The 72,089-nt window shown below is 46.2% G+C and overlaps 1 protein-coding gene across 3 annotated transcripts; it reads right to left on the bottom strand.

Annotated features, from left to right (window-relative positions):
- Window positions 1-46,216: 46,216 nt before the first annotated feature.
- Window positions 46,217-56,255, bottom strand: LOC130357593 (coiled-coil domain-containing protein 70-like). Of its 3 annotated transcripts, none has more exons than XM_056560314.1 (2): window positions 56,075-56,255; window positions 46,217-47,640 (listed from the first exon to the last, which is right to left on the bottom strand). In XM_056560314.1, the coding sequence occupies exon 2, from the start codon at window positions 47,615-47,617 to the stop codon at window positions 46,967-46,969; it is 651 nt and encodes a 216-aa protein (XP_056416289.1). In that variant the 5' UTR covers window positions 47,618-47,640; window positions 56,075-56,255; the 3' UTR covers window positions 46,217-46,966. The 3 variants fall into 3 exon arrangements, with proteins under 3 accessions (XP_056416289.1, XP_056416288.1, XP_056416290.1); XM_056560313.1 differs by lacking the exon at window positions 56,075-56,255 and adding an exon at window positions 50,672-51,137; XM_056560315.1 differs by lacking the exon at window positions 56,075-56,255 and adding an exon at window positions 49,697-49,953.
- Window positions 56,256-72,089: the final 15,834 nt, after the last annotated feature.

Here is a 72,089-nt window from a genome sequence, read left to right as displayed (position 1 = left end):
CCCCATTCCTACTCCTGCTGTACTGCCTGCCATTGAGGAAACCATCCATTCTTTCCCGGTGTCCTCATCCCAGGGGAGGCAGTCACCGGACAAAAAAAAGGGGAGACCTAAGGGGGGGGGTACTGTTACGCCTAGCGCTCCTCCCCGGAGCGCTCACGGCGTCTTTCTCCCTGCAGCTCCCCGGTCAGTCCCGCTGACCGGGAGCGCTGCACTGTCATGGCCGTCGGGGATGCGATTCGCACAGCGGGACGCGCCCGCTCGCGAATCGCATCCCAGGTCACTTACCCGTCCCGGTCCCCTGCTGTCATGTGCTGGCGCGCGCGGCTCCGCTCTCTAGGGCGCGCGCGCGTGCCAGCTCTCTGAGACTTAAAGGGCCAGTGCACCAATGATTGGTGCCTGGCCCAATTAGCTTAATTGGCTTCCACCTGCTCCCTGGCTATATCTGATCTCCTCCCATGCACTCCCTTGCCGGATCTTGTTGCCTTGTGCCAGTGAAAGCGTTTAGTGTGTCCAAAGCCTGTGTACCTGAACTTCTACCATCCATCCTGACTATGAACCTTGCCGCCTGCCCCCGACCTTCTGCTACGTCTGACCTTGCCTCTGCCTAGTCCTTCTGTCTCACGCCTTCTCAGCAGTCAGCGAGGTAGAGCCGTTGCTAGTGGATACGACCTGGTTACTACTGCCGCAGCAAGACCATCCCGCTTTGCGGCGGGCTCTGGTGAACACCAGTAGCCTCTTAGAACCGGTCCACTAGCACGGTCCACGCCAATCCCTCGCTGACACAGCGGATCCACAACCCGTAAGCCGAATCGTGACAATGTACACTAATGAATTTTGTATGATGCACTATGTGTACATTGGAGTGAATGAATAGAGTCAGTCTTGGTATCTGATGGGAATATTTCCTTTGGTCGACCTTTGAGACCGACGCAACACCACCTCTTGGGTTTCAGGAGTATCTCCTCCTTCTGTCTGAATTCTCGTGATTTCAGTCCCAGGGGGAGCAGCTTGAGGACTGGACGCAGGGGTTGCACTTAACTCTGGACTGAGAGAATCCATGGGGATCGCTGAGCTTGGTTCTGATCTTGCTGAAGTTATTACAGGAGACAAACTTACAGCAGGCGGGGAAACCAGAGACGGCTGTGCTGTAACTGGATAGGGCACGCCACAGAACATCGCAGGTTGATGGGGTGTGAACATCGGAATATCCATTGACGGATGGATCCCTTCTCCTGGGACATATTTCCTCTCGGGTCTAGCAGCTGTGGGAGCGGGAGAAGGCAGTTCTGGTAAGTCCTCTCTGAGGCACAATTTAATCCGGTTCTGATGAACCACCTGCGGTTCAAATCCAGTCTTCTGGACTTCATAGACGTCTGAGTCTCTTATCATATACGGTTCTGTCTCCCATATGGAGTCCAACTTGTGGGTTCTGGGAAACTTCCTCAGCCAGACTCTGTCTCCCAGTTGTAACGGTTTAGCAGATGCATGGCGGTTGTAGTCTTTCTGCTGACGTTCTTGGGCCTCACCCATTTTCTTCCCAACAATCTCCTTAGCTTCCTGAATTCTCCTTTGATGGCCGAAGACCCAGTCTTGTAAGGCTTGTGGAGAATTGTTGAAGGGTGCTTGCAGCCCAAATGCTTGGTCCTTGGGAAGTTGCCCATGTCATCCCATCATGAGGAAAAAGGGAGTGTACCATGTGGAGCAGTGGATGGTATTATTGTAGATCTCCAACAGTTCAGGCAATAGCCGGGGCCACTCTTCGTGCTTGGATACTGACGCTGCTCCAGCATGTGTATGAAGACCTGGTTGATGCGTTCACACAATACATTCCCCTGTGGGTTTTAAGCTGTAGTCCAGAGCTTCTTGCAGTCGTGAAACTGGCACAGTTCTTGGAACAGTTGAGCTTCAAAGGCTGTTCCCAGGTCCGTGAAGACCGACTCCAGACATCCCAGGGTCTGGACCCAGTTGGAATAGAACATCTGCGTAGCACTCTTCACCATGAGGTCCTTGACAGGCACTATCACCCCCACTTGGAGTAGTGGTCTACCATGGTGAGGGCGTAGGTGTATCCAGACCTTGTAGAGGACAATTTCACATGATCCAAGGCGACCAGCTGGTTGGGTCTTTTGGTTTGGATGGGATGAAGGGGTGCTCTCGCATCCTTGCAGAGGCTCTTGGTGACGTTGCAGACAGTACATTCCCCGCACCACTTTTCAATGTCTCCTCGCATCCCTATCCAATAGAACCTCTGTCGGAGGGTGGCTTCGGTTTTGTGGATCCCAAAGTGTCCCGACTGATCATGGTATTCAGGACCATGGCAGCATCTTTTCTAGGGATCAGGATCTGATGAAGTCTTTCACCAGACACTGGATCCATGAGTTCCTGTACAACAGTCCTTTGTGGATAAACAGTCGGTTCCTTTGTCGCCACAACCTCTTCAATTCAAAGGCACACGGTGACCTGCGTAGGTTGGTGTTATGATTCGGCTAGCTGGATGTGGATCCTCTGTGTCAGCGAGGGATTGGCGTGGACCGTGTCGGTGGACCGGTTCTAGGGTTGCTACTGGTTTTCACCAGAGCCCGCCGCAAAGCGGGATGGTCTTGCTGCGGCGGTAGCAACCAGGTCGTATCCACCGGCAACGGCTCAACCTCGCTGACTGCTGAGAAGGCGTGGGACAGAAGGACCAGGCAGAAGCAAGGTCAGACGTAGCAGAAGGTCGGGGCAGGCGGCAAGGTTCGTAGTCAATAGTAATAGCAGGAGGTCAGGAACACAGTAATGGTAAACACAGTAGTAGCTTTCTCTAGGCACTAAGGCAACAAGATCCGGCAAGGAAGTGCAGGGGAAGTGAGGTTATATGGACAGGGGGCAGGTGGAAGCTAATCAGACTGATTGGGCCAGGCACCAATCACTGGTGCACTGGCCCTTTAAATCTTAGAGAGCTGGCGTGCGCGTGCCCTAGAGAGTGGAGCCGCGCGCGCCAGAACATGATAGCCGGGGACCGGGACGGGTAAGTGGCTTGGGATGCGAATCGCATCCCCATCATGGGGTCCGACCGGGCGCTGCATAGAGGAGAACGCCGCGAGCGCTCCGGGGAGGAGCAGGGACCCGGAGCGCTCGGCGTAACAGTTGGTACCTTTTTTAGAAGTAGGTAGTGCAACAGATCCCCCATGACTCGACTCTCATCTTGTAGAGTCTTCCACGTATAGAGGTCCTCAGGAGCCTTGGTAGATCTAGGTTCACCTTCTTCTTGTGTTGTCAGTACATTTTGACTCATGAACCTTTAATAGAATGGGGGCATCTCCACGTCTTCCCACTTGTCCTCAGCGGGTGGTTCTTTGCCAGGATCCATACGGGATAGTACATCAGCGTTCACATTAGACTTGTGACTTCTGTATTTAATGTTAAAGTCGTAGTCTGGAGGCCCAACGCTGCTCAATGACTCCCAACTTTGCTGTATTCAGATGTGCCAATGGGTTGTTGTAAAAGGGGTGGCTGCTAGATAGTCCTTAAACTTTTCGGTCACTGCCCAGACCAAGACGAGGAGCTTCAACTTGAAGGAACTGTAGTTGGCATCATCCTTCTCTGCTGCTCGCAGATGTCTGCTGGTGTAGGCTATCACCCTTTCTTTACCTTCCTGCACCTGGGATAGAACAGCTCCCAGGCCTTCGAAGCTGGCATTTGTGTACAACCGGAAGGGCTGGCCATAATCAGGATACACCAAGATAGGCGGCTCAGTGAGCAGGTACTTCAAGGCCTGGAACGCTGTCTCTTGTTCCTCGGCCCACTGGATCGGGGGTCTTCAGTTATAATTCTCCTTCGCAGTACCCCGGAGAAGAGCTGTAAGGGGTCCAGCAATTTGTGCGAAGTGAGGGATGAAACGCTGGTAGTAGCCAGCGAATCCCAGGAAGCTTCTGATATCCCGCACCGTGCGTGGGGTAGGCCAGTCCTTGACAACACTCACTTTCTCTGGATCAGGCTGAACGCCTTCTGCACTGACCACATGTCCGAGATAATGGACCCGTGGCTTCAATAGATGACACAGCACCAGATGTTTGTTTCCGTCTGTGGTTGGAGGATCACAGACCGAATATCCTGAATCCTCACACGGCAGATCTCTCTCTGTTCGGCTTGCAGGGTCTTCAGATGGTGTTGCGCAGCTCGCCAGTCTGAGGGTGACATGTGAGGGAGAGATGCAGGCAGTGACCCTGCAATCTCCTCAAAACAGTGTCTCATAATGTTCATCCCTGGGATAAACTCTGCTGCCCCTTTATCTACCACATTGGTTATAATAACACCTTGTCCTCGGAGGACATACTCTCCCACTTGTACGGTGGGCTCCCAGTACCCATGCCTGGGCACTGGTTTACCGTTCCCTGCCATCACTTTAAAATCCACATCATCTGGTTCACACAGCATTTCAGGCCCCCAATATCTATAAAACACATCTTTAGGAATAGTGGATACCTGGGAACACGTATCGACAAGGGCCTTGAACTATACTCCTTCTACAATAATTTTCACATAAGGACATGGGGCAACATACATGGAAAGCCCTGACTTGGTGCAGGGTGATTCTGGACTTAGTGATGATTCTCCTGAGGGGCGGTCCTCGACCTCAGGGGATTCCTGTTTAAAGCCCAGCACTGACTTTTCCAATGCCCAGATTTATTGCAATGACTACAGAAAGGTCTCTGAGTCCCTGGAGGCCTCACAGGGTGGTACCGAGGTGGATTGGCAGGACGGGGAGCAGGTTTTCTGGAAGTGTCTCTTGACTAGGTGGACTAGACCTGCTCACCAGTTCTTTAACAGCCTTGGTTAACTGATCAATGTCCTGTCATACACTCTACAAGTCTGGGGGTGCAGGACTTGTAGGGGCAGGTGACAACAAATCATGTGACTGCAGAACATAACATGTGACAGACTTACACAGGTCCTTGAGACCTCCAACTGTTTCTCTGTACTACCTATACAGTACTACCTATACATTAGGAGACTGTCTAGGCATTAAAGCAATATACACAATATTATGGAACCAACAGGGGTAGACCTTGCAGGGGAGCCCCCAGGTCACTGAGGGTCTCAACCTGACAGGGCCTAAGGGTAGTTCAGAACCATGTCCTGTACTGGGACATCACAATACCATCACACCATCATACACCATCAATTATCAGAACACTACAATCAAACTGCCATCATACACCATCACATACCATCCCACTGCCATCCCAACACCATCACACTGCCATAACATACCATCACCACCATGAATAACTGATGTTATTACTATGGGATACTGGATTTGCTTTATACCAGATCTATGTTGCCCCCTGAGGACTCACCATAGGTTAAATAGGGTTATAAAGGTTTTGAAATCATGACAATTTCTTTTTTTTTTTTTTTAAAGAAACAGCGCCTCACATGTCCATGGGCTGTGTCTTATATTATAGTCCATCCTCACTGAAGATAATAAGGCTAATCAACAACACCACACACAACTTTTGGACAGGTGTGGAACCCTTAAAGGGGCCCCAGCGGTTCGGAACATTTTGTTCTGAACTCTTGGAGCAAGCGTTGGGGGTTGTAACGTTACGACCATGCCCCTTGTTACATCATGCCACGCCCCCTCAATACAAGTCTACAGGAGGGGGCATAGTGTCCGCCTCCCATAAACTTGCATTGAGGGGCGTGACATGACATCACGAGGGACGTGGCCGTGATGTTATGACCTCCGCTGCCCATACCCAGCAAAGGAATGCCGTGTGCTGCACAGAGATCGCGGGGGTCCCAGCTGCAAGACCCTCACGTTAAGACATCTTATCCCCTATTCTTTGGATAGGGGATAAGATGTCTAGGGGCGGAGTACCCCTTTAAGTGACAGGACCACAGTGTCCTGTCTACATCATCCTTCTCCCAATGAGCAGCCTCTTCTACTTTTAGGCAGCTAAAATGCTGCTCTCTCACCGGTCCACACTGCTTACTTTGGGTGCACAAAGGGCGTACTATGTCACGGATTTGGCTGCAGCAAAATCAGCCACAAAACAAGAACATGAAATCCTTAGCAAGACCATAGGAAATCTCCATCAAACTCTGCATGCAGCCAAAGACATTTCTCAGCTGTGAAGTTACACCATGTGTACATTCAGTGTCATCCACTTAAACAGTGCTACTACTGTTTTAGGTCCGATCACAAAATCGGATACGGGGCAAAAATGAGCCACTTTTTGACTCTGGACGGCTCTGGTCACCGGTACAGGAGCTCACGGTTTTCCTATCCCCCAGCCGGATCCGACAGCCATAGGCTACAAACGTGATGTGAATGCAGCCTAACCCAGAACTCACACTCCAGGATTTGAATTCTCCCCTGTTCTATTCCAATGGAGTAACTGAAAAAACCTGGAATGTTGGTGGGCCTAGAGGACTGGGCTGGGGACCACTGCTGTGGACAATAAATGAAGCACTAGCCTAGCATGTGTACTGATATGCTATTCACTTGAGGCAAAGTTGACCTCTGTTCCTGTGATCAGTGGTAGCCCCAGCAGTTGACCCCCAACCGTGTAGCGGTGTGAGTGGTGGGATCAGATGGTATTAACTATGGGGGCAAGATGTTGTCAACCCCTAGTGTTCGTGACGCCAGTGTGGTTTTATGGTTCTGGAACACCACATGCCCAGTTCCTCCACTATCCCAGTTGCTAGTAGTGAAATGAGAGTCCACAACCACTTATCGTCAAACGGAGGCTTTACTGAGTATAAGACAGATGGAATTATCTTCACAGCTAAGGCCAGATTTCCCAGAGAAGTGGCCAGGACCCAGAAGGACCTCGCAGCTTGCTGGAGCAATATACTTGTAACTAACTTGACTTGAGATTGGACTTGACTTGACTATATGCAGGACTTGACTAGTTTTAGTGACAGCAGACATAGACTTGAGACTTACTGGAATGACTGTAGCTTTTGGGGTCTTCCAGATGCTGATCACTTGCACTGAGATCTTTGGTGGTTACTGTGCTCAGTAACAGATGGTAAGAGCTAAGAGAATAGAGTAAATTGTAATGACCGCCCCTTTATATAGTGGGGGCTGGACTAAAGCCCATTGGTGAAGCTGTGGGTCATAGGTCAAGCTGGTGCTCTCTGGGAGAACATGGGACATCAAATCATGTGACTGCATAACATAACATGTGACAGCTTACACAGGTCCTTGAGATCTCCCAAAGGTCCTCTGTACTACCTATACATAGGGATCCTGTCTGGGAATTAAAGTGATATACACAACATTCTGGAAACAACAGGGGGAGACCTTGCAGGGGAGCCCCCAGGTCACTAAGGGACTCAACCTGACAGGGCCTAAAGGTAGTACGGGACCATGTCATACTGTATCTGTACTGGGACATCACATATGAAAGGGTTTTATGAACGACGCCTTTTTGTGAAAAGGTGCAGAAAAGACACAAAGCCACTGAAAAGTCTCTTAAACTACACCAGACTTAGCTTAGCTTTTTGGTGAATGTGAAGACAGAAATTTCAGAAAATGTGACCTGCTCAAAATGTATCAAATGCGTTGTGACCATTTCATAAATTTGGTGCTCCTACACATTACCAGCACACAAAAAGGGTGTAGAAAAATGCTTGTGGGTTCACACACAAGATCCTTACCTGCAGCTGTTCCTTCCTGACCCCAGATGAGAAGCCTTCACCCGCAACATCGGATCCTAGATCACACATGGTCGACCTGAGTATAGTGGGGAGTCCACAGAGCTTCAGACATGGCAGGGGTGTAACTATGGGGGAGCAGAGGGTAAAGTTACACCACTGAGATATGGAGTTTGTGTAGCATGACCAGGCACTATTTGAGATGTACCACTTTTGGCCTCCTTGAGTAACATTTCTACTTCCCTATAAAGCAACTGGTTCATAATAACAATTCATATTGCATTGTGCAGCGACCAATGATTATAGGGCTTTCCTAGTACAGACACCTTCTTTATTAGGAGAGTCAATGTCAGTGTGGGCCATCAGATCCGTGGTCAGCATTCATAACATGCCCATGTGAAACCAAGCATTTCCAAGCGGTCCTAGTGCCCACCAGATCATTCAAATGTGTGGAATGTCCTCCTGTGTTTTCCGTAAAAAATGTGCACATGGCCTTAAAGGTCAACTCTGGCTGTGACATGGATTACATAGCCAAAAATCCCAGTGCTACGTTAGCTGCATCACAAATAATGTATAGGAATGCGGTTACGTTACAACATATGAGTTACCTCCGCTGTCAGGTTGTGGACCACCACGTATATACATGGACTGTGTCTAAAGGAAAAGCTAGCCTTATTTATGACACTACTGCAATAGCAGATACAGTCCATGGACATGAGTAGCGCAATTTCTGAGAGAAAGCAGAAAGCAGTTTTTCTGAACTTAAACAAACCTCCTTTAGTGACCAACATTAAGGGAGTACTCCGATGCAAGACATCCTATCCCCTATCTAAAGGATAGGGGATAAGATGTCTGATCACAGGGGTTATGCTGCTGGGCCCACCGTGATCTCCTGCAGCACCTGGCATTCTAAACAAACACAGGCTTCTTGTGGCAGTGGTCGTGATGTCACGACCACTCCCCTCGTGATGTCATGCCACGCCTCCTCCATTCATATCTATGGGAGGGGCGTGTCAGCCGACAGTCCCCCTACGAAAGGCATGAATGGATGAAGTGTGGCGTGACATCACGAGGGGAGTAGCCTTGACGTCACGATCACGGCCTCCGGCTCAAAATGTTCAGGACCCTGGAGCACCGGAGTACTCCTTTAAGAAAAGCCAGTGGAAACATCCCAAGTCTATGACCAGCGTTACACCCAAGAATCAATAAGCTATGCAAACACGCACCATGTAATAATACCATATGCAAAACACACACCATAGTAAGATTAAACCTGGATGAAGACATTCTTCCTGTTTCTATTGTGTTCTTATTACTTATTGTTTGCTTTGTTTTACTGTTGTGCAATACTGAAGTAAAGCCAGCCAAACACATAAGAACGTTGAGGGAGGAACCATCTTCTGGCTGACACCTATGCTCCTCAGATTCCATTATAAGATAGCCATCCAGGCTGAGCATGGATGTAAAGAAACAAAGGAGGAATCTTTTGTCCTCATATTCCAAGTTCATATCCCGGCCTCATATCCGGTCCTCATATCCTGTTCTTCTATCCCAACCTCATATCCCATCCTCATATTCCGACCTCATATCCGGGCCTCATATCCCAACCTCATATCCCGTCCTCATATCCCAAGTTCATATCCCGATCTCAAATCCAGTCCTCATATCCCAAGTTCATATCCCGACCTCCTATCCAGTCCTCATATCCCGACCTCATATCCCGTTCTTCTATCCCAACCTCATATCCCATCCTCATATCCCATCCTCATATCCGGGCCTCATATGCCAACCTCATATCCCATCCTCATATCCCAAGTTCATATCCCGATCTTAAATCCAGTCCTCATATCCCAAGTTCATATCCCGACCTCATATCCAGTCCTCATATCCCGACCTCATATCCAGTTCTTATATCCCAACCTCATATCCCATCCTCATATTCTGACCTCATATCCCGTCCTCATATCCTGTCCTCATATCCCGACCTCATATTCCATCCTCATATTCCATCCTCATATCCTGTCCTCATATCCTGTCCTCATATCCCGAACTCATATCCTGGGGCTGAGTTGTGATGAAGAGATAGTAGGCCAAAAATAGCAGGAGGCGTGGTTTTGTGGGAGTGGGTGTGACTTGCAAGCCAGACCAATGCACAAAATGGGTAGAAAATAAATGTGTGGCTTAAATGGTGGGTGTGGCTTTATGAGATGGGGTGTGGCATGCGAGAGGGGTGTGACGCACTCACTAGGAGATGCAGAGCTTGGAGTAAGGTACTGGAAGTCCTATATACTTGCATGGGACTTAAGAAAAAAAAAACATCCTTCATGTAAAAGGGGAGGTTAGGGTTAATTTAACTATTGTATATTTGTATTTGACATAAAAGTAACATGTGTACTAAGTTTCATCAAAATATCTTTAGCCGTTTGGAAGTGATGCTGGAACATACAAACACACATACAGTACATAGATTGAGTTATATATATATATATATATATATATATATATATATAGTTGAAAACCCTAATCTGCAAAACTGACCCTAACACAAACACAACTGGCAGACGAAAAACAGCATTACTTACCTAAGGAGTTAATGCACTGTGAGAAAACTGGGAGAAACAAGAGCAACTACAAGATCCAGAACCAAAATCTACACATGAATACACAAATGGACTGACTGGGTACAAAACTAGGTTCTTAAAAGGCACTAAAGTAATACAAGGAATACTGGGTCCAACCGCTTGACGACAAGCAGCTAAATGTATAGCACTGCCGTCTGGGCTGTAAAGTGGTACTCCCACCCTAGACATCTTATCCCCTATCCAAAGAATAGAGGATAAGATGTGTGATCGCGGGGGTCCTGCCGCTGGGGACCCCCGCAATATTGCATGCAGCACCCACCTATTTCTTGTCCGGGAGACATACATTCCATAACTGTACCTATAAGACTGTAAACATGATATGCAATGCTAAGACCACATCCACTATCTAAATACTATGAAGGTTCGTGAGATATAAATGTAACTAGCATATACGACCCAAATGCTACCAGCGTATGTGAAACCCAAATGCTCTGAACGTATGCGAGACATAATTGCAATAAATGTAAGCGTGATATAAAGGCTGCGAACATCAGCATTATATAACCGCTCTGCACGTATGCGACAAATAAATGCTATGAACATATGTGATACATACATGCTATGAACGTATGAAAGCTATGAACCTATACGGGACATAACTGCTACCCAACATAATGTTGTGAACGTAAGCGTGTGTCACGATGCCGGCTGGCAGGTAGTGGATCCTCTGTGCCAGAGAGGGATTGGCGTGGACCGTGCTAGTGGATCGGTTCTAAGTCACTACTGGTTTTCACCAGAGCCCGCCGCAAAGCGGGATGGTCTTGCTGCGGCGGTAGTGACCAGGTCGTATCCCCTAGCAACGGCTCAACCTCTCTGGCTGCTGAAGATAGGCGCGGTACAAGGGAGTAGACAGAAGCAAGGTCGGACGTAGCAGAAGGTCGGGGCAGGCAGCAAGGATCGTAGTCAGGGGCAACGGCAGGAGGTCTGGAACACAGGCTAGGAACACACAAGGAAACGCTTTCACTGGCACGATGGCAACAAGATCCGGCGAGGGAGTGAAGGGGAAGTGAGGTGATATAGGGAAGTGCACAGGTGTAAACACTAATTGGAACCACTGCGCCAATCAGCGGCGCAGTGGCCCTTTAAATCGCAAAGACCCGGCGCGCGCGCGCCCTAGGGAGCGGGGCCGCGCGCGCCGGGACAGAACTGACGGAGAGCGAGTCAGGTACGGGAGCCGGGGTGCGCATCGCGAGCGGGCGCTACCCGCATCGCGAATCGCATCCCGGCCGGAGGCGGCATCGCAGCGCCCCGGGTCCGTGGAACCGACCGGAGCGCTGCGGTGAGGAGAATGTAGCGAGCGCTCCGGGGAGGAGCGGGGACCCGGAGCGCTCGGCGTAACAGTACCCCCCCCCTTGGGTCTCCCCCTCTTCTTGGAGCCTGAGAACCTGAGGATCAGACTTTTGTCCAGGATATTGTCCTCAGGTTCCCAGGACCTCTCTTCTGGACCACAACCCTCCCAATCCACTAAAAAGAAGGTTTTCCCTCTGACCTTTTTAGATGCTAAAATTTCTTTGACGGAGAAGATGTCCGAGGAGCCGGAGACAGGAGTGGGGGGAACAGACTTGGGAGAGAAACGGTTAATGATAAGTGGTTTAAGAAGAGAAACGTGAAAGGCATTAGGAATACGAAGAGAAGGAGGAAGAAGAAGTTTGTAAGAGACAGGATTAATCTGGCGCAAAATTTTGAAAGGACCAAGATAGCGTGGTCCCAACTTATAGCTAGGGACACGGAAGCGGACATATTTAGCGGAGAGCCATACCTTGTCTCCAGGGGAAAAAATGGGAGGAGCTCTTCTTTTCTTATCCGCGAATCTCTTCATGCGTGAAGAAGCCTGTAAGAGAGAATTTTGGGTCTCTCTCCATATGATGGAAAGATCACGAGAAATTTCATCCACAGCGGGCAGACCAGAGGGCAAGGGGGTAGGGAGGGGGGGAAGAGGGTGACGGCCGTACACCACGAAAAACGGGGATTTGGAGGAAGATTCAGAGATTCTGAAATTATACGAGAATTCGGCCCAAGGTAGAAGATCTGCCCAGTCATCCTGGCGGGAGGAAACAAAATGTCGTAAATAGTCACCCAAGACCTGGTTAACTCTTTCTACTTGTCCATTGGATTGAGGATGGTATGCAGAAGAAAAATTTAATTTAATCTTGAGTTGTTTACAGAGAGCCCTCCAGAATTTAGACACAAATTGGACGCCTCTATCCGAGACGATCTGCGTAGGCAACCCGTGAAGACGAAAAATGTGTACAAAAAATTGTTTAGCCAACTGAGGCGCTGAAGGAAGACCAGGAAGAGGGATGAAATGTGCCATTTTGGAGAATCGATCAACGACCACCCAAATAACAGTGTTGCCATGGGATGGGGGTAAGTCAGTAATAAAATCCATACCAATCAGAGACCAAGGTTGTTCGGGGACAGGCAGAGGATGAAGAAAACCAGCGGGCTTCTGGCGAGGAGTCTTATCCCGGGCACAGATAGTGCAGGCTCGCACAAAGTCCACCACATCAGTCTCTAGAGTCGGCCACCAATAGAAGCGAGAGATGAGTTGCACAGATTTCTTGATGCCCGCATGACCTGCGAGATGGGAGGAGTGACCCCATTTGAGGATTCCGAGGCGTTGGCGTGGAGAAACAAAGGTCTTTCCTGGAGGAGTTTGCCTGATGGAGGCTGGAGAAGTGGAAATCAGGCAGTCAGGAGGAATGATGTGTTGAGGAGAGGGTTCAATTTCAGAAGCATCTGAGGAACGAGAGAGAGCATCGGCCCTAATGTTCTTATCAGCAGGCCGAAAGTGAATTTCAAAATTAAATCGGGCAAAGAACAGAGACCACCTGGCCTGACGAGGATTCAGCCGTTGGGCAGACTGGAGGTAGGAGAGGTTCTTGTGATCGGTGTAAATAATAACTGGAAATCTTGATCCCTCCAGCAGATGCCTCCATTCCTCAAGTGCTAATTTAATGGCTAGAAGCTCTCGATCCCCGATGGAGTAGTTCCTCTCCGCCGGAGAGAAGGTCCTAGAAAAAAAACCACAAGTAACAGCATGCCCGGAAGAGTTTTTTTGTAGAAGGACAGCTCCAGCTCCCACTGAGGAGGCATCAACCTCCAATAGGAAGGGTTTAGATGGGTCAGGTCTGGAGAGCACGGGAGCCGAAGAAAAGGCAGACTTGAGTCGTTTAAAGGCGTCTTCCGCTTGAGGAGGCCAAGACTTGGGATCGGCATTTTTTTTGGTTAAAGCCACAATAGGAGCCACAATGGTAGAAAAATGTGGAATAAATTGCCTGTAATAATTGGCGAACCCCAAAAAACGTTGGATGGCACGGAGTCCGGAGGGGCGTGGCCAATCTAAGACGGCAGAGAGTTTATCTGGGTCCATTTGTAGTCCCTGGCCAGAGACCAAGTATCCTAGAAAAGGAAGAGATTGGCATTCAAACAGACATTTCTCTATTTTGGCATAGAGTTGATTGTCACGAAGTCTCTGAAGAACCATACGGACATGCTGGCGGTGTTCTTCTAGATTGGCAGAAAAAATCAGGATATCGTCCAGATATACAACAACACAGGAGTATAGGAGATCACGAAAAATTTCATTAACAAAGTCTTGGAAGACGGCAGGGGCGTTGCACAGGCCAAAGGGCATGACCAGATACTCAAAGTGTCCATCTCTGGTGTTAAATGCCGTTTTCCATTCATCCCCCTCTCTGATGCGGATGAGATTATAAGCACCTCTTAAGTCCAGTTTGGTAAAAATATGGGCACCTTGGAGACGATCAAAGAGTTCAGAGATGAGGGGTAGGGGGTAGCGGTTCTTAACCGTGATTTTATTAAGACCGCGGTAGTCAATGCAAGGACGTAGAGAGCCATCTTTTTTGGACACAAAGAAAAATCCGGCTCCGGCAGGAGAGGAGGATTTACGGATAAAGCCCTTTTTTAAATTTTCCTGGACGTATTCAGACATGGCAAGAGTCTCTGGGACGGACAGAGGATAGATTCTGCCCCGGGGTGGAGTAGTGCCCGGGAGGAGGTCAATAGGACAATCATAAGGCCTGTGAGGAGGTAGAGTCTCAGCTTGTTTTTTGCAAAAAACGTCCGCAAAGTCCATATAGGCCTTAGGGAGACCGGTTACAGGAGGAACCACAGAGTCACGGCAAGGGTTACTGGGAACCGGTTTTAGGCAGTCCTTGGAACAAGAGGGCCCCCAACTCTTGATCTCCCCAGTGGACCAATCCAGGGTTGGGGAATGGAGTTGAAGCCAGGGAAGTCCAAGGAGAATTTCAGAAGTGCAATTGGGGAGGACCAAAAGTTCAATCCTCTCGTGATGAGATCCGATGCACATTAGAAGGGGCTCCGTGCGGAAACGTATAGTACAGTCCAATCTTTCATTGTTTACACAATTGATGTAGAGGGGTCTGGCGAGACTGGTCACCGGGATGTTGAACTTGTTGACGAGAGAGGCCAAAATAAAATTTCCTGCAGATCCAGAGTCCAAGAAGGCCACAGCAGAGAAGGAGAAGGCAGAGGCAGACATCCGCACAGGCACAGTAAGACGTGGAGAAGCAGAGTAGACATCAAGGACTGTCTCACCTTTGTGCGGAGTCAGCGTACGTCTTTCCAGGCGGGGAGGACGGATAGGACAATCCTTCAGGAAGTGTTCGGTACTAGCACAGTACAGGCAGAGATTCTCCATGCGGCGTCGTGTCCTCTCTTGAGGTGTCAGGCGAGACCGGTCGACCTGCATAGCCTCCACGGCGGGAGGCACAGGAACAGATTGCAGGGGACCAGAGGAGAGAGGAGCCGGGGAGAAGAAACGCCTCGTGCGAACAGAGTCCATATCCTGGCGGAGCTCCTGACGCCTTTCGGAAAAACGCATGTCAATGCGAGTGGCTAGGTGAATGAGTTCATGTAGATTAGCAGGGATTTCTCGTGCGGCCAGAACATCTTTAATGTTGCTGGATAGGCCTTTTTTAAAGGTCGCGCAGAGTGCCTCATTATTCCAGGATAATTCTGAAGCAAGAGTACGGAATTGTACGGCATACTCGCCAACGGAAGAATTACCCTGGACCAGGTTCAACAGGGCAGTCTCAGCAGAAGAGGCTCGGGCAGGTTCCTCAAAGACACTTCGAATTTCCGAGAAGAAGGAGTGTACAGAGGCAGTGACGGGGTCATTGCGGTCCCAGAGCGATGTGGCCCAAGCCAGGGCTTTTCCAGACAGCAGGCTGACTACGAAAGCCACCTTAGACCTTTCAGTGGGGAACTGGTCCGACATCATCTCCAAGTGTAATGAACATTGGGAAAGAAAGCCACGGCAAAACTTAGAGTCCCCATCAAATTTATCCGGCAAGGATAGTCGTAGTCCAGAAGCGGCCACTCGCTGCGGAGGAGGTGCAGGAGCTGGCGGAGGAGATGATTGCTGGAGCTGTGGTAGTAACTGTTGTAGCATAACAGTCAGTTGAGACAGCTGTTGGCCTTGTTGCGCTATCTGTTGTGACTGCTGGGCGACCACCGTGGTGAGGTCAGCGACAACTGGCAGAGGAACTTCAGCGGGATCCATGGCCGGATCTACTGTCACGATGCCGGCTGGCAGGTAGTGGATCCTCTGTGCCAGAGAGGGATTGGCGTGGACCGTGCTAGTGGATCGGTTCTAAGTCACTACTGGTTTTCACCAGAGCCCGCCGCAAAGCGGGATGGTCTTGCTGCGGCGGTAGTGACCAGGTCGTATCCCCTAGCAACGGCTCAACCTCTCTGGCTGCTGAAGATAGGCGCGGTACAAGGGAGTAGACAGAAGCAAGGTCGGACGTAGCAGAAGGTCGGGGCAGGCAGCAAGGATCGTAGTCAGGGGCAACGGCAGGAGGTCTGGAACACAGGCTAGGAACACACAAGGAAACGCTTTCACTGGCACGATGGCAACAAGATCCGGCGAGGGAGTGAAGGGGAAGTGAGGTGATATAGGGAAGTGCACAGGTGTAAACACTAATTGGAACCACTGCGCCAATCAGCGGCGCAGTGGCCCTTTAAATCGCAAAGACCCGGCGCGCGCGCGCCCTAGGGAGCGGGGCCGCGCGCGCCGGGACAGAACTGACGGAGAGCGAGTCAGGTACGGGAGCCGGGGTGCGCATCGCGAGCGGGCGCTACCCGCATCGCGAATCGCATCCCGGCCGGAGGCGGCATCGCAGCGCCCCGGGTCCGTGGAACCGACCGGAGCGCTGCGGTGAGGAGAATGTAGCGAGCGCTCCGGGGAGGAGCGGGGACCCGGAGCGCTCGGCGTAACAGCGTGATACCTGCTGTGAGTGTAAGCGAGATGATGTTAGGAATATATGCGAGACATTAATGCATTGAACACATGTGAGACAAAAGCTAAGAACATATGCAAGACATAAATACTATGACCGTAAGCTATATATATTAACGTTGTGAATAACCGTGATATGAACGCTGTGAACGAGAGCGGGACATGATTTTTTCTTTTTCCGACATAATTGCTGTAGACATATACGTACATACATATATCCTGCTATGAACGTGAAATGGTCTCACAACAAATGCTATACTCAGTAATATCAAAACATAAAGATGAATAACGGAGCACTCACCCAGTCAGTCGTCCCAGGGCTGGAAGACTGTAACTGACATGTAGTCATAGACTTGCATTGAGGGGACGGGGACTTTTGGGAATACAATTTTTCATCAAAGTTGAAGCAATTATTGCTCAAAATCAAATTTAACCCTTCAGTTACAAAATCTGCACATTTTGGACATTGTTTTTCCCTAGTTTTTTGCTCCCCATCGCTCACCCAGAGTACTCCTGTCACATTTCATGGCAGATAGTTACACAGTTCATGCTGGCAGTGGTGCCACCCCATCTTTCCTTTTCGCCTATAATAATTTAATCGTTGTCACAATCACGCATGCAGTGATACCAAATATGTTTATTTTGATCATTTTTGTATGGAAAATGGGAAAAGGAGGGTGATTTAAACTTTTAATATGGAAGGAGTTAATGGGTGTTTTTTAAACTTTTATTTAACTTTTATTTTTTTTTATTTTATTTTTTTACACTTTATTAGTCCCCTTAGGGAACTTATAGAAGGTATCAATAGATTCCTCATACAGATCAATGGAGTTCCATAGAACTCCATTGATCTGTGTAATAGGTGCTCATTTGGTTGAGCCTGCTTCAGCCAGGCTCAATCAAATGAAAAGCCATGGACACCATTGATGCAGAGGTAAGCCCTCCAGCTACCTCCACAGTGAAGCGCCTCCCGGGGTGGGGGGATGGGCAATCCATCCCACTGGACCGCCAGGGAGCATTTACATGTACCTTTAGACGTCGCTGTAAGCTTTGACAGTGGCGATCTAAAGGGCCCCCAGAAGAATCAGCAGGGGGCTGCTGGGTATGGTCGTTAACCAGATAAATCTCCGATGTCCATCATTACAGGCAGGTGTCAGCTGCTGATAAAAGCAGGCATCTCCCGTTTATGACGCAGACTCGAACCGTGGGCCCGCGTCATGTGCGCTCACCCGACCCATGATGTACATGTATGTCATGGGTCGGGAAGGGGTTAAGCCACGCCCACCAAAATTATTGGCTGAAAATTCCCTTGGCTAAAAAAGACGAAAGGGACATTTTCAGACCATAATTTTTGGCGGCCGAAATTTTGGTGCACCCTAGTCATTAGCATTTCACTCTGTGTATATCCTATAGTGTTTATTTAGTGCAATGTTATGGTAAATATTCTAGGGATATTCATTTGTTTATGTAGGGTCTTACTGTATTCGTCCAAAGTTTGTTGAATCTGTTGGAGTCGCTAAGTTACAATGAGATGGAGGCACTGCGTCTTACTAGCATGTGCATGGTTTAGCGTTTTGTGAGTAATGTTCTAGCATTTTGTCCTGTGTATTCGGTTTAGCATTGATACTGGGTATACGATTTAGCATTTGTTCCGGGCATAGGGCTTTTAGTGTTGTTCTGTGCTTTTGTTCACGCCATTTACACCGTGCATACAGTCCTAGCTCTCATACTGGGCAGGTATGTATAGATTATTTTGTTAACACAAGGGTCATTCACCTAGTCGTGTTCAGTTATGTGCTATACTTGTCAGGCCTGCCACGTCTGCAGGGGGGCGGTACCACACTATTATTGTAACTGACACTTCAGACCAATAACTACCCATCACATTGGGGGCTTGTTTACTCAGGCTTGCCAGGGTTTCATGGGCATGCATTGTATAGTTGATGCATACTGACAAGGTTTAAGAGCTATAACATATCGTCATATAGGGGATTGCATACTTGGGGCCTGCTGCTGCAGGGTGAAGCGCTGCACAATGCATTGTTATGGATACATTTCAGAGTGACTGGCAGACACATGTAATAGTTTAGGGCCAATTGATTGTGTATAGTCTGGTTTAATTTTAGGTAAGATGCTTACATGTCATTGTCTCGTCTACAGGCACTGGTTTCGCAAGATTGTCATCACCATAGGTCTATCATGCCATCAGGTTCATGCGTGGCATTTATCTAAAAGTTTAATTAGCAGGGACATGGGATAGTACTGTATTTATGCCTGACAAGCGTCTAACCTTCCCTATTGCCGTACTCCACACAGTTAAACCTGTTAATTTGTATATGTCAGCTTGGTCCGACTTCAGTGTCGGGGCATCCTTCAGAGTGAGAGTGGCTACTACAGTTTTTCAGCATCGGGTACCAGCTCACAAGGTCAGATGTTTTGCAGTTGCAATTTACTGTCTGGATCCCCATATTTTGGGGTATCCGCGTGTAGAGACTCTTTACATCAATAGTGCCCAGACAGTATCCTTCTTCCCAATGCAAATCTTCTAACAGCTGCAAAAAATTATCTGTGTCTTTAATATACGACGGGACACTCAAAAAGAGGGGTCTCAGCAGCCAATCTATGTATTTTGATAGATACTCCAGTGGTGAGCCGATGCCTGCCACTATAGGTCTCCCGGGTGGCGAGACCAGGCACTTGAGTGTTTTCGGTAAGAAATACCAATGAAGTTTTTTGATCCTATTAGGTATAAGCTTCTCTGCCTTGCTTTTACTTAAGATGCCGTTTTCTACATTCTTATGAAATGTCCTCAGCTTGGACATAATTTTATTTTATGGCCGGATCAGAACTCAGGGGTATGTATACCTCTGTATTGTTTAACTGTCTCAGTGCTTCAGTGTCATAGTACTTGTCTGACATCCCTACCACGCTTCCACCTTTGTCTGCCTTTTTTTATAATTGTCATGCATTTTGTGAACCCCAAAAATGAATCACTATGTTTAATATGCTTCATAGCATAAGAGCATGATGTCAGCCATTTTGTGTATGTTCTAAATAAGACCACAATAATTCTAAGTTCTCCTTTTCAAATGCCAGTCTGGGAGTAGAATACTTAGATGTCTACTTAGCTTATTTATGGTGTTTGGATAAGAGACTGATAAGGGGTCTGGTTACACTCTCTAGACGAACAATCAATTACCAAAACTGGACAAACAGGGAGATTCACATGTGTGAAAGAGACCTACATCAAACTCTTATCTCTAATAAATTTAAATGTCTAATGACTCTATGTCTATGAGAATCCAGTGTTTGATTACTTATAGATGTCGAAAGTAATCCCTGTTTGTTAATTATTGTTCCATTCGTCAAAGTGTGGAATGTTGGTTTAAGGCCAATTATTGACAAGTTAACCCTTAATGGTAATGATGCCAATTGATTATGCAATAGCAACCCCTAGAGTATGGGGAGTAGACATTACACCACAGGAAAGGCATTATGGGTGATATGCTCAATGCATTCTGGGTAGTAAAGTGATGTCATAGTCATTACCATATGTACACGCCCAACCTACATTCATTGGGGAATTCCAATTTAGGAGGTTGTGTCTAACAAATTAAAAAGTCTGGTAAACCAGATGTTAGATATACTGATACTGAATACAGATACTGAAGTCTATACTGAAGGTCTGAACTGCTCTAACTGAGGGGGGACTGGAGACTCTGATCTGAACTGTAGACTGTAGGCTGAACAGGACAGACAAAGAGAAAGAGGTCTTCCACTGAAAGAGGTCCACAAGATGGAAGCCATGAAAGCCATGTGAGATCCCAGATGCCGAACTGATTGCACGGTACCGACCCAATGGCTGTCCCTGACGATGAGATGGACCGTTCAGTGTTCCTCAGAGCAGAAGTAAGGTTCTTACAAAGTTTTGGTAAGAGGCACAAAAAATGGTATTCCATTTAATTAAGACTAATTGGTATAATGTGGATAGAATTATACCATTTTGATTGGCAAAATAAATTAATTCAATAAAATAATTAATTCTCTCGATATTGAGATTATAGTTTTAGGATATTGTGAGAATTCATCCTACCTGCAGAAGAATCAAGACTCAATCTATCAAAGCATTAAATAATTGCTTAGACATATTGATAGAATTCCTACTCGCCAAGCTAAGTGTTATAAATATATTTCCCACACAGGAAACTTGTTTCAAGTTTTTCCTCCTAAAATATAGAGCAAGATCATATATCCCTGCTATTTGTCCTAATGTCTTACCAAAATAATGCATAGGAAAATAGTCCAGAATGGGGGGAAGTATATCATAGTTCTCCCATGTATATATTCTTAGATGGATTTTCCCATTAATGGAATCATGTGATTTGTAGTTGGTTAGAAGGGGGCGGAGAATGTATCTAGCATTCCATATTGATGTCTATTGATTAGATATTGCCCATCTTAATATCATGAGGTTCCTCTGAATAGAGTGATATGTAACCATTTTCTTATAAAATATTCTAACCTGGTAGCTTTTGTTTATTTCAACAAGTTACTTACTACTCACATGTATTGTTCTACTATATGTAGTCAATTAACAATCTTGTACTGTTTACTAATATCTAATTGATATTCATTTGCATATATAATTGTGTTTGTTACTGATTTATGTTTATAATCTTATAATCAATAAATCTGCATACTTTATAATACCTATGTATTATTGTATATTGCAAAACTACATCCTTAAGCGTTAAGTGTTCATCCCGTCATAAAAAGAGCTTGTTGATATCTGAGGAAATAGTCGGACTCAGATGTGAATTGTATTGATTAGCTTTGTCTACAATTCACCAGGTCATAATTTTGATATGTTTGATAATTTTCATAATTTATAATTTTTCATAATTAATAATTTTTATGACCATAATTCATATTTATACGACATAATAAGGTCGCTGCGTGATTTTAGCCATTTCAAGGCCCGCTGTTCATCCTCAGTGAGGTTGCTAGGGGAAACGGGATACAGTAAGGATTTCACTTATCTGGTCACTTGTGCAGTAAATATATCTAGACTGTTACCCGGTTGGACTTGTGGGGTGAAGGTAGATGGATTGCCACCTGTAAATTTTTTCGTTTCACATAATTCCTCCCAAACATCTTCTTCTACGTCTTATACATCCAAGAGACACTTTTGGTCTCTGGCAGAAAAATTAGATGGGGCAAAAAACCCCAACGGACCTATGGATGCCGGAACTTCTCCTTCCTTTTCTATTGCTTTTCTCTTGTTTTCTGTGCTTTTATTGACCTCAAAAAACTTGTGCAGATTAATTTTTTTGATGCCCTTGAATAAATCAATGCCAAAGGCAGCAGAATTAAATTTTTTAAGGACACAAAAATTTAAGCCATTGGACAAAACAGACAAGCAATCTTCATTTATTTCTACCCCTGAAAGATTAATCACAGCCATAGGATCTATTTTTTGTTTCACCAGGACACTTGTTTTCTTGGTCCTAAACTTTTTCCTTCTTCCACCCCGCCGGAGGCATTTTCCGAAGGGGCTGTTTGCACGTTTTTTGGCTCATTACTTTTTGATGTAGAACTCTCATTCTCTTTATATCTGGTGTCTTCTGAGGAACTTGAATCAGTATCAGTTGTCCAATATTCTTTATTTTTATTAATATTTTTCCAAAAGTTCTTTTTTTCCTCAATGCAAATCTCTTTTTCTTTCCTTCTTTTTCTTGTTGCCAGACAAAAATTCTATTATTTTCATAATCCAGTTAATCCCTTAAAATTTTTTCTTTTTTTCTCTCTTTTATTTCGGATTGAACAGGGACAAGTTTTTTCTCCAGATTCTGAAAAAACTAATTAGCTTGACCTTCATTTAGATGTTTTTTTTTTTTTTTTTTTTAGCTCCGCTTTAGCCTTCAGAGGCTCTGTTGTAATAGAATCCTATTCCGCTTCTTTTCTTTTCATTTTTGTCATTCTCATGGCACAATCTAATTGCAATCCCTCTTTCAAAAAAAAACGTATGCGGTTGCAGTACGGTTTTTAAACCGGAGTCAAAACCGTGGTTGACCACGATTTTGTCTCCGGTTTAAAAACCGTACTGCACCTGCATACGTTTTTTTTTAACATGGACGTCAATGGGAAACGCACATGTATACGGTTCCACACGTTGAATCCTAAAGTTCCCACCCAAGACCCCTCCCATTAAAAATGGACCAAATTTTCAAAAACGTATGGGTTTTTTTTCTATAAAAACTGACGCAACTGTATGCACTTTTAAAAACAGTATACTGTTTAACCCCTTAAGGACTCAGGGTTTTTCCGTTTTTGCACTTTCGTTTTTTCCTCCTTACCTTTTAAAAATCATAACCCTTTCAATTTTCCACCTAAAAATCCATATTATGGCTTATTTTTTGCATCACCAATTCTACTTTCCAGTGACATTAGTCATTTTACCCAAAAATGCACGGCGAAATGGAAAAAAAAATCATTGTGCGACAAAATCGAAAAAAAACGCCATTTTGTAACTTTTGGGGGCTTCCGTTTCTACGCAGTGCATATTTCGGTAAAAATTACACCTTATCATTATTCTGTACGGCTTAATTAATGATATATTTTTATAGTTCGGACATTTACGCACGCGGCGATACCACATATGTTTATTTATTTTTTTTTTTACACTGTTTTATTTTTTTTATGGGAAAAGGGGGGTGATTCAAACTTTTATTAGGGAAGGGGTTAAATGACCTTTATTAACACTTTTTTTTTACTTTTTTTTTGCAGTGTTATAGGTCCCATAGGGACCTATAACACTGCACACACTGATCTCTCATCCTGATCACAGGCGTGTATTAACACGCCTGTGATCAGCATTATCGGCGCTTGACTGCTCCTGCCTGGATCTCAGGCACGGAGCAGTCATTCGTCGATCGGACACCGAGGAGGCAGGTAAGAGCCCTCCCGGTGTCCGATCAGCTGTTCGGGATGCCGCGATTTCACCGCGGCGGTCCCGAACAGCCCGACTGAGCAGCCGGGATACTTTCAGTTTCACTTTAGAAGCGGCGGTCAGCTTTGACCGCCGCTTCTAAAGGGTTAATACCGCACATCGCCGCGATCGGCGATGTGTGGTATTAGCCGCGGGTCCCAGTCGTTGATTAGCGCCGGGACCCACGCGATATGATGCGGGATCGCGGCGCGATCCCGCTTCATATCGCGGGAGACGGCGCAGGACGTAAATATACGTCCTGCGTCGTTAAGGGGTTAAAAACGGTTTACTTTTTTCCATACTGTTCCATCCGTATTTTTGCCATACGGTTTTCTTTAGAAAAACAGATTGAAAACAGTACGGCAAAAACGTAGTGTGAACCCAGCCTTACGGAGAATGAACTCAAAGGCAACTTTAGATGTGGCAAATGTTCCCATTGCCCCCAGTTGATGAAGGGAGCATATTTCAAGGTGGGAGACACAGATGTTACCGTAAAGGACTTTATTTATTGCAGGTCAGAGTGGGTTGTCTATGCCATCCTGACAAGCTTGTCCTACTTCAGTGTCGGGGCATCCTTTAGAGTGGGAGTGGCTACCACAGTTCTTCAGGATCGGTTACCGGCTCACAAGTTTAGATGTTTTGCAGTTGCAAATTTCTGTAATGCGGATATAGTTCAGCGTATAGTGGGTGATTGTCGATGCTCCTGTTGTGGTATTGTCATGCATTTTGTCCTTTTCACCCTATCTGAGTTATTTTTGCCCTCTATAGGCGTGCCCTCGGACAAGGTGAATGGCACACCTCTGACCACTTTACTAAAGTTAGTGTTATTCATATATAGGTAGGTATGCTACGTCGCAGCTACGAGTGTAAGCCACGAAAACAAACTACAATATATAGGTCACTTGTCATGTCTGTATTGGTCTGTGTTCAAACACAGCTTATTGGTTTTGCTGTGTGTGAACAGTTTTATGTTTCCTGGCCAGGAAAGAGTTAATGTCTCTGGTTTTTCAGCCTCCGTTGTCCAATAGCCTTTTTGGTGTGTCTATTTATAGTCTGCCCAGTCTAGCCTCTGGGCTGGTTATTGAGATGGACTTCCTGATGTCTAGCTGCTAACATGCGGGCTATGCTGCTAATGGAAGCTGGGTGAAACACTCTTTGTTTGAGCTTTTAAATCTACTATATCTGTTTTAGCATGCACTTTGTATTTTCTGGTTTTAGCCATGTAATGTGGCATGCTATGTGTATGTTCACACTGTTTTCTCTAGTATCTGTTTATGTGAAGTTCTGTGTTTTATATTTCTGTTTCCCTACTGGGCCAGCATCCTTTCCACACTGGTGAGTGTGCCGCTGGCCAGTAGTCTATTTTGATTTATTATTAATGGCTACTCCTATAGTGGAGTGGAGTGTCCAGTTTGTGTGTCCAGTGTTAACAGTGCCTTATGTTAGGCATCCCTGTTTATGCTCCATGGGGACAATCTTGACTTCTGGAGGTGTTCTGAAGGGATTGCGATTATTCCTGTCTTGTGTTCAGTGTTCTATATATATATACACACATATCCTGTGTATCTGGCATTCCTATTACCTGTCCATGGGGACATTGAGGGAGATTTATCAAAACCTGTGCAGAGGAAAAGTTGCCCAGTTGCCCATAGCAACCAATCAGATCGCTTTTTCCATTTTTAACAAGGCCTCTGCGAAATGAAAGAAGCGATCTGATTGGTTGCTATGGGCAACTGGGCAACTGTTCCTCTGCACAGGTTTTGATAAATCTCCCCCCTTGTGTCTAATGGAGGTTTTGCATAGGGAATGCGTATATTCCTGATTAGCGATAGATCCCCATTTCTGGTCCGTGGGGGCTTTGTCTTCTGGATATTCTGGGGGATTATGCTATATTCCTGTCTGTTCCTATAGTCTGTAGACTTATCAGTTTTCCTGTCTGGTGTTTTGAACTCTATGTTTATTAGTTCTTGATTTCAGTTCTTTGGAGTTCTGTACAGGACTACTGATCTATAGTGTCATCTGTTCGCGACCACTGAGTTCTCTGTTCATGTCCGATGATCTATAGTGTCCTCTGTTCATGTCCGCTGATAGTGTCCTCTGCGCTGCTCACTGATCTGTGTCCTCTGAACTTAATCTGTTATAGAGTTCTATGTTCCTATTATGTTCCTTCTTGTGACCAATTTTTTAATTAGTATGTGTTTTTAATTAGGCCCCTGCACTTTAGGACCAGCGCCAAGGGAAGGAACCAACGCCAAGTTGTCGATCCACCGGTTAGTTGTTTTTTGTTTTTTTTAAACCCTAACCGATGGATCGACAACTGGGAGCCGGTCCCTTCCTGAACTAAAGTGCAGGGGTCACAAAGAAGAAACATAACTGGAACATAGAACTCTATAACAGATTAAGTTCAGAGGTCACAGATCAGTGAGCAGCACAGAGGACACTATCAGCGGACATGAACAGAGGACACTTTAGATCATCGGACATGAACAGAGGACTCAGTGGTTGTGAACAGAAGACACTATAGATCAGTAGTCATGTACAGAACTCCAAAGAACTGAAATCAAGAACTAATAAACATAGAGTTCAAAACACCAGACAGGAAAACTGATAAGTCAACAGACTATAGGAACAGACAGAAATATAGCATAATCCCCCAGAATATCCAGAAGACACTGGACCAGAAACAGGGATCTATCGCTAATCAGGAATATATGCATTTCCTATGCAAAACCTCCAGTAGACACAAAGTCCCCATGGACAGGTAATAGGAATGCCAGATACACAGGAGATATATATATATATATATATATATATATATATAGAACCAGGGCTGTGGAGTCAGAGTAGTGTTGAGCGGCATAGGCCATATTCGAATTCGCGAATATTCGCGAATATATGAACGAATATTCGTCATATATTCACGAATATTCGCATATTCGTAATATTCTCGTTTTATTTTCGCATATGCGAAAATTAACATATGTGAAAATGAGCATATACAAAAATTAGCATAAGCAAAAATTTGCATATGCGAAAATTAGCATATGCAAATTTTCGCATATGCGAAAATTCGCACATCAGTCTCACACAGTAGTATTAGAGCCTTCTTTACACCACACAAGCTGGAAGCAGAGAGGGGGGATCACTGTGATGTGTACTGTGAAAAAAAAACAAAAAAAAATGAAGATTCAAAATTACGAATATATAGTGCTATATTTGCGAATATTCGCAAATTCGCGAATATGCAATATACCTGAATAAAATTCGCATTGCGAATATTTGCGAGCAACACTAAGTCGGAGTCGGACTAAATTTTTGGTACCTGGAGTCGGAGTCAGCAAACAATGCACCAACTCCGATTCCTACTAAATTTATATTGGAATTTTAAAAAAGCAAGTTTAAATGTCCCAATTCACAAAAAGTTATAATTAATGACCTCTCAATGATTCTTGTAAGAATAAAGACCAATGCATGCAGTGCCTCACATAACCGCAAAACGAACACGTTAAATGACCATGAAAGGATAAACAAACCCTAAAACCGACAGCTTAAAACACAGCTTAAAATCCACTAAGAGCAGGCCATTTAACATGGCTAAAACCAGAAAATACAAAGTGCATGCTAAAACAGATATAGTAGATTTAAAAGCTTAAACAAAGAGTGTTTCACCCAGCCTCCATTAGCAGCATAGCTCGCATGTCAGCAGCTAGACATCAGGAAGTCCATCTCAATAACCAGCCCAGAGGCTAGGCTGACTGTAAATAGACACACCCAAAAGGCTAGAGGAAAACAGAGGCTGAAGCTGAAAAACCAGAGACAATAACTCTTTCCTGGCCAGGAAACATAAAACTGTTCACACATAGCAAAACCAATAAGCTGTGTGTGAACACAGACCAATACAGACATGAAATCACTAGAGGAACACTTTAAATCTATTTATTACATACAATACCAATTTGGATTAGATTTTTTGTAAGTTTTGTTTAATAAAGAAAATCTTTATCACACAGCAGAGGATTCTATAGCATTAGTCCACTGCCTAAGGGCTTGCACTGATGGGGGCCTTGCTCTGGCCCCGACACAAGTTTTACATCAACAGCGCTCACTGTTGAGAACTGCTCCCCCTCTGCCACTTTAAGAAAGGTTGTTGCTGGGGCTGGTCATGTGTCTGTTACATCCCTGCCCGGCTGCTGACCAAAGTCTTTGCCTCTCCTCCTCCTGTGAGCTGCTGCCATAAGTACTCTGCGTTTGCTGCCCATTCTCCACGTCATATGAGGTCTGGTCAGCATGCAGCCCTCTGTGCCTGGCTGCCGATAAATCCTCTGGTATTTTGCAGATAATGTGCATACCAGTGACTGTGCTGTTCCTAGTGCCCTGGCTGGCTCATGCTATATACACATATACATGTGATGGCCCCGTACTGTCCTCCTGCCCTGTCAGGCAGAGTCCCAGCATGTCCCCAGGGCTCCCCTGCAGCAGACCCCCATTATGTATATCGGTTTGCCTCATTTAATGTACTGAGGCTTTAATGTTTGTACCACATGATTGTTACCCAGAGGGCTCCAGTGACCAGGTGACCCCCCAAGTGACCTATGGGCTCCTTTCACAGCCCCCCTATATAACAAGGGGAGGGGCTACAATCTCTCTCTTAGTTCCTGAGGTCAAGTGCAGTCAAGTTGTTTCAGTGTGCAGAAGAAGACAATGATACAGCACTTGAAGTACGACAGCTTTATTGAAGATCAGATCACACTGTTAAAATCGACCATACCACAGATGCGTTTCGAGCACATGCACTCTTCCTCGGTGATGTCAATCTGTCTACGGGTGAGGGATTATATACCTGTGCTAGGGCTGGAGTAACCCCATGCACTATTAACCATTCATCTCCCATGAGGCAGATTGATAACAAAACTATACATAAAAACAACATTGTTGAAACAATTTGGATCAGTATATATGCGGAGTGAGTCAGGAAGGCTTTAGCTGTTCAATAATGAAACAATAGTTTTCGTTGAACATTTAGTCCCGACGGGATTCGCGTATCTAAAGTAAATTGCCAGAACGTCTCCCTGTCAGCTAATGTAGGCATCCTTTTCTCACTCCAACATTTACAAGTTCAATTGCATTATTTTAAAGGGGTACTCTGGCGCTAAGACATCTTATCCCCTATCCAAAGGATAGGGGATAAGATGCCTGATCTCAGGGTTCCCGCCACTGGGTACCCCTGTGATCTTGCACACAGCACCCCGTTACCATCAGTCCCCGGAGCACGTTCGCTCCGGGTCTGATGACTGGCGATCACGAGGCCGGAGCATTGTGACGTCACAGCTCCGCACCCGTGTGATGTCACGCTCTGCCCCCTCAATGCAGCTGTCACACCCCCTCCCATAGGCTTGCATTGAGGAGGCGGAGCGAGACGTCACACGGGAGCGGAGCCGTGATGTCACAATGCTCCGGCCCCGTGATCGCCACTCATCAGACCCGGAGTGAACGTGCTCCGGGGACTGATGGTAACGGGGGGCTGGGTGCAAGATCACGGGGGTCACCAGCGGCGGGACCCCCGCAATCAGGGATAAGATATCTTAGAGCTGGAGTACCCCTTTAAGTCCCGTTACATTACCTCCATGTCCAGAGTAAAAATGTGCAGAAGCGGCAGATCTGTTACGGCTGGTGGTATTACTACTATCATTAATATGTTCTAATGCTCGTATTTTGAGCTTGCGTGTTGTATAGCCTACGTACATCAGGCTGCACAACATGCATTCAACAATGTATATCACATTATTGTGATTACAGTTAATGTCAGATTTTATGTCAAATATTCTAGTACCGCTCTCGTTCTTAAATTGTTTGGTGGGTTTAGCAAAATTGCAAGTTTGACAGATTTTCTTCCCACCTTAGAAAAAACCTTTTTGGGATAACCACCCACTGTAAGAGTTAACTGTAGTCTGCACTATGCTTGATGACAATTTGTCCGCCAAGGTAGGAGCCCTTTTTGATGCTACCTGACACCTGACACGTTAGATACGCAAATCCCATTGGGACTGAATGTTTGAGAACTATTGCTCCATTACTGAACAGCTAAAGCTTTCCTGACTCACTCTGCATATATACTGATGCAAATTGTTTCAACGTTGTTGTTTTATGTATAGTTTTATTATCAATCTGCCTCATGGGAGATGAATAGTTAATAGTGCATGTGGTTACACCACCCCTAGCATTGGTATATAATCCCTCACCTGTAGACAGATTGACGTCGCCGAGGAAGAGCGCATGTGCTCAAAACGCGTCTGATGGTATGGTCGACTTTAACAGTGTTTTGTGATCTTCAATAAAACTGTCGTACTTCAAATGCTGGATCATCTTCTTCTTCTGCATATCGTGTGCCTTGCCGGGCACTGATCCGTGCACTACATTGGAGTGGTGAGCTGGATTCCCTTTCTTCCATCTTGCACAAGTTTGCGGCAGCTCCGTGCTCCACAGATGAACTTATCACTGTCTAATTAGAGTTTATTGCAACTCCTGATGCACTGTTTTGTATACCGACCACGTTGGATCAGATTGCATGTTCTACTGCAGCTACTATGGACGGTGCACAAAGAGCAGCTAATCTCTTTGCAGGTTCTGGCATACAGGATACCACCTTGGTTAACTTGCGAGTCCTAATGCGCAACCTGGAGAAGTTACAGCTCCAAGAAACTAGGATTTGGTGGGATTGTACCACGCTCACGAATTACATCTACAAGAATATTATCCCGAAGGGCTGAAGATTAAAAAGATTCCTACCACCGTGTACTGTGAGGAAATGCTCATGGAATGGTTGCCATCACAGAGTGTTCAATACGATTTATGAACATTATTGTCAAATATGAAACCAAAAAGTTGGAGTCGTTTAATGTGGATATCAACAAGTTACATCAGGAGTTGGAGGCCTTTAAAGGTATGACTGACTATAATGATTTATTTAGCAAAACTAATGACTGTTTAGCCAAATTAGAGGAGCAGATCATGTAAACTAAAAAACTTAAATTACAACGGGCTATGCGGGACTTGGAACTTAAACAAGAGTATGAATAGGGTCGTTGGGTAATCCATCAACATTACACCCAGATCCCTTTAAAAAAAAGAAGACAAATGGAAATAAAAACGCACAGGGTCACATTTAGTTCATCTGAATTGGACACTGATTACAATGGGGACAGTACAGAATCGGATAACCCCTCCACTCCCAATACTCCCAAACCGGACCCTCACCATAATAAAAATAAGTTAAAAAAATGGCAGGCGCAAGGGAAGAAGTACAGGGACTAAGGAGTCATGTCCCGAAATATATGGAGTCATGAACCTGTCCAAGAGACATTTATCTGAAGGACATATTGGTTTGTTATCAAAGGGTTTAAATTTTGCACCAATTAATGGACTTGATGTTTTTGGAACACTGTGTGAAATAAATCGTTTCATCAGTAATCTTACTGTTAAGAAAACACTTTTTTGAATCAGAAATGGACAGCAACAATAGGAGTCATGATAGAAGCAATAAATGTTTTGTTAATGAATATCGCAACCGCATGTTTAACGTCCAAGTAACATTTTGTAACTTGCAAGAATTGGGCAATTGCTGTAACATTTCTAATGACATCATTGAATCCAATATTTGTCATGTCAACAAGAATCCCTCCTTTCATCCACTTACTTCCCCTCCATATGCAGTGGAGAGGGACCTTGTTGCCCTTGGCAACTCTGTGACTAACACCTCCCTTGTTTCCGACAATCTGACTAGAGTAGAGCGGCAAGCCCTTAAGGAATTGTATTCCTATGATGACATTGCCATCAGGATGTCGGACAAGGGAGATGTAGTCACTGTCATGATCACACCCTATCAGTCCAGCTACGACACTAGAGAGAGTGTGATGGTGCAAGGGTTAAAGCCGCCAGACCTCTGGGTATCCACTACTAGTCCCAGCAAGTCACCAAATTAACCCTTAGATAAACGTGTTTCCACCAGAGCTGCCTTCAGAAAGGTGAGCTCATATATTTAGAGATCAAAGACCAGAGCTGATTAATTAAACATTTAATCTGATAAAAGGTATCACAGTGCGGACTATATAAAAATAAACAAATGACATACAGTTACAAAAATATGAAAGAGTTTAGCAAGGCAAGTTCAGAAAACAAAAGATGAAGTTCTTACAGCATGATGATATAGCAGTCCATGTGAGTGCTGTTCTTAGGATGGTCTTGTCAGCTTGTTTCACAGCCTTTCACACCCTGAGTCTAGCATTGTTTTAAATATCATATCTGCTTTCTTGGGAGGGAGATTCCATTCCCCCCTCCCCTCTGATCCCACCAGGGGGTCTTCTCTCTTCCTGACCCCTTATCTGTTTGATTATAGGATGGGACCAGAGTGCATGACTGCAAAAAAGCCTTTGACTTCAAAGGAGATGTAAACAAACAGCCAGACCCCCAATAAAATGCAATACACAAACCCACAGTCTGAATGACCTCTCACCCATGGCTTTGATAATACATCACACAGTTATAATTATAATACACATATAGGATTTTAATAATCAGGCCTTGGGCCTGACACCTCCCCGTTAAGATGGGGACAGAGAGATCTTGCCTTTCCAGGCTAATCAATCTGTCTCCATTACTCCTCTATTTCTCTTCTTGACACCACAGGCCCTGCATTCTCAGGCAAAGATGGCACTGAAGGGGCCTAGTACCTGATTAAGCTGCCTCCTCCTTTCATCTGAGAGCTGTGGATTGATCTCCACATCCTGAAGGGATCCCTGGCTCTTAGCTTCCTCCACTAGGTCTAGTAGGGGATCACTACCCAGCCCTTCCTCTGGTGCACTGCATACACTGAGTACCATCTTCTCAGGGTCATAGTATGCCATATTAATGTGGTACTGTCTCTGCCTCTGACCTTTCTCATCAAGGGCAACTACATATGTGGTGGGTTCTAGGCGCTGCAGAATGGGGAAGGGACCCTCCCAGGCAGCCTGCAACTTATTCTGCCTGATGGGGTTCAGAACCATTCCCTTCTGTCCCACTTCATAGACCCGGTCCCTTGCATTGTGATCATACCAATACTTCTGCCTGGACTGTGCTGCTGTGAGGTTGTCATGTACCAGCCCAGTCAGTGCCTGCATCCTATTCCTGAATCTCAGAACATACTCCACCACAGAAGTCTCAGGGGCAGGTAGCCCCCCTTCCCATTCTCCCCTAACTAAATCTAGGGGTCCCCGCACTTTGTGACCATATAATAATTCAAAGGGCGAGAAACCTATAGGCTCTTGGGGTACCTCCCTGTAAGCAAATAACAGATGGGGTAAATACTTTTCCCAGTCTCTGCCCTCTGATTCTACAAATGTTTTTAGCATTTGTTTCAAGGTGCCATTGTTACAGGACACTCTGTCCAACCAATGTAGAGGGTTGTGATCAGTTATGACAGTAAAATCCCTGCCATACAGGAATGGCTGTAATTTTTGCAAAGCCCAGACCACAGCTAGACATTCCTTCTCTATGACCGCATAGGCCACTCCCAAATGTCCTGCCAGGGGGGTCTCATGGGCCAACCTCAGCAGCTCTTTCCAGTACTGCCTAGGAACCACTAACTGCCTTTCTCTCTCCTGGGCCCCTAGCATGCCTTTGGAAAGGGACTCCCAGTACAAGATATCATTTTCCCAATATACCCGATGCCCCTCTGTGTCAACACCTGTATGCTCAGCACGTTGTATCAGCCCTTCAAGGGAATGTTCACTGCGCAGAGCTTCCCAGAAATGCTAATTTCCCTCCCCCCATCTCGTGGTATCAGGGAGCACATTTCCCCCAGGTGAACTAGCATCTCCACCTTCCTCTGCTGGGGCTTGCAAGTCACACACCTTGCCCCTTGCATCACCATCCACCCTTCCTTTTAAAGCTGCAGCCCTGGCAAGCTGCTGACGCGTTACCACTGCCACCATTGGTATGCCTCCCTAGGGTTTACCTTCCTCCCCCTCAGTTCCAGACATAACAATACAGGCATCATACACAGGGCTATCACTCCTTCCCTCCTCCTCCTTAGGCTCACAGGATTGGGACATATCACTCACTGCTGGTCCCTCATCCTTACATGTCACCAGGGGCACACCAACCCCTCCCCCTAGTCCATCTCCACTAGGTTTTGGAATAGGCAATTCATTGTCACCACATTTTACAATACACCCCATTTCACTTTTGGAAAACATTACTGGTTCAGTCACAGGTAAACATTTATCAATCCCCTGCACTCCCTCCCAGTTACCACAGTTCACAGTGTCTCCCAAAGTCTCGCACAGTACCTCATAATGAACAGGGCTCTCTCCTAGCCCTTCTGGTGTGCAGGTAGTGTCCTCTGGAGCATAATGACAGAGCATCCGACCCAAATCATTCCCCAGCAGAACATTAACAGGGATGTCCTCAGAGTCCCCCACTTCCCGCAAACCTTTGCCTGTACCCCAATCCAGGTACACACGGGCCATGGGCACAGCAGGCCGCACACCTCCAATTCCTTTTAAGGCCATGGTTCTTCCAGGGATTATGTCCTCTGTATCCACCACTTCAGGCCGCACCAAGGTAAATGAGGCTCCAGAATCTCGTAACCCCACTGTCACCGGTCACCCACAGTTACACTCTGCAGGTTATCCGCTCTCTTCTCCACCGCTCCAGACACCAGAAGAACGGCTGTGTGACCTCCAGCTGCCGGTGGAGAATTCTTCTTGTTGGGGCAAGTGGCACTCAGGTGCCCAATATTGTTGCATCCGTAACATTGGTGGGTGTCCCCCTGACCCAATGTGGCTCCTGTTGCTTTTGGGGATGATGGCAAGAATTTCCTGGCTTGCCTGGTGGTGCTCTGTGGGTGTGTGGCTCCCCTCCAGGTACTTGCTCCAGCTTGTGCAGATCCACGCTTTGCTGCTGGCGCCCGGTTGTTGGCAAAGTCATCTCCTAGTTCTGCTGCTTCCATGGCTTGGGCTTGCGGTCCAAAATCCACTCTCTGGCTTTGAAGCTCCATGTTTGGAGAAACTGATCCAGGACCATCAAGTCCTCCAGGGCCTCATACGTAGTGACTTGTAGGCCCCCAGTCCATAGCCTGAATGCAGTCCTTAGCTGACCTGCATGTTCAGTGCAGCTTTCTCTGTCGCTTTGTTGCAAAGTCCTAAATCTTTTCCGATAAGCCTCTGGAGTCAGATTAAAACTTTTTAGCAGGGCAGATTTTATTGCCTCATAGTCCTGGTCACTTTCAGAGGGAAGCGAAGCAAACACATCCAGAGCTTTCCCTCGCAGCGGTGGGGTTAGATATCGTCCCCACTATTCCTTAGGTAGATGGAACTGCCGGCAAACCTTTTCAAATCCCCTCAGGAACACATCCAGATCACCAACTTTCTCCAACATGGGGAAATGTTCCAGGCGAGGTTTGTGGTCTCCTTGATCCTGCACATCACTGCGTGCGGATGAAGCATCCCCTCTCTGCCTCAGAACCTCCAGTTCATGCCTTCGCTGAGCCTCTCTTTCTGCGGCCTCTCTCTCTGCAGCTCGTATCTGGGCCTCTCTCTCTGCAGCTTTTATCTGTGCCTCTCTCTCTGCAGTTTGTATCTGTGCCTCTCTCTCTGCAACCCGTGCCTGTGCCTTTCTCTCTGCAGTTTGGTACTGGAGAAGCAGTTGGAGTTTCATATTAGCATCCACATTCCCAAGGTGTTGTAAGGCAGTTCGCATATAAGAGTCCAAGGCCTCATGTGGAGTACTGTCCTGATGGGGAGTAATGTTATATTCCCCAGGAGATATCAGTCCTTGGATGGCAGTTCTAGCTGTAGGACTTTGTCTCATGTCACTCAGCTCTTCTGCACGGGCATCATACTCCACAAGATCAGCAATAAGTTGTTCCTTGTTCTTTCCTGCAGTAGGGATCTCCTTTTCTTGGCACATTAGCTCCAGTGCAGGCTTGGACTGCTTGCAATATGCCTCCATATTTCTGAGATGAGACAGAGGAGGTAAAGCAGGAGATGGGGAGGACAGAACTGTCTTGCACTCTTTTTGTATGTCTTTTAAACCAGCACTGAGCTCTGTCTTTGGAATTTACACACAAGAATATGTATGCAATTTCTTTTTAGTGCTAAGATTTCCTTACAGGTAAAATCCAGAAAGCACTAAAAATCTCAAAATATATCCCGACGCTGGCACCAGTTGTCAAGATCACACCCTATCGGTACAGCTACGACACTAGAGAGAGTGTGATGGTGCAAGGGTTAAAGCTGCCAGACCTCTGGGTATCCACTTCTAGTCCCAGCAAGTCACCAAATTAACCCTTAGATAAACGTGTTTCCACCAGAGCTGCCTTCAGAAAGGTGAGCTCATATATTTAGAGATGAAAGACCAGAGCTGATTAATTAAACATTTAATCTGATAAAAGGTATCACAGTGCGGACTATATAAAAATAAACAAATGACATACAGTTACAAAAATATATCAAAGAGTTTAGCAAGGCAAGTTCAGAAATCAAAAGATGAAGTTCTTACAGCATGATGGTATAGCAGTCCATGGGAGTGAGAGTCCAGCTGTTCTTAGGATGGTCTTGTCAGCTTGTTTCACAGCCTTTCACACCCTGAGTCTAGCATTGTTTTAAATATCATATCTGCTTTCTTGGGAGGGAGACTCCATTCCCCCCTCCCCTCTGATCCCACCAGGGGGTCTTCTCTCTTCCTGGACCCTTATATGTTTGATTATAGGATGGGACCAGAGTGCATGACTTCAAAAAAGCCTTTGACTTCAAAGGAGATGTAAACAAACAGCCAGACCCCCAATAAAATGCAATACACAAACCCACAGTCTGAATGACCTCTCACCCATGGCTTGGATAATACATCCCACAGTTATAATTATAATACACATATAGGATTTTAATAATCAGGCCTTGGGCCTGACAGTCACATTCATGGAAAAAGACATGTTTGTTACACAGATTGGGAACATGTTAGCTGACACCACTACTTATTAAAAAAAAAAAAACTGCATGTCGATCCTACATCTAAATTTAAACAAGAGTTGTCTGAATTACTTGTTGAAGGTCTGGTTTTGGGCGTCATCACCGAGCAGGACAGGGATTGCCTCTTTGTTAAGGAACCTGTCATCCCGGTGATGTACTCCCTTCCGAAAACCCATAAAGGTATAATGGCTCCATCCATGAGACCCATAGTCTCTAGCAATGGTTCTTTGCTTGAACATCTATCCACATGGGTGGATTCAATCCTCTAACCACTTATTTAAAAGACTCACGGGATGTGCTGAGAGCAGTCAAGCACATGCAGTGGGATCCCGGGCTTTCATGGGTGTCATGCGATGTCATGTCATTGTACACGTGCATCCTGTGGCACACCGCCATGGAAGCCCATGATCATCATTTAGCCAAACACAGCAATTATTCTCATAACCTGTGTGAATTTTATCAAAATGGCAACCTGGTTTTTAATGTCCCGTAATTATTTCATTTTTGATAGGGAATTTTTTGTACAAACCAGTGGTGTGTTGATCGGGCTAAGCAATCCCTGTCCTTAGCTAATCTCCCCATGTCCTCCTGGGAATCGGAGTACATTTTTTCGGTAAACAATGCATTCAGTGACAGTGTGCAGTGGTACGGCCAGTGGTATTCGCGTCCATGCCACTGTTTGCTGAATATCTGAATGCCAACTCTTACAATTTAAGATTTACTTATCACACCAATCCAAATCTTAACTTCTATAGTATTCTTGGATTTAGAACTAAGAAGAAAACCCTATGAAGTTATTTCAGTTTCCACATACCAAAAACCTATTTCAGGTATCACCGTCCTTAGAGCTGATAGTAATCAACCCTTTACACTTCACGTTCCATACCAGTAGGTGAATTTATTAGACTCAAACGGAATTGCACAGAACCTGAAGTCTTTAAAAAGCAAGTGAGCTAGAACAAAGATTAAAATGTAGAGGTTACTCTGCACATACACTAAGAAAAGCCAGAAATATTGCTGCAGGAAGAGACCGTGACATATTAATCAATCCCCCACATACCACAAAACCAGCTCTTGCCTTGACTTACTCCCCCCATTTTAACGAAGTAAAAAAACATCGTCTTAAGGCATTTGCACCTTTTAACACAAGACAATGTACTTTGTAATATTTTACTGGAGGGGTATCAAGTAGTATCAAAAAGGGCTTCAACCATGGCGAACAAATAGTCATTAAGCATAGTTAACTCCTACAGTGGGTGGTTATCCCAAAAAGGTTTTTCAAATGTGGGCAGAAAATCTGTCGAACTTGCAATTTTGCTAAACCCACCAAACTATTTAAGAACTCGAGCCGTACTAGAAAATTTTACATAAAATCCTACATTAACTGTAATGTGATATACATTGTTGAATGCATGTTGTCCAGCCTGATGTACGTAGGCTATACAACACGCAAGCTCAAAATACAAGCATTAGAACATATTAATGATAGTAGTAATACCACCAGTCGTAACAGATTTGCCGCTTCTGCACATTTTTACTCTGTACATGGAGGTAATGTAACAGGACTTAAAATATATGCAATTGAACTTGTAAATGTTGGAGTGAGAAAAAGATGCCTACACAAAAAATTTGCTGACAGGGAGGCGTTCTGGCAATTTACTATAGATACGCGAATCCCATCGGGACTGAATGTTCGACGAGAACTATTGTTCTACTATTGAACAGCTAAAGCTTTCCTGACTCACTCCGCATATATACTGATCCAAATTGTTTCAACATTGTTGTTTTTATGTATAGTTTTATACATTTTAACAGTTTTGTTATCAATCTGCCTCATGGGAGATGAATGGTTAATAGTGCATGGGGTTACTCCACCCCTAGCACAGGTATATAATCCTTCACCTGTAGACAGATTGAGGTTACCGAGGAAGAGCGCATGAGCTCGAAACGCGTCTGTGGTATGGTCGATGGTAGTACTACTGTACTACTACTGACCCTAGCCCTTCTACTGTACTACTACTCACCCTAGCCCCACTACTATACTATTACCCACCCTAGCCCTACTACTGTACTACTACCCACCCTAGTCCTACTACTGTATTATTACCCACCCTAGCCCTTCTACTATACTACTACCCACCCTAGCCCTACTACTGTATTATTACCCACCCTAGCCCTACTACTGTACTACTGCCCACCCTAGCCCAACTACTATACTATTACCCACCCTAGCCCTACTACTTTTCTACTACCCACGTTGGCCCTACTACTGTACTATTACCCACCCTAGCCCTACTACTTTACTACTACCCATCCTAGCCCTGCCACTGTGTTATTACCCACCTTAGCCTTACTACTGTTCTACTACCCACCCTAGCCCTACTATTGTACTACTACCAACCCTAGCCCTACTACTGTACTACTACCCACCCTAGGCCTACTACTGTACTACTACCCACCGTAGGCCTACTACTGTACTACTACCCATTTTAGCCCTACTACTACCCACCCTTGCCCTACTACTATACTACTACCCACCCTAGCCTTACTACTGTACTACTACTCACACCATATGCGCACAGTTGTAAATTCTGTAGTCTCTGTGACATCACTGTGCTTCATCCTGTAATTTGATGTCGCTTTGTATAATAACCCTGTAGTGACATCACAGTATATTATTCTTGTACGGTGACAGTAAAACAAGGCACAATTGGCTTCTGGTCACAGAAGAAGAAGCTGCCACACCCGCCGGTGTACAGGTCTATCCCAGGTTAAACCCGCTTACTGTCTTCTTACCGTCACAGAGGAGACCAGTTAGCCCTACACTGGGCTCCGCCCCCAACCCATAAGGGACAGGCCATGCTCAATGCCATCCTGCAAACCCGTCAAAAAAGATATCGAGCCCAATATCCGTAAGGTGCACACCATCCAACCTGAGCAAAGTACGGTTGTCCCCCTCCAAATGCAAATGCCTTACCACCACGCACGTGCCCACTCTACCGCCTCGAGATCCTGCACCCCATGCCACACAATGCGGGGAACGATCTCAACAGGAGGAGCTCTGAGAAAAACCCAGGGAATTTTATCCCTCATCATTGTCAGAAGCTCCGCCAGCGGCGTGGAACAGAGATCGTTACCACCTAAATGTAACACCGGCCCCTGGGACAACCGACTAATGCTCACAACCTCTGTCAATACCTGGGGCCACCGCAGGTATTGGATGCCTCTCCAACAGATCTCCACGCCTTGAAAGCCCAAATTCCTGCCACCAGGACGGGTCTCCGCACATTGAGCTGCCCGGAAAACATATGAGTGCTCCAGCACCCACACCACCGGCCGAGAGCCACCTGTAAAACAAAACTCAAATCAACCAGCAAGTCCCGGTGGATATATCGGGCATAGCACGCAGACCGCCAGCGCCCCACTTGCTGCACCTCTACTTCCGGCAACCCAGCTCGGGCAGCCTCCGTTGAAGCCCCTAACCGAAAAGAGTGAGTCCCAAACTCACAGAAATCAAGCCCCACTAAAGAAAGGCATCGCCGAAAAACAGACAAAAATTGAAACTGTGTAAGCGGGGAAGCATCTACATGCAACAGATAAAATAGGGACTTCGAGGCCCCAAAGCCAAAAAGGAGGACGACAAAGGAAAAGGACATGCCTCCCCGGACACCGCATGTAGCACCAGCCATGACCCGCCTGGTCAGTCTTGGATTTGCAGATGCACAAATGCACAAAACCATCACCGAACCATCACCGAAAACATTCAACTCACCGAGACTGCCAGGCCGAAAACGAGAAGGCGGGAGAAGCTCGCCAATCCTCATGGCCCCGGAAAAAGCCAGCACAAACGCTGTGGAAAACAAAACCGCTTCAAATTGCGACAAACACACCCGTCACGACGCCTCCACCAATCGACCAAATAGCTGATAAGATACCGGACGCCGAACATTAAGGCTAACCCGCTCCCAAGCCCAACTCTTGAGGTCCTGGCGGATAACAAAAATCTTAGTGACATCCGACCAACCCCGAAGCTGAAAATAGAAAGCAGCACCCGCCATGCGCCATGCTGCAACCGCACCAGAAACCCCCTTTGCGCGCAATGACAACAAATAATCCAAAGTCACCTCCAACCTATCCGGCACAACACCAGCGACATCACGGCCACCCGCCAACTTCAACCGCTCTGCCCACGCCTTACCATGAGATGACCACGTCTCAGGAGCCACTGAAGATTGGACAAGGGACATCAAACACTCTCCACGATGTCCCACAGGCTGCATGAACACGGGTGACCCTCCTTCTCTGCCTGAGGGAGCAGCCGACGGGAATCCTACCAAAGAAAACGTGTCAAAGCATCAGCAATCTGATTCTCCACTCCTGGAATGTGTTGAGCCCTGAACCAAATGTTAAACTCTAAATAGCGAAGCACTAGGCGTCGCAGCAGGCTGAGCATCGGGGGGACTGGAAGAAAGTCCATTAATGGCATTAACAACCCCCAAAAGCACACAAGGCAGGCCCTCAAGTCACAACCCTAAATCTCAGCCGCCGCTACAATTGGGAAAAGCTCCAGCAACACCAATTTACCGCACAAACCATAGGCCCTCCAGGAGTCAGGCCACTCAGCCGCGCACCACCGAAAAGCAAAAACAGCACCAAAGGCGACCGAACCAGCCACATCAGTGAACAGGGCCAATTCACTGCTCGTAACGACGGGAGAATGAAAACAGGTCTGTCCGTTGTACGACTCCAGGAATCCCAGCCAGACCGACACATCACCTTCAAGGCTCTGGACGGTGATCCGGATGTTTAACACCTCTAGTAGCCAGGGACAACCTTCGAGAAAAAGCCCTATCCATAGGCATGATTCTACAAGCAAAATTCAACAAACCCAATAAGGACTGAAACTGCACCAAAGTCACCTTTTTGAGCTCCATGAAAACCAAGAAACAAAGAACGCAATCTCTCTACCTTGTCATGAGGAAGGCGGAAGACCATGGCCAGCATGTCAATTTCAATACCAAGGAAGGACAGCACCGTGCAAGGACCCACCGTCTTTTCCTCGGACAAAGGAACGCCAAATCGCTCCATGAAAAAATGGAAAGTGTCAAGATAAAAACGTCAATGTCCAGAGTCGCTCGGGCCAACAAACAGAAAATCATCCAAATAATGCGTCACAGACGAAGAACCAGTCTGATATGTGACCACCCATTCAAGGAAAGAGCCAAAGAGCTCAAAATAGTTGCAAGATATGGAACAGCCCATTGGGAGGCATGCATCATAAAAATATTCCCCATCCAAAAAACAACCCAAAAGATGGTGACAGTCAGGGTGAACAGGGAGAAGGCAGAAAGCAGCCTCAACCTCTGACCAGCAAAGCACCCCTACCAACCTTCCTAACTAACTCATCAGCCCTGTCAAACGACATGTATTAAACAGAAGAATCCTCTTCCGGAATACTGTCATTGACCGAGCAACCCTCAGGGTGAGACAGATGATGAATCAAATGGAACTTTCTCACCTTCCTTCTTAGGAACCAAACACAAGGGGGAAACCCTGAAATTCGGTAAAGGAGGAGACGGAAAAGGATCCTCCATCCTACCTTTAGACACCTCCTCCGCCAACTTGTCCCACAGGACACCCAGGTGGTCCCTAGCAGACTTAAGGTTTGGGGCAAAACGCTGCGAACTACAAGAAGGGGATAAAAAAAACTAAACAAAAGAAAAGCCAAAACGTAATTCACCAGCCGCCTACTTGTTAGGATACAGGTCAAACCGAGGCCCCATCGCTACTATGGGTCCTTTTGATCACCAGGGGCTGTGAGCTTACCGGGCAACTTGGAGGCAGGGAGGGGGCATTTGATCGCAGAGTAAGCACCCCCGCAGAAGGAGCACTCATGCTTGTACTTACACAGCCCAAAACAAATGGCAGTGGCCTTCATTGTAGAGCCAACATGCCCCTGGGCATCGTACGGCCACTGAGCTGTGCCTGGACACCTGTCCAGCCGCAGTGGCCACAGCCTGAAAGTGCGGCAGCTTGGGAGACAACATGAGCCGGAGCCAAACATCCGTAACCTTAACACCCCAACCCATCTCCGGCTGAAGGGCCAGAAGCCGCCTGAACTTTTCATCATACCTCCACCAGGCTGAACCACCATGGGATTTGTAGGACAAATAAATCATATCCTGATAAATAAAAAGCTCAGCACAATGTTCAGGATGCTTCTGGCCCATCACACACCAGAACACTGAAGGCCTGAAGCCAATTTGACATTGTTTTAGCTACCTTGGGCTTGAGGTCAAAAGACCGCTCACCCAAGGCCCTACGCTCCTTATCCACCGTGTGTTGATCCGCCGAAATGAGGGACCAAATATCCACGTAACCATTCCCCAATATCTTATCTTTAACCTCATCAGACAAATGAGATTTAATCAAGGATGTAAAGGGATCAGGTCCAGAAGGATTCCTGTGTGGTATCTTCAAGGAAGGGTTCTAGCGGGTACAAGATATTGTGTCCTATAGAACAATAGGAGATCTACAGGCAGGTTAACAAGATGGCCTTTAGTTCCGTTATACTGCTTAGCTGGGAAGGAATGATGTCTCTACAAAGCAAATATAGGAAGAGCACACTGCCAGATTTTAGGAATTCTTCACCCTTCCGCCCTACCAGGAGAAGATGTCTGTCTATGCTTGTTATCTACTTCACAGGATCTATTGGAGAAAAGTTCAGCATGGAGCATCTCTGACACAGGAAGTTCCCCAAGTATATCAGCATTTCCTCTGTGCTTGTGTGTCATATGGTGCCTGAAGGAAAAAATATATGTTCCTCCTGAGTGGATACCTGTCCTTCTTGAGTGGATTCTTGTTGTTCTTGAGTGGATGCCTGTCCTTCTTGAGTGGACGCTTCTCGTCCTTGAGTGGGCCTCTCCTCCTTGAGGGGATGCCTGTCCTTCTTGAGTGGACGCCTGTCCTTCTTGAGTGGACACTTGTCCTTCTTGAGTGGATGCCTGTCCTTCTTGAGTAGACGCCTCTCCTTTTTGAGTGGACACCTCTGCTACTTGAGTGGACGCTTGTCCTTCTTGAGTGGACGCCTCTCCTTCTTGAGTGGACGCCTCTCCTTCTTGAGTAGATGCCTCTCCTTTTTGAGTGGACGCCTCTGCTACTTGAGTGGACGCTTGTCCTTCTTGAGTGGACGCCTCTCCTTCTTGAGTGGACGCCTCTCCTTCTTGAGTAGATGCCTCTCCTTTTTGAGTGGACGCCTCTGCTACTTGAGTGGACGCTTGTCCTTCTTGAGTGGACGCCTCTCCTTCTTGAGTGGACGCCTGTTCCTCAAGCATTGGACTTTCAGAGTCCTTTTTGACAGATGTAGCCAGAGACTCCATCAGGTCGGCTCTGTTGATTGGTCCATCTTGGTCTTTGCCATTTTTTTTTTCTCATTGTCTTTATCCGGGATTATTTCTGGTGAGACGCTTTCATTGGGAGCCCTCATACAGCTGCTGAATGGATTCCCCGTGATTATCTAAGTTAATGTCTTGTCTGTAGATGAAGATACAACAGAGGTTTATTTCTATGCAGTTAAAATATAAAACCTTAAATGGGCATTATCATTTAGAAGAAAAAACAACTTTCACACTGCCGTTGTGCCCCGTCGGCAAACGTCCGTCAGGCACTTTTTTTTCTGTGCCTTAACGGATGCTCAGAGAGCAGTAGAAGGCTCTATGTCCACACTGTCCATGTGCACGAGCCAAAGGGTGCCAGTCACTAAGTCATGTGTTCCTTTTCTTGTATTGACTATTTTGCGAGGTTAGGATCTTCTAACACAATGTAGTCACCTTAACCTCCAGCAAAATGAATACATGGTGTAATGCAATCTACAGAAACCTTCCTCTGTAGCCACCAGCTTGTGTAGTCCACTCATCCAAGCGTCCATCAGCAGATTGGTGTTTTCTTGTCAACCTTCCGCTACAAGGTCCTCAAGCATCTGTTTGTAATAATTGTCGTCTGCATTAAAATGCATCTTTGTTTTGTTCATTTTATCAAGGATGTAAAGGGATCGGGTTAGAAGGATTCCTGTGTGGTATCTTCAAGGAAGGGTTCTAGTGGGTACAAGATATTGTGTCCTATATAGCAATAGGAGATGTAAAGGCAGGTTAACAAGATGGCCTTTAGTTCCCTTATACTGCTAATCTGGGAAGGAATGATATCTCCACAAATCATATATAGGAAGACCACACTGCCGGATATTAGGAATTCTTCACTCTGCCGCCCTACCAGGAGAAGATGTCTGCCTATGCTTGTTATCCACTTCACAGGATCTATTGGAGAAAAGTTCATCATGGAGCATCTCTGAAACAGGAAGTTCCCCAAGTATATCAGCACTTCCTCTGTGTTTGTGTGTCGTGTGGTTACTGAAGGATAAAATATATGTTCCTCGTGAGTGGATACCTGTCCTTCTTGAGTGGATGCCTGTCCTTCTTGAGTGGACGTCCTGTCCTTCTTGAGTAGACGCCTGTCCTTCTTGAGTGGATGCCTGTCCTTCTTGAGTGGACGCCTGTCCTTCTTGAGTAGACGCCTGTCCTTCTTGAGTGGATGCCTGTCCTTCTTGAGTGGACGCCTGTTCTTTAAGCATTGGACTTTCAGAGTCCTTTTTGACAGCTGTAGCCAGAGACTCCATCAGGTCGGCTCTGTTGATTGGTCCATCTTGGTCTTTGCCTTTTGTTTCTCATTGTCTTTATCCGGGATTATTTCTGGTGAGATGTTTTCATTGGGAGCCCTCATACAGCAGCTGAATGGATTCCCCATGATTATCTAAGTGAACGTCTTGTCTGTAGATGAAGATACAACAGAAGAGGTTTATTTCTATGCAGTTAAAATATAAAACCTTAAATGAGCACCGTCACGTAAAAGAAAAAGCAACAACTTTTGACATGTTAGGCCCCTTTCACATTGCTGTTGGGCCTCGTCAGCAAATGTCCCTTAGGCACTTTTTAAAAAATTTTTGTGCCTTAACGGACGTTATTCAGAGAGCAGTAGAAGGCTCTATGTCCACAATGTCCATGTGCACCAGCCGAAGGGTGCCAGTCACTAAGTTAAGTGTTCCTTTTCTTGTATCGACTATTTTGCGAGGTTAGGACCTTCTAACACAATGTAGTCACCTTAGCCTCCAACAAAATGAATCCATGGTGTAACCTTCCGCTACAATGTCCTCAATTGTCTGGTTGTGGTAATTGTTGTCTGTATTAAAACGCATCATTTGTTTGCTCATTTTATGAAGGATGTAAAGGGATCAGGTTAGAAGGATTCCTGTGTGGTATCTTCAAGGAAGGGTTCTAGCGGGTACAAGATATTGTGTCCTATATAGCCATAGGAGATGTACAGGCAGGTTAACAAGATGGTCTTTAGTTCCGTTATACTGCTAATCTGGGAAGGAATGATGTCTCCACAAATCATATATAGGAAGACCACACTGCCGGATATTAGGAATTCTTCATCCTGCCACCCACTGAAGATGTCTGTCTATGCTTGTTATCCACTTCACAGGATCTATTGGAGAAAAGTTTAGCATGGGGCATGGGAAGCAAGCCTCCATATTTCCCATCCCAATAACCATAGTAAATAAAGACAACCAGAATTGTAGAAAAATATGGCCAAGGGCTTTTATTAATGGAAACAAATAAATTGTAAAACCATAACAAACAAATATAAATATAATCACAAATACAATAACATTGAGCAACTCCATGTGAGAAAATATCTGACATGTCCACCCAGTTAGACTGGGTGACAGACCCACTAATAAAAGTCCCATGACAAAGGGGGGAGAGGGGGGGGGATCTTCTTAGACTTGCTCACGGAGGATCTGTGACAGCACCTGTAACTGCCAACATATATACATACCCCCATTCCCGCCTGTAGACAGACACCAACAGTAAATCAAAACAAAACATGTCACAGAACCCACATCCACCCAGTAACTAACCAGCCCCTCTGCACTCTGCCTGGTATCAGCTGGCCCCTCTGGACTCTGCCTGGTAACAGCTGGCCCCTCTGGACTCTGGCTGGTAACAGCTGGCCCCTCTGGACTCTGCCTGGTAACAGTTGGCCCCTCTGACTCTGCCTGGTAACAGCTGGCCCCTCTGGACTCTGCCCGGTAACAGCTGGCCCCTCTGGACTCTGCCTGGTAACAGCTGGCCCCTCTGGACTCTGCCTGGTAACAGCTGGCCCCTCTGGACTCTGCCTGGTAACAGCTGGCCACACATCTGCCCAGCAACACAAACCATACCTGTCAATAAATTCATACATTAACTCTTTTATGCCAAGTATAAGCACATAAGACAATCCGTAATTATGCGGAAAATTGAGGCGCCTCCCATTTCCTCTGTGTTTGTGTGTCGTATGGTGCCTAAAGGATAAAATATATGCTTCTCCTGAGTGGATTCCTGTCCTTCTTGAGTGTACACCTGTCCTTCTTGAGTGGATGCCTCTCCTCCTTGAGTGTACGCCTGTCCTTCTTGAGTAGACGCCGGTCCTTCTTGAGTGTACACCTCTCCTCCTTGAGTAGACGCCTGTCCTTCTTGAGTGTAAGCCTGTCCTTCTTGAGTGTACGCCTGTCCTCCTTGAGTAGACGCCTGTCCTTCTGGAGTGTACGCCTGTCCTCCTTGAGTAGACGCCGCTCCTTCTTGAGTGTACACCTGTCCTTCTTGAGTGGACGCCTCTCCTCCTTGAGTGTACGCCTGTCCTTCTTGAGTAGACGCCTGTCCTTCATGAGTGTACGCCTCTCCTCCTTGAGTAGATGCCTGTCCTTCTTGAGTGTACGCCTGTCCTTCTTAAGTGGACGCCTGTCCTTCTTGAGTGGACGCCTGTCCTTCTTGAGTGGACGCCTGTCCTTCTTGAGTGGACGCCTGTTCTTGGAGCAGTGGACTTTCAGAGTACTTTTGACAGATGTAGCCAGAGACTCCATCAGGTTGGCTCTGTTGATTGGTCCATCTTGGTCTTTTCCATTATTTTTCCTCATTGTCTTTATCCGGGATGATTTCTGGTGAGATGCTTTCATTGTAGGGACGCTGAACGTCTTGTCTGTAGATGAAGATACAACAGGGGTTTATTTCTATGCAGTTTAAAATATAAAACCTTAAATGGCTACGTCACTTTAAAAAAAAAAAAAAAAAAACTTTTGACGTGTTAGGAACCTTTCACACTGCCAGTGAGCCCTGTCGGCAAACGTCCGTCAGGCATTTTATAGTAAATGGGGTCCCCAAAGATCCCATTTACTATTATGGGGTCAGTCAGGTGCCATTCTTTTCTGACAGGAGTAGCAGAGGAAAAAACGTTACATGATGTATTTTTATTTTTTTTACTCCTTTTGAATCCAGGTCTCTAGAATGTGTCAAGAGGTTTTTTTTTTTTGTTTTTTTTTAAGCGACAGGTACACTGTAAACTAACATGATAAATAGTCTATGCCAGTGTTTCCCAACCAGGGTGCCTTCAGCTGTTGCAAAACTACAACTCCCAGCATGCTCGGACAGCCAAAGGCTGACAGATGGGTGTAGAGAAGTGTACATGGGTGACAGAGGGGTGTAGAGGAGTGTACATGGGGGACAGAGGGTGTAGAGGAGTGTACATGGGTGACAGAGGGGTGTACATTGGTGACAGAGGGGTGTAGAGGAGTTTACATGGGTAACAGGGGGGTGTACATGGGTGGCAGAGGGGTGTATATGGGTGGCAGAGGGGCGTAGGGGGTGACAGAGGGAATGTAGAGGAGTGTACATGGGTGACAGAGGGGTGTACATGGATGGCAGAGGGGTGTACATGGGTGGCAGAGGGGTGACAGATGGGTGTAGAGGAGTGTACATGGTTGACAGAGGGGTGTACATTGGTGACAGAAGGGTGTAGAGGACTTACAGGGGGGTGTACATGGGTGGTAGAGGGGTGTACATGGGTGGCAGAGGGACGTAGGGGGTGACAGAGGGAATGTAGAGTAGTGTACATGGATGGCAGAGGGGTGTACATGGGTGGCAGAGGGGTATACATGGGTGGCAGAGGACATGGGTGGCAGAGGGGTGTACATGGGTGACAGATGGGTGTAGAGGAGTGTACATGGGTGGCAGAGGGGTGTACATGGGTGACAGATGGGTGTAGAGGAGTGTACATGGGTGACAGAGGGATCTACATGGATGGCAGAGGGGTGTACATGTGTGACAGATAGGTGTAGAGGAGTGTACATGGGTGACAGAGGGGTGTAGCAGAGTGTACATAGGTAACAAAGGTGAGGACAGGAGTGACAGAGGGGTGGATGGAGGTTACAAAGGGGCGGAAAGGGGGGTGACAGGGGGTAGACATGGGTGACGGGGTAGACAAGGGGGTGGTTGAAGTGGTGGATATGGGGTGAACATGGGTGACAGGGAGATGGACGAGGGTGACAGAGAGGGGTGGACAAGAGTGACAGAGAGGGGTGTATGGGGGTGACAAAGAGACAGAGGGGTGAATAGGGGGTGGACATGGGTGACAAGGGGGTGGTCAGAGGGGTGGACAATGGGAGTGAACATGATTGACAGGGAGTGGATAGGGGGATGGCCAAGGTGGATATGGATAACAGGAGGGTAGACATGGGAGACAGGGGGTCAGAGGAGTGGACAAGGGGGTAAAAGAGGGGTGAACAGGAGTGAAAGAGTGGGGACAGAGAGGTGACAGAGAGGTGAATAGGGGGTGGACATGGGTGACAGGGAGATAGACTGGGGGTGGTCAGAGGGGTGGACAAGGAGGGTGAACATGGGTGACAGAGGGGTGGATAGGGGGGTGGTCAAGGTGGACACGGATGACAGGAGAATGGACATGGGAGTTGGGGGGGTGAATAGGGGGTAAGAGGGGTGGACAGGGGTGACAAGGAGGTAAAAGAGGGGTGGACAGGGGTGACAAAGGGACAGAGGGGTGAATAGGGAGGTGGACATGGGTGACAGTGGGGTAGACTGGGGGAAGGTCGGAGGGGTGGACAGGGGGATGGACAGAGGTGACAGAGGGATGGCCAAGGTGGACATGGATAACAGGAGGGTGGACATGGAAGACAGGGGGGTGAACAGGGTGACAGGGAGTCAGAGGGGTGGACAGGGGTGACAGAGGGGAGAGGGTACAGTACCTTAAGCAAGCCGAGCTGTTCAATCTCAATGCCTTCTGTGGGGGACTGGGAAGAATCCAGAGGCCTGCAAGAATCCGGGACAGCATCCCCGGTGAGTTCATCCTCTTTCCGGCCTGCGTGCCTGTGACTCACGGCGCCGCAGCGGGGAGGGGGAGACGCTGTGTGAGTAGTGCGCACACATGCTTCATTTTACCCCTGCGGCACCGTGAGTTACAGGCATGCAGGCTGGGGCTGGAAATTCTAAAAAAACAATTGTCGGCGCCATCTTCCCCACCGGAGCATCCTGGCACCCTAGTTGGGAATGACCGATTTAGGGGTGTCTGAGATATCATACTTGGACAGATTTGACCCAGGACCAGACTGAATGATCTCTGTTATGGCCTGATCAATGGAGGCTTACTTTATGGACACTTCATCTGAAGGAATCAGAGAGTTGAGACTGGGGACTCGAGACGAATAAGGGGCGGAGAGATCGTAATTTTACCAGACACAACCCCAGTGGGGATAATGCTCCAACATTCAAAAGGTGGCACACTGATTGGGCCTAGCAAAAACCTCTTATCTAATTCGGCTTGTATCAAGGAGTCTACTGTATTTGGTCATACCTTGGTCAACGTTTGCTGAGAGCAAAGAGGGACAAACTATGCCCCTTACCACACTCACAGCCACACCCTAACCACACCCTCAGTCATGCCCTAACCACACCCTCAGTCACGCCCTAACCACACCCTCAGTCATGCCCTAACCCCACCCTCAGTCACGCCCTAACCGCGCCTGCAGAATGGGAATACCTCTTAACAGTAATAATGTTGTCAGTCTGTCACCTAAGTTTAGAAGGACCTCCGATACTGACAGACTGACAACAACCCCCATCAGTACCGCTACAGACCATATAGGTGATTACATACAGTAATATCAGGTGACTGACAACAACCCCCATCATTACCACTACAAACCATATAAGAGATTACATACAGTTATCAGATGACATCTTCTCTGATCTCGTTAACTTTCCTTTTTCTTCTCCAGCTCAGACGCCATGAGGATTTCTTCCAGCTATGGGGAATAAAAAAAACATTTTAGGCTCCGTACTTTTCCAATAACTATAATGCCCCAAACTGTAATAATGCCCCCCTTAGTAGAAAGGATAGCAGCAAATGTCCCCTACATTAGGTAGGTAACAGATGTTCCCCAAATTAGGTTGGCAGCAGATGTCCCCCAAATTAGGTTGGCAACAGATGTTCCCCACATTAGATTGATAGCAGATGTCCCCTTCATAGTGGATGGCAGATTCCCCCCCCAGTAGGCGGCAGTACCCCCCATGGGAGGTGGCTATTTCCCCATAATAGATGGCAGTACCCTCATAATAGGCGGTTGTGTCCCCCATAGTATGTGGCAGTTTCCCCCATAGTAGGCATCAGTACTCTTATCGTAGGCAGCAGTGTCCCCTCACAGTAGGTTGCAGTGTCCCCCCACAGTAGGCAGCAGTGTCCCCCCACAGTAGGCAGCAGCATAGTCCCCCATATTAGGCAGCAGCAGAGTCCCCCATATTAGCATATTAGGCAGCAGAGTCCCCCATTTTAGGCAGCGACAGAGTCACCCCTTTTAGGCAGCAGCAAAGACCCCCCCCCCCTTTTAGGTAGCAGTAGAATCCCCCCTTTTAGGCAGCAGCAGAGTCCCCCCTTTTCGGCAGCAGCAGAGTCCTCCATGGTAGGCAGTAGCAGTTCCAGGTAGGTAGCAGGCGACCAGGCCTGTGTGGAAGCCATGGACAAAGCCGTGACAAGAAATTCCATGAATAGTTATCGGGGTGTGGCTCCAGGCATAATGCCAAATAATCTGTGTCGATCAAGCTTAGCCATGCAGAAGATTTGTCCTATTTTTGCAGACAGGCATTTTTTGAGGTGAGCTCTGAAACAATTCACACACACATGGAGTAAGCGAAACTGATCATAGTGGCATGCAGTATCATTGAAATTATTGCATATTTGTGTTTTGCCCAAGTGTTTGATTGGTCTGCCTAACTTATCAACAGCCCCAGAAACTTTGACACTACCCGAAGTAGCAAGCGAGAGTTGTTTAGCTGGACCAGCCTCAGAAGGAGTATTGACATTGTTACAGCACTCAATGTCATTGTTGCCGTATGAGAGATTGACTGGCAGAGGGAACAAGTTTGCGCTTTTAGACCCGCTAAGTGTCAGAGAAGATTTCTGTGTCGATGTTAGCCCAATTAGTGGTGAAGTGAAATTGTTCCAGAGCTGTCGCAGCCTTAGCTGAACATGACCTGTGATAATCATAGAATGTTGACCCACCGTATTTATGTGGTGTTCCAGCACCAAAGGCTGTCCTGTGGGCTGCGGATCTCCTCAGGCATGTCTGCTAATCCGGTTTTGGGCCAGTGTTGCATTGTTTATTATGTTCATGCACTATATTATATTTCCTATATTTACAGTATTCCTTATGTTATTTATGGACTGTACCTTTAAGGAGGAGATGCAGTAATAACCAGGTAACCCTGTCTGCCCAATGGGAGCCCCTAAATTGCCCTCTATATAGTGTAGGGGGGCGGGGGTAGGGAGATGCCCCAGTTGAAAGTTCAGGAGAGTCCAGTGCTGAGGTACAGTGTGGAAAGGAGGTGGAAGATGGGTGTGGTGAATCCAGAGGAAGCCTGAGGAAAACTCTGAATCAAGTCAGCCCTTCCATTCTGCAAGTGTTCCCCCATACAAGTGTTCCCCTGTACAGTGGCGATTCAAACCCTGGCAGTGTTAGTAATTGGACCTTGTCAGAACCCTAGTCAGCGTGGGATATCTTCAAGTCACAAATCTCAAGTGGATATCATTCAAGTGGGTGAAAAGCACCATAAGTCCCAGCAAGGTAACAGGACTCCCAAGGGTTAAACTGCATCCCTTCTACTCTACTCCACACCTTGTTTTCGGTTAAATCCTGTGTCGCTATCAGCAAAGATGTCTTTTTAGATATTTGCAGGTATGAAATGCGCGGGTGTAATGGTAGGAGTTATATAGGTGATACCTGAAGGGCTATCATGTGATATGGATGCAGCTTGAACAGTTGGTGTCACAGTAGCAGTAGTGATGTCCCTAGCTTTGACTGACGCCAATCTAGCCTGAATGTCAGTGATAGAGGTGGTCAAGTTATTAAGCATGGAATGTAGCTGCATGAGGGACGTCTGTATGGTCTGCTTAGAAACGGCGTCTTGGCTGGTACTGGCAAACTCGGTCCCCATATGTGATGGCTGGTTCTGTCAGAACCCGCAGGGTTAAATTTTTCTAGCTCTGAAGTTTCTTTTGTTTGTTTTGGTTGTTGGGTTTGGCCCAGCTGTCTGGGAAAGGTCAGCTGACCTCGTTGGCTTTTTACCTGAGTAGCTCCCTATTTTAGCCTGCATTATGCCTTCAGACCTTGCCTGCAAAAGAGCTTACTCCAGTAGCTAGTGTTATTCCTTGTATTTCTGATCATATGGTATTTCTGACTTTCCGGCTTGGCATTCTGACTATTCTCCTGTATTTGTGACTTGGCACCTTTTGACATCTCCTGGTAAAGACTCGGCTAGTGGACTTTGACTATTGTGTGAGTGTAGGTTTAGTTTATTTATGTAAGTTTGTGGGATTCCATACAGTATCCCGACCTACGTCTGTTTTGTAGTTTATTTTGTTGACAGTGACTTCCATCACATATTTAGGGAGGGACTGTCAATGTGGTTGTTGATCCGCTATTTAGGGCGGATGGACAAGTAGGCAGGGATAGAGGGAATGAGATCAGTTATGCACTCCTTCCCTGCCCATATGTGACACCAGTAGTCTATATAATTCTGCCTTCCTGGCAGTAGTCGGCAATAGGATGCCTTTCCTCATCAACTCTGAGGTCAAATTGGGATTGTCCAACTCCGAAGGGACGGGATGCTCCCATGCTCAGACATCCGAGTAGTATTCTTGACCAAAGAGGACGTTTCATCAGTGTATGATGCGTGAGACATAATGGAATGCTGTCAAAATAGGATAAGGGGAACGTAAGAAGGAACAAGGCAATAGGCGCACCACCTCAGGAACCCGTGCCCAAAAGACAGCTACTACTAGCGTGAAGGAAGAACATTGTGTAACTATGTGCCACAAAATAGTGACAAGATGAGCAATGTGAGGCTCATGGGCCCCTACCGAAGTGCATCTTATGACCGTAAATTGAGTGAAAAACTTTGAATCCTGTAGACGTGACAGGACCACCGAGTGACATGTACCAGTAACTGCTCCTGCTTATCACGAATGCTATCGAATGCTGTTAACTAGGCCACCAGGATGCACTGATGGTCTGCAATGAAAATTGACCCAGACTAAACATATATTCATACAGAACCGGCTGCTGACAAAGTTACTGATTTACACCGATACATCTACACACTTGTGCCACCTATTACTCAGGCATCTGTATTCTGCAAAAAGAGCATGAACCTATGAATATATGAACGGGAACCGTTCACTCATACCTGATGATGCTACTGAATACTGTACACTGCCTTAATTGTGACCGAGGTCAATAACGAATCACTGGAACATGTACACAAGAAAACATTCTGTATTCACAACAAACTAATCAGTACCCTACTATAATACTATGTGTACAGGGGCGTAGCTATAGAGGTAGCAAAGGTAGCAGTCGCACCGGGGCCCTGATGCCTAAGGGGGCCCCAAAACACATGTGCCCCATAAGAGACCAGTATTAAAATTGGCATATGGGGCCCTGTTGAAGATTTTGCATCAGGGCCCAAAAGCTACAAGCTTCGACTCTGTATAATATGGTGCCCTGCCAACATACCACTAAATGAACTCCCACACTAATGTATGCCACACAATTTGACATGGCAACCGGCCTCAACCGACACTAGCCGCGCTAGTGGAAGTAATACTTTGTACCAACACCATACTCCTGACTAATCGGACATTGTAAGACGCACACCTGTCTACCACTGACTGTGATCTATCACCACATCGCCGACTGGAAGAACCGAGCTGCCGTGCATACAGCGTGGACTTACCCGCTGCTTGTGTCCTGGCAAAGGAATACAAAATGCTCCGGATGGGCGCCGGAGCCGAAGGTCCTGACGCAGTGCTCCACAAGACAAGGAGGACGGAAGCCGGCACAAACAATCGATGACGTCATGATGTGGAGTGAAGGTAATGGTTATATGTGCCACCATTCCCCTCCCACAAATACCGGCCAATAACATTAGCCTTCACGCATATATAACTTTTTTATTTTTCCGTCTACCGAGCTGTTTGACTACCAACGTTTTGCAAAAAAAAAAAAAAAAGTCTTTTAAAAATAATACAAATGCTATGTAAATATGGGTATCAGTGCAATCATATTGGCCCACATACCGTATATACTCGAGTATAAGCCGACCCGAATATAAGCCGAGGCCCCTAATTTTACCCCAAAAACCTAGGAAAAGTTATTGACTCAACTATAAGCCTAGGGTGGGAAATACATCAACCCCCCATGTAATCATCCAGACCCCCGTCATCATCCCCCCTTCATCATCACCGCCTGTCAATCCCTTCATTAGTGGTCTTCAACCTGCGGACCTCCAGATGTTGCAAAACTACAACTCCCAGCATGCCCGGACAGCCATCGGCTGTCCGGGCATGCTGGGAGTTGTAGTTTTGAAACCTCTGGAGGTCCGCAGGTTGAAGACCACTGATGAAGGGATTGACAGGCGGAGAGTTCACTCGAGTATAAGCCGAGGGGGGCATTTTCTGGGGGCTTATACTCGGCCGATGGCTGTCCGGGCATGCTGGGAGTTGTAGTTTTGAAACCTCTGGAGGTCCGCAGGTTGAAGACCACTGCGGCCTTCGTCATCATCCCCCCCCCCCCCCCTTCATCATCATCACCTGTCAATCCCTTCATCAGTGGTCTTCAACCTTCGGACCTCCAGAGGTTTCAAAACTACAACACCCAACATGCCCGCACAGCCGATGGCTGTCCGGGCATGCTGGGAGTTGTAGTTTTGCAACATCTGGAGGTCCGCAGGTTGAAGACCACTGATGAAGGGATTGACAGGCGGAGAGTTCACTCGAGTATAAGCCGAGGGGGGGCATTTCCTGCATGAAAAATCGTGCTGAAAAACTCGACTTATACTCAAGTATATACGGTAATAAAGATAACAGGCCAGTTTTTTTTGCGTGAAAACAAAACCTAAGACACATAGATCTGCATGGGAGCTGTATACACAAAACGGTAGGAGATTTTCAGTGGAGAGCCTTATCCTGACTATAAGTCTATAACTGCTGTATGACTTTTGGCACCTGTGAAGAAGCGTTCCTCTGCCAGGGTTCACACAGCCGGCATAAAACTAGTTCCTACATAACATACCAGGCGCTTGGCACGGGCTGAGCCCTCGCTTTGGTCTGTTTTCCTTGTTTAGTATGCAGGATCATTCCCCGATGTTATTAGCACATTGTGTAAGTGTACGGGGCGTTGATTCAAGGTCAGAACATATCTGGGAGACAGAACACTTTTATAGTCATTGTTCAGAAAGGAGTTTTCCACTTTATTTAAAGGGGTACTCCACCCCTAGACATCTTATCCCCTATCCAAAGGATAGGGGATAAGATGTTAGATCGCCGCGGTCCCACTGCTGCGGACCCCGGGGATCTCCGCTGCGGCACCCCGCCATCATTACTGCACAGAGCGAGTTCGCTCTGTGCGCAATGACGGGCGATACGGGGGACGGAGCAGCGCGACGTCATGGCTCCGGCCCTCATGACATCACGTCCCGTCCCCTTAATGCAAGTCTATGGCAGGGGGCGTGACGACCACCACGCCCCCTTCCCATAGACTTGTATTGACTGGGGCGGGCCGTGACATCACGAGGGGCGGAGCCGTGACGTAACGATGCTCCGGCCCCTGTATTGCCCGTCATTACGTGCAGAGCGATCTCGCTCTGCGCAGTAATGATGGCGGGGTGCCGCAGCAGCGATCCCCGGGGTCCCCAGCAGCGGGACCCCGGCGATCTGACATCTTATCCCCTATCCTTTGGATAGGGGATAAGATGTCTAGGGGTGGAGTACCCCTTTATAGGGGTTGTCCAAGTTCATCATAGGACACCCTACCTCAGGCTCTAGGGCAGTGGCCTCCAAACTGCGCTTCTTTAGATGTTGATAAACTACAATTCCCAGCATGCCCGGACAGCCAACGGACACAGTTTGGAGACCATGGGTTGTCTTGTGAATGCAACCCAGCTATATGCCCTATTATGCAGCAGAATATAGGATTGTCTGGTGATCAGGGATGTGCGCACATAGGGGGAGATTTATCAAAACCTGTGCAGAGGAAAAGTTGCTGAGTTGCCCATAGCAACCAATCAAATCGCTACTTTCATTTTTTCACAGGCCTTTTCAAAAATGAAAGAAGCGATCTGATTGGTTGCTATGGGCAACTCAGCAACTTTTCCTCTGCACAGGTTTTGATAAATCTCCCCCATAGACTCAAAAGGGGATTGAGCCCCTGCCCTTTTAATGCATCTGCCCTATGATGCCCTCACTGAATTGTACCTCTGTGGAGTGATGCAGGTCCCATTAAAGAGGTACTACGGTGGAATTTTTTTTTTTTTTTAATCAACTGGTGCCAGAAAGTTAATCAGATTTGTAAATTACTTCTATTAAAAAATCTTAATCATTCCAGTACTTATTAGCTGCTGAATACTACAGAGGAAATTCTTTTCTTTTTGGAACACAGTGCTCTCTGCTGACATCTCTGTCCATTTTAAGAACTGTCCAAAGTAGGAGAAAATCCCCATAGCAAACATATGCTGCTCTGGACAGTTCCTAAAATGGACAGAGATGTCAGCAGAGAGCTCTGTGTTCCAAAAAGAAAAGAATTTCCTCTGTATTATTCAGCAGCTAATAAGTACTGGAAGGATTAAGATTTTTTAATAGAAGTAATTTACAAATCTGTTTAACTTTCTGGCACCAGTTGATTTTAAAAATAAAATAAATGTTTTCTACCGGAGTACCCCTTTAAGCTGACATGAATTGTGTTGCGTTAACATATGTAAGGATTTTACAAACTTTTTTTTTTTTTTTAAATAATGAGAAGTGCCCTTTTTTCTACTTGAGCCCCTGCCCTCCAAAATGTCTGTGCACGTCCCTGCTGGTGAAACTACCTCCTTACATGACAACTAAAGCCCTGTTCACATCATTAACGGCACTGAAGAATAGCGGGAGGGCAACGCTGCTCTTAACACCACATACAATATTGTGCAATAACTAAACGACCCGCTCCGAACTTATGAAGTAGCAAACGGGGGTGCATAATGAAAAAATGCTAAGTCAGACTGAAATACAAAAGACAAAAAAGATATTTCATAAGCACTCACCCAAGTTCAAACATGACTTTTATTTGACCATTAAAATGCCCGGCAGCTGGTGAAAAGTTAAAATGACCTCAGTCAAAACTGGGACAGGTAAGCGACAGTCTGTTTCATGGGATCTCCCTCTTTATCTGGCCTTCGGCCAGGGGTTAAAATGACCTCAGCCAAAGGTGGGGACAGGATAGGCGACAGTCTGTTTCACGGGATCTCCCTCTTTATCTGGCCTTCGGCCAGGGGTTAAAATGACCTCAGCCAAAGCTGGGGACAGGATAGGCGACAGTCTGTTTTACAGGATCTCCCGCTTCATTTGGCCTTCGGCCAGGGGTTAAAATGACCTCAGCCAAATATGGGGACAGGATAGGCGACAGTCTGTTTCACTGTATCTCTCTCTTTATCTGGCTTTCTGCCAGGGATTTAAACGACCTCAGCCAAAGCTGGGGACAGGATAGGCGACAGTCTGTTTCACAGGATCTCCCGCTTTATCTGGCCGAAGGCCAGATGAAGCGGGAGATCCTGTGAAACAGACTGTCGCTTATCCTGTCCCCTGCTTTGGCCGAGGTCACATTAACTTTTCACCAGCCGGCGGACATTTTAATGGTCATATAGGCCAGATGAAGCGGGAGATCTCGTGAAACAGACTGTCGCCTATCCTGTCCCAAGCTTTGGCTGAAGTCATTTTAACTATTCACCAGCTAGCAGGCATTTTAATTTTGGCATAATAGTCATGCTTTAACACCAGTGAGTACTTAATGATATATCTTTTTTGTCTCCTGTTCACATCATGTCTGCAGTATGTATGCAGTATCCCAGGTACAGATCCTGCTTCCATTGAAGCGTTGTGTTGTGTTTCAGTACTGTGAGGTGTCTATCCATAATGCATAGACTTTTTTTATTTGGGTTCATAGCCTGCCTTGAGGCTACTCCATAAGTCAGTAGACCAGCAACACTTGCTGCCATGATACAACCATGGACCAGCATTACCCTGTGGCTTCTATATATCACAAATGACCACGATCATCTACCTAGGACCACTAGGAAAATCTCAAGGCCTCCTGTGAAGTATACACCTTTCCTATGTAACCCTCTAGTCTATATTAAGGGAATAGCCAGGAACTTTCTTTGTCCACCTCGGAGAAGAAGCGAATTCTGAATCAGGGAAGATGCTTTCACTAGATACCCTTTGCTCATCTGATACCTAGGATAGGCGCCTGACCAGGACCAGAGTTTAGTGGCCAGCACATTATGTCTTTGCTAGACCTGCATCCCGCCATAGGACATTGCAGTTCATCAAATGCTGTTACCGTCCCTAAAGTCACCCACTAGGAGCCAATTGGTGAAGGTGAGGTCTATTTGGACTGCTAGAGAAGTCCGACATATTCTGACATACATTTTATTGCCAATCAGCTACCAAGGGGGTACGTTCTCACAAGCACCAATTTACTACTGTGATCCAGAAAGAAGACTGCGGTCTGGGCCCAGTTATCACAATATTTTAGTCCTCCACTGTAGCATCTGTTAATAGCAATGGTAGACTGCTGCAAAGTGGATTCCAGGCAGAAATTCTCAGTGTGAACTAACCCTTAGACCTCAAGGTATCTAGAACTCATGTCAGACATTATATATTTGGCAGCTAATCGCTGACTGACTAGACAGTAAATTATTGCAATATCTTAGAAATTTCAGATTTTCTGATATATTTGCAGAAATATTATTAAAGGGGTACTCTGTCCCTAGACATCTTATCCCCTATCCAAGATGTCTGATTGCAGGGGTCCCGCTGCTGTGGACCCCCGCAATCTCGGCTGCGGCACCCCAGACATCCGGTGCATGGAGTGAACTTCGCTCCATGCTGGATGACTGGCGGTGCGGGTTGGAGGCTCATGATGTCACTGTCCCGCCGTGCTCATGACGTCACGGCCATGCCCCCTTAATGCAAGTCTATGGGAGGGGGCGTGAGGGGCGTCACGCCCCCTCCAATAGACTTGCATTGAGGGGGTGTGGTAGTGACATCACGAGCGGGGCGCGGCTGTGACGTCACAAGCCTTCAGTGCTCCTGTGCTGCACCCAACACTCTAAACGAAGGCTGGGTGCTGCACGGAGATCGCCGCTGGGTACCCCCGCGATCAGACATCTTATCCCCTAGATAAGAATGTCTAGGGGCGGAATACCCCTTAAACCGTTCCTGGAAAATGAGTAAGATTTAACACAGTTACATCTATCTCAGGACCACATCCAGGTCTATAGGGTTAAAATCTTTGATAGCCCCCCCCCCCCCAATCCAGCTTCTAATACTGCCAAACAGTGATGAAATGATATAGTCATACAGTGCATACTCTACACCTTGAGTCATTAAAAGAAGAAATGATGTGATTCTTATTTCTGGAGGATGGTAACATCGTGTAATGCTTCCTGTGGTTGTTTTGACTTGTGGGATATAGAAGTTTCTTCTTCCTTTTTTTTTTTATAAATCCTGAGAAGCCACTTCTTCCCTGTTTCACACACACCTGCCCTACAAAAAATATTCCACATTTCCTCAAAAACCATACAGAGAAATAACTCAATAAAGAATGTTCAGATTCTGTCTACTATGTATTTGTTGGTTTGAGGACTCTGATATAATACCATCCAAAATGATAACCAAATATACTGTATACCCAACCAAGCAATGTGATTTCTCCTCTTCCAGTCTATGGAGCCCATCTGTGTCCACTTCCCTGCTTCCTGACCCCATCCAACCCATTTTCTCTGCCTCTCATTGATCATTAGGATTTATGGTACTATTCATCTTTCACAACTGCATGGTACTCATTGGGTATGACCTTGATGATCCTCACAACGTCATGGTACTCATTGGGTATGACCTTGGACCTTGATGATCCTCACAACGTCATGGTACTCATTGCGTATGACCTTGATGATCCTCACAACGTCATGGTACTCATTGGGTATGACCTTGGACCTTGATGATCCTCAGCCTGACCTACAGTCTATGCCTCTCTTACTTTGTTTTATTGAGAAAACATATTCTCTACACCATAGACACTAGTCTGTGTACTTGAATATACAGTAGTACTAGAAAAATTTATAGGAACAGCTTCTCCAGTCTCTCATGGATTGAAAGGTCATAAGCCAATACGACATCCAGGATATTCCAATTTATATGGATAGCCTTCTTTATAATGCATGTTTTTTTTCCTTCTTACCCCACAGCAGATCATATACACAATGAGCAGATCATATACACAAAGCTTCTTTGGAAATGTGGACCATCTGGGCCACTAGAGGATTCTGTGTTGGCTGAAACCCATTCTTAACCAAAGAGGTGTGGACTTTCCTACAGGGAATCCCCAGGGCACTAACCCCAGAGTAGCTTAGCAATGACTGATATCTTGACCACTTTAGCACACAATGGGACCAAATGGACTTCTCAAGTCCAAAGTGATGTGGGGTCCCTTAAAGGGGTATTCCGCTGCTCCAGTGTTTGGAACATTTTGTCGTGAAGCCACATTACGCCCCCTAAATGCAAGTCTATGAGAGGGGGCGTGACAACCACCACGCCCCCTCCAATAGACTTGCATTGAGGGGGCGTGGTGTGACATCATGAGGGGACGTGGCCGTGATGTCACGACCCCGCCGCCTGCACCTAGCATTGTAAATTAACACCGGGTGCTGTACAAAGATCGCGGGGGTCCTTTGGATAGGGGATAAGATGTCTAGGGGTGGAGTACCCCTTTGACAAGTCCAAGGCATCTGGGCATTGACTGATGGGAGAAGAAATCAATGCTACTGGCATTTTAAAAACCTAGAAGTTTGGGCATGCTTGCAACGTATGGCAAAGTGGTGCAAAGTAGGAGGACAATGGCAGCCAGTCAAGTTGGTGCCACGTGGCAAACAACATGGCATGCAGCCAACAGAGCTCCAAGAAGGAGAAGACACCTCTGGCCATTGCAGTTTAGAAACTTCCCCACCAAGTGTTGGAGCATCCTAGGTTACCAAATTGTCAGGTTTTGGGTGGAGTTCTCCTTTCCACCTACTAGTATATAATGGATGTGAATAGAGCTCAGACTTTTCTGAGTATTAATCATGGAAGCTTCTGACGTTGTGTCTCTGGCAGCCATCCCAGTTCAGTTCACCAAATATTTCCTGCAATGTAGGAGAGATCATCAAAGTCAGACACAAGTCTAATCTCCAACCCAAACATTCCACATCAGCCATTCCTCCAGCTATTTATAAAATATAATCTGGGGAATTTAAAGTGTAAGTGAAGACGTGCAAGAAGGAAAGCATCCTATAAGGAAGGATGGAAATCTAATCGGTGAGGGCCGCGCTATCATTACAGAAGCAAGGGGACTTCTTCAGGAGTGTGATAAGGACGTAGCATGTTAAGTTAGGGGTCAAGATCATATTAACAGGGACATCCTAAGGGATGTTAAAGGGGTACTCCGGTGCTTAGACATCTTATCTCCTATCCAAAGGATAGGGGATAAGATGCCGGACCACGGGAGTCCCGCCGCTGGGGACCCCCGTGATCTTGCAAGCAGCACCCCGTTTGTAATCAGTCCCCGGAGCGTGTTGGCTCCGGGTCTGATTATGGGCGATCACAGGGCGGGCGGCGTGTGACGTCACGTCTGCGCCCCAGTGTGACGTCACGCTCCGCCCCTCAATGCAAGCCTTTGGGAGGGGGCATGACAGCTATCAGCACCGGAGTGCCCCCAAAATATGAAATCAGTAGGATGCAAGTTGCCCCAGGGCCCATAGGTCTCCAGTTACCCTACTAACAGATGGATATCATAAGAGATAATGGTTGCTAAGGGCAACAACAAATGTTAAAGTATCAGGGAAGGCATACAGTAGATGGAACGGAAGAAAGTCAATAGATAAAACTTTAAAGGGGTACTCCACTGCCCCCGCGTCCTAAACATTTTGTTCCGCTGAGTGCGGGCTACTGGGGTCGTGACGTCATGTACACGCCCCCTAGTGACGTCACGCCCCCTCAATGCAAGTCTATGGGAGGGGCGTGGAAGCTGCCACGCCCCTCCCATAGACTTGCATTGAGGGGGCGTGGCATGTTGTCACTAGGGGCACGAGTGCCTGACGTCATGACCCCCGCTGACTGCACCCAGCATTCGGAACAAAATGTTCCGGACGCTGGGGCAGTGAAGTACCCCTTTCATGTAGTCAGGTAAGTCATGGTTTGGTAACAGTGATATAGGAGGAGAGCCGGCCATGCAGCACGGTAGTGGGTTATTCAGGAGGATAGTCAGGTGGGCCAATGTTCCATGACCTTGATGTACTGTAGCAGAGCTGGGTATAGGGTACAGTAGTAGGAAAGTAATCAGACAAGCCAAGAATCAGCAATGGTCATGTAGCAGGGATGGAGTAAGGGCGCATTCACACTATGGAAATTCTGACGCAGCAGCCTCCCATTGGTTTCCGTGGAAACTCAAATTCCAGAATCGAACATGTTCATTCTTCTGTCAAATTCATCATTGTCTGAGCGGCCCTAGCGCCAAATGAATCAGTTGGCGCCTGCTGTGTGCGCAATGTCTGCCCTTTCTCTGCGTGGACATTCCGTGGTGTGAATGCGCCCTACGTGGATCATTGCGTATGGAGCACAACAGGAGTCAAACAGGGTCAATCAGGAGTCGAAATACACGGCTAAGGATGTGACCGCTATAAGGCCCTATTCAGGGCTCAAGTCCTGCAGGAAGGCATGGGAACTGAGTTCCTGCACTTTTTACACAGCAGGAACACCGTTCCCATTAGCAGAAGCCCTGCAGAACCTCACTTTTTTTTTCCAGGACTTGACCCCTGGCCCTATGGCTTCTGACACCTCTGGCTTTTACCTATATCTCTTCCTGGGGAAAAGTCTCCGCTAATGAGGAAGCGGGGAAGATGAAGAAAAGTTTTTTTTTAGGATGTAAATAGAATTTTCTTCTCATATTTCTGAGCGGGGTTATTTTGGGTAGGATGAACATGTAGTTACATAAGATCTCTGCTCTCAGTAATCGGAGATGGAATGTGAAATCACGACGTGAGCCTGAAAGGAAAGCACAAAGCTCCTGAAACAATAAGGAACTACTTTTAGAAGCTTTACGCGGTACTGGCGAGCTGGGTTATCAAGAATTCCTCTTCTAATCGATGGCTGGCTCCCGACTTAATAGGAGTTTTTCTTTCTTTCCTTATCTCGCTTCTCCGGCCTGGAATACGCTGGAGGTAATTGTGTTATAGCGGTGGCGTAAGCAGCCGCAGCAGGAAGGCGCCCGGATCACCCGCCAAGCTGAAAGGGCAATCCAAGACTAGATATTTAGATTAATTCTGTAATTATGACAATGGGGTTTTTATCGCAGTTCAGAGCTCTGATAAAGTGCCCTTAACCCTTTGAGGACACAGGCAATTTTTTTTTTTTGCATTTTCGTTTTTTCCTCTTCGCCTTTTAAAGGGTTAGCCAGGGGATAAGATGTGTGATCGCAGGGGTCCCGCCGCTGGGGGTATATGAGAGCTCATTTTTTTTAACCATGATGTGCAGTTTTTATCAGTATTTATGTTTTGATTTTGTTTTATACATTTTTTTCTGACATATGATGTGACCAAAAATCTGCATTTTTTGGCAATCATAATTTTTTTTCTACGTTTACGCCATTCACCGTGCAGGATCATTAACGTTATATACTAATAGTTGATGATTCTAGTTAATGATACCAAATATGTTTCTTATTATTTTATATTTTATGTTATTTTAAAGTAGGAAAAGAAGGGTGATTTTATTTATTTTTTAATAGGGAAGGTGCTTTTATATAATTTTAGAAATATTTTTTTTTATTTTAAATTTTTTTATTTCCCATAGGTCATTAGATTAGATTCCCCATCAGTCATTAGATTGCATTTACTGGATAATACTATGCCGATTGCCTATTGCAGAGAATGATACAGTATGATCAGCAATCCAGCTGTATCGTTGGATCAGCTAACCAGTGGCCAGAGGCAGGTAAAGGGACCCTCCGCCACCATTATAGCTTATCGGACCCTCGCTGCTTGTCATTAGCAGAGTGTCTAGCTACTGATAATAGCCGATACCTCCTGTCATACATTTACGCCCTGGTTCATTAAAGGGGTATTCCAGTTTTTTTTTTTTATTTGACTATGCTACAGGGGCTGTAAAGTTAGTGTAGTCCATAATATAGTGTCTGTACCTGTGTGTGACGGTTTTCTCACAATTCTTCTGTGATTTTCACTCCAATATTTATTTTTAACAGCATACAAAATGACTGTTGTCTCTTTTTCCCAGGTTGCAATGCAGCCGAGACCTAACATCACTAGTCAGCTGATGACAGGGAGCCTGTCTGCTTCAATGGGGGGAGAGATCAATGTGCAACTAATGCAACAGCTGTAGGCACCCTGATTGAAAACCACAGGTCTTTTGAATGCATGCAGCTCGTTTATGTTTCAATGGGTGTGGTGGCTGATGTTTGGGAGGGAGGAAAATGGAATTCTGGGATTTGTAGGCAAAAGAAGAAAACTCAAACAGGAAATACCAGTTCACAAAAAGCTACCCACAGTGTTATGGTAATCTCACAACATAGCCATTTAGCCCCAAGACAAGCGCAGATACTTCCTAAACATGTCCATTACTGCCTGCCAGGTAGGTACTAAAATCACCTTATGGTGGAGAACCCCTTTAAGTCCCAGACAGCAGGGGTGTACATGTACGCCCTGTGTTGTCTAGGGCTTAAACAATAGACATCTGTGAGATGTTGTAAATGGTTTAATTTTTGGGTGCCAAATATCCTGTGCTTTAAGAGGGGCAGCCTGTATGGATCGATCATGTTTCCCCAGAGCATCCCCAGCAGATTATCAATCGGATTGAGATCTGGGAAATTTGTAGGCTCTTCCTTATCCTACCTACTAGTCCTAGGGGCATCTAAGTACAGGGAGCCATGATTTGCAACCCACCACTATTAATACAGGATTGGACCAGTTGGGCTACTCTCCACTCCCCACACACCCCAATGAACCTTGGGAACCCATGACCCTGTTGCTGATGTTGCACATATGCTGAACGTACAGTCAATAATTCCAATGTGCGAAGGGAGCGGCTGGGTGAAACCAGACGTGTTTTTATTGAACATTTTCCTGCAATGATAAATCATAGCCTTTCAATCTGGTGGACAGGATAGTAACAGTATATTCTGTCTCAGGAACTAAAGGTTCATCATTTAAAGGGGTACTCCGGTGAAAACCTTTTTTCTTTTAAATCAACTGATGGCAGAAAGTCAAACATATTTGTAATTACTTCTATTAAAAAATCTTAATCCTTCCAGTACTTATTAGCTGCTGAATACTACAGAGGAAATTCCTTTCTTTTTGGAACACTGATGACATCACGAACACAGTGCACTCTGCTGACATCTCTGTCCATTTTAGCAACCATGCATAGGAGATGCATAGGAGATGCATAGGAGATGTATAGGAGATGTATACTAAGGGCAGCATGGTGGCTCAGTGGTTAGCACTGCTGCCTTGCAGTGCTGGGGACTTGGGTTCAAATCTCACTAAGGACAACAATAAATAAAGCGTTATTATTATTATAATAATGTCATCAAAGCAAACTGCGCTCGTGATGTCATCAGAGAGCATTCCAAAAAGAAAATCATTTCCTCTGTAGTATTCAGCAGCTAATAAGTACAGGAAGGATTAAGATTTTTTAATAGAAGTAATTTACAAATTTGTTTAACTTTCTGCCACCAGTTGATTTAAAAGAAAAAAGGTTTTCACCAGAGTACCCCTTTAAGTCCCCCCCCCCCTGCTATTTGCAGTACTATGTAATACAGGCTTTTATACACTCTGCTGCCATCTACTGGCGATTTAGTAGATTTGCAATGGATTTAACTTTCCTATTATGACAGCTGGACATGTCATAAATATGCATTAGTTTATTTTTAGGGGGTGCCTGTTTTTGACATACCTTACACTGATCACAGTTTGTCCTTTCTGGTAGGTACTTACCACTATACCCTGGTAACATGTCACAAGACCGGCCTTTTGGAGATGCTCTGACCCTGTCATCTACACATCATATTGTGGCCCTCAGACCCCTACTCCTGCCCTTATTTTCTGCTTCCAACATCGACTACAAGAACTGACTGCTCGCTTGCTATATAACATATCCCTCCGCACTGAGCATACAGGTGACCTTATAAAGTGCCTGTACTAAATGCAGCTTGTTTCCTCCAGTACGTAACATCTTGGCTTCTGAGAGCGACTTATTAGATGCCTTTTGCGCCTTATGCGTGACAGCTCCGGTTTGCTGTTTTTTTTGGGTGATTAGGGAAGCTGACATCTTAGCAGTATTTTTTGCCAACACGTTTCTTGGTTCTCCAGCGAGTTGTGAAAGCAGAACGTCCCGAACACCCGGAGGTCTATATTTAGCCTGTACATCAGTCAGTGACTAATGTGTAACAGAACAACAAGAGAAAAATAGGTGTATGTAGATCAAATGGTTACATTTTATTAAACATGAATGCATTAGGACATATATAACATCACTAAAAGATATAACTATATCAGGTAAGTTGTAGACAGAGACCATTCAATCAAGTGCAGGGCAAGAGGTCTATGAAACATGTATATCAAATGATGTACAGGCTAAATAAAGCATGCAACAAAGAAACCACATAAAAGATATACCCTACATACTGCAGGTAACTAAGTCATTATTAGTGTAAAAAAAATTACAGCAATGAGGATATATACAAGTATCACCTAGTGGGAACACAGTCATAGTGAGACCTCCGGCACCACCCAACGTTCGCCCCGGAAGAAGCAGATTAAGCGAAACGTTGGGTGATGCCGGAGGTCTCACTGTGTTCCCACTAGGTGATACTTGTATATATGTGGGAAACTATACTGCACCTAATGTGGGGAACTATACTACACCTAATGTGGGGGACTATACTGCACCTAATGTGGGGAACTATACTGCACCTAATGTGGGGAACTATACTGCACCTAATGTGGGGAATTATATTGCACACCTAATGTGGGGGAACTATACTGCACCTAATGTGGGGGAACTATACTGCACCTAATGTGGGGGAACTATACTGCACCTAATGTGGGGAACTATACTGCACCTAATGTGGGGAACTATACTGCACCTAATGTGGGGAACTATACTGCACCTAATGTGGGGGACTATACTGCACCTAATGTGGGGAGAACTATACTGCACCTAATGTGGGGAACTATACTGCACCTAATGTGGGGGAACTATACTGCGTCTAATGTGAGGGAACTATACTGCACCTAATGTGAGGGACTATACTGCACCTAATGTGGGGGAACTATACTGCACCTAATGTGGGGAACTATACTGCACCTAATGTGGGGGAACTATACTTCACCTAATGTGAGGGAGTATACTGCACCTAATGTGGGGGAACTATACTGCACCTAATGTGGGGAACTATACTGCACCTAATGTGGGGGAACTATACTGCACCTTATGTGGGGAGCTATACTGCACCTAATGTGGGGAGCTATACTGCACCTAATGTGGGGGAACTATACTGCACCTAATGTGGGGGAACTATACTGCACCTAATGTGGGGGACTATACTGCACCAAATGTGGGGCAACTATACTGCATCTAATGTGGGGGGAACTATACTGCACCTAATGTGGGGGGAACTATACTGCACCTAATGTGGGGGGAACTATACTGCACCTAATGTGGGGGGAACTATACTGCACCTAATGTGGGGGGAACTATACTGCACCTAATGTGGGGAACTATACTGCACCTAATGTGGGGAACTATACTGCACCTAATGTGGGGAACTATACTGCACCTAATGTGGGGGAGCTATACTGCACCTAATGTGGGGAGCTATACTGCACCTAATGTGGGGAACTATACTGCACCTAATGTGGGGAACTATACTGCACCTAATGTGGGGGAACTATACTGCACCTAATGTGGGGATCTATACTGCACCTAATGTGGGGATCTATACTGCACCTAATGTGGGGGACTATACTGCACCTAATGTGGGGAACTATACTGCACCTAATGTGGGGAACTATACTGCACCTAATGTGGGGGAACTATACTGCACCTAATGTGGGGGAACTATACTGCACCTAATGTGGGGATCTATACTGCACCTAATGTGGGGATCTATACTGCACCTAATGTGGGGATCTATACTGCACCTAATGTGGGGATCTATACTGCACCTAATGTGGGGATCTATACTGCACCTAATGTGGGGAGCTATACTGCACCTAATGTGGGGGAACTATACTGCACCTAATGTGGGGGAACTATACTGCACCTAATGTGGGGGAACTATACTGCACCTAATGTGGGGGAACTATACTGCACCTAATGTGGGGGAACTATACTGCACCTAATGTGGGGATCTATACTGCACCTAATGTGGGGATCTATACTTCACCTAATGTGGGTGTCTATACTGCACCTAATGTGGGGATCTATACTGCACCTAATGTGGGGAGCTATACTGCACCTAATGTGGGGGAACTATACTGCACCTAATGTGGGGGAACTATACTGCACCTAATGTGGGGGAACTATACTGCACCTAATGTGGGGGAACTATACTGCACCTAATGTGGGGAGCTATACTGCACCTAATGTGGGGATCTATACTGCACCTAATGTGGGGAGCTATACTGCACCTAATTTGGGGAGCTATACTGCACCTAATGTGGGGGAACTATACTGCACCTAATCTGGGGGAACTATACTGCACCTAATGTGGGGAACTATACTGCACCTAATGTGGGGAGCTATACTGCACCTAAAGTGGGGAACTATACTGCACCGAATGCTTCCCCCCCCCCCTTCTCGCTATTACAATTCTGACCAGAGAGTAAACCTTCTGTGGTGACACAGGGGTTCTAGGAATACCTGATCACTTTGTGATGCCAGGGCACCGTTAGCCTATTCAGGGTCTGAGGTTGGAGATAGCTTCTCCTGGGCCAGACACTGGGAGTAAAGAAACACACCGATGTCTGTCTATAGATAACTGTCTTTACTGAGCAGGTGCAGATGGTATTACACGCCAACAGTATGGAGCTGAGTGGAGAGAATGCAGTGTAATCCCTTGGGAGCCCTGTTGCCTTGCTGGGACTTATGGTGCTTTTCACCCAATTGATTAATACTGCCTTAATATGAGACTGAAAATTCTTCCAGGTTTCTAGGGTTCTAACAAGGTTCTGTGATTTCTCCGCCAGGGCTTGAATTTCCATTGTCCGGGGAATTCCTTGCAGAATGACTGAATAGGATTTGAGAAGAGATTTATTCTGGACTTCCCTCAGAGCTTCTCCATCACACCTAGAATAAACCTGGGGTATCTCCTCTCCCCTCTACTCTATATACAGTAGCTCACAATTTAGGGGTTCCCATTGAGCATACAGGGTCACATGGGTCTACACTGCTCCTCTGCTCTTAAAGGTAAAACACATATAAATAACATATTTTACAGTGCACATAAGAAATATAATAAATGTTTGGTAAAGTGCTCAAACATATTAAAGGGGTATTCCAGGAAAAAACTTTTTTTTTTATATATATCAACTGACTCCAGAAAGTTAAACAGATTTGTAAATTACTTCTATTAAAAAATCTTAATCCTTTCAGTACTTATGAGCTTATGAGTTGTTCTTTACACTCGCTAACTTGGGGGGGGGGGGGGGGGGGGGGTTGTTTTCACACTGTACACTTTACGGTAAAAATGACATGTTTTCTTCATTCCCTGGGTCAATACGATTACAATGATACCCATGGTTACATACATTTCTATTATTGTACTGCTTTTAAAAAATCTCAAACTTTTTTTTACAAAATCATTACGTTTAAAATTGCCCTATTTTGACCACCTCTAACTTTCTTATTTTTCCATATTCTGGGATGTGTGGGGGCTCATTTTTTTCACCATGATCTGTAGTTTGTTTTATTACCCCGTTTGCGCATATGTGACTTTTTTATCGCTTTAAAAAAAAAAAAATACAGTTTGATGTGACAAAAAAGCAGAAATTTTGGACTTTTTTTTTTAACGTTTACGCTGTTCACATTATATTTTTATAGTTTGGACATTTACGAATGCAGCGATACAAAAATATGTTTTTTGTTATTTATCGTTTTTTACATTTTATGCATTAATATAGGGAAAATGGGTGATTTAAAACTTTATCGAGGGAGGGGCTTTTTCACATTTTTTTTTTCACTTTTTCTTTACATTTATTTTACACTTTTTTTAGTCCCCATAGGAGACTATTTATAGCAATCATTAGATTGCTAATACTGTTGAGTGCTATGCATAGGGCATAGCACTGATCAGTATTATCGGCGATCTTCTGCTCTGGTCTGCTGGAAGGTAGATCAGTGCAGAAGACCCCTGGAGACGGACGGAGGCAGGAGAGGGGACCTCTGTCCACCATCTTAGCTGATCTGATCCCCGCGGCAGTGCCGCAGGCAATCAGATCAGCCATTTTAAGTGCCGCACTGCCGCAGATGCCGTGATCTGTATTGACCGCGGCATCTGAGGGGTTGATGGCAGGCATGAGCACGTTCGCTGATGTCTGCCATTACCGGCGGGTCCACGGCTGCCAACAGCCGCAGAGACCCGCCGCGAATGAAGCGAGCGCAGCTCCTGCGCTCACGTCACAGCTGCGCCGTAAATGTACTGCGCTGTGCGTGAAGTGACGCTATGCAGCGCCGTACATTTATGGTGCATGTCCTTAAGGGGTTAAACAAGGCCTCTGCAAAAATGAAATAAGCAATCCGATAGGTTGCTGTGGGCAATAGGGCCGTCTTCTATATCACTTCTGAAGGCAGAAGTAAAGGGCTGTGACTAAATTGTAATACCTATAGAATTTTTACTATTTTACGTGAGATCTTTTGGCAGTATAAGCCTCGATTTAGGACTTTCATTCGAAATGTTTTAGTCGTAGGGCTATTTCCAGTTTATAACTTTAGGCCAAAAGACA

This window comes from Hyla sarda, chromosome 2 (assembly GCF_029499605.1).
Source record: "Hyla sarda isolate aHylSar1 chromosome 2, aHylSar1.hap1, whole genome shotgun sequence".
Taxonomy (NCBI): Eukaryota; Metazoa; Chordata; class Amphibia; order Anura; family Hylidae; genus Hyla; species Hyla sarda.
Note: the sequence above shows the minus strand (reverse complement) of the source record. Positions and strands in the feature narration are given on the sequence as shown.